General features: G+C 35.5%; 1 protein-coding gene and 2 long non-coding RNA genes across 3 annotated transcripts; 1 reads left to right on the plus strand and 2 right to left on the minus strand.

Moving 5' to 3' along the window:
• Positions 1-7,723: 7,723 nt before the first annotated feature.
• LOC121253920 lies at positions 7,724-28,068 on the minus strand. The gene is made up of 3 exons (XR_005938532.1): positions 28,057-28,068; positions 23,249-23,313; positions 7,724-7,798 (listed from the first exon to the last, which is right to left on the minus strand). It is a non-coding gene; the product is annotated as an uncharacterized LOC121253920 (long non-coding RNA).
• A 32,864-nt stretch (positions 28,069-60,932) lies between these two features.
• LOC121253919 lies at positions 60,933-69,756 on the plus strand. The gene is made up of 3 exons (XR_005938531.1): positions 60,933-61,089; positions 69,031-69,032; positions 69,745-69,756. It is a non-coding gene; the product is annotated as an uncharacterized LOC121253919 (long non-coding RNA).
• Positions 65,311-66,301, minus strand: LOC121253917 (MLP-like protein 43). Its single transcript, XM_041153839.1, has 2 exons — positions 66,013-66,301; positions 65,311-65,913 (listed from the first exon to the last, which is right to left on the minus strand). The coding sequence occupies exons 1-2, from the start codon at positions 66,203-66,205 to the stop codon at positions 65,636-65,638; spliced, it is 471 nt and encodes a 156-aa protein (XP_041009773.1). The 5' UTR covers positions 66,206-66,301; the 3' UTR covers positions 65,311-65,635.
• Positions 69,757-72,089: the final 2,333 nt, after the last annotated feature.

A 72,089-nucleotide genomic window follows, 5' to 3' on the forward strand; every position in this document is an offset into this window, starting at 1 on the left:
GACTACGTGACGCTTGCGCACTCATAATTACAATTATCACTTCTCTAAATAGAGTGGATAGAATACGTAACAGAGGTCAAATTTGAAATTTGATTCTGCATGAGGGTCGAATCTCAATTGAGACTAGATTTGAATTTTGTAAATAAAATCTTACTGTTCTATCTACCGACTTGAAAATAGAATAATTCTTTCTATATTTGGTAACACGCTAAAAGTATTATTACTAATAATGTGGTATAAACACTAAAACATTTATTAGAACAAATTAAAACGACATTTCGCGAAGCACACTCCATTAGCTCTAGAAAGTAATTTTTTATTAAAAAACAATGTATCTAACCTTCCTTTGAAGAACGCAATTAAAGAAGAAAAACATGCATTTTTCTTACTAATAATCAAACTTTCTTTCAAAGAATTCAAAGTACGAAAACTGACCAGATCATCTGGAGGGAGTTAGCAGGAATTTGAAAACATAATTTGTTTTATATAGCCCAGCTAAAAAATACTGCATCTCGTAAAAACTCTTGATAAATTATTTTTAAAAACTGAATTTACGTAATTGGTTTAGTTGAATCCATGACCTTTATGGCTCATTGAATACTTAGAATATCTTAAAATATTTACGAATAATAATAAAATATTTTAACTCAAAGTATTCAATGAGCCATAAAGGTCATGGATTCAACTATATAAAAATTAAAACCTATATAAAAATTATGTATTGCAATTTGTAAATATGATTGTTGGGTAGAAGAAGTATTAACAAAATATATTTGTTGGACAATTAGGTTGAAGAAAAAAATTAATTGAAAAACAATAATTTAAGTATCAAATTAAATTATTAATTAAGTATTACTAGGTAGTCTCAATATTTTTTCTTAAAATATTGTGGCTATTGTCTTAGCGGGTCAACCCATTTTAACCATAACCCGTTAACATTAAATTCAAACCCGCTAATGTCGTGTCGTGTTTGTGTTGGGTACACGGGTTGTCACTACAAGAAATTAGACTTTTTCCAGCGATTTTAAGATCACCGCAAAAAAAAAATGATCGCTAAAAGTACTTATTTGCGGCGATTTTTAAATCGCCGCTGAATTTCAGCGCAAAATTGATGAATGCGGAATGAGAGTTTCTTACTTATTTTTTGCAACAACTTTTTGTATCTTTTGCGGCGATTTGTGTCACCGCAATAGAATATCGTAACTGTAGCGACTTTTTATTTCCGACAAATTAAAAATCGCCTCTATAGTTACTTTTGCCAGCGAATATTGTCGCTGCAAAGTCATTTTCTTATTAGCGGTGAATCAGTTGCACCAGAAAAAACTGATAAAACTAAAATCAAATATTTTACCCCAAAGCACTAGCATGATCAGTTTGGCTATCTAATTAGCTAAATTAGTTTGCCAAATATCACACTTTTTGCCTTTTGTCTATCCTACTCAACGTTTAATTTCACATTGGATTATCCATCTAAACTCTATATAATAATAAAATATTATTTACTATCAATTTTTTATCTACCCTTTCAATCTTTATATTTTACAGAGTTATTGGTCATATTTTATATTTTAATCAAATAAAATATGTTTTTTTTAACTAGGATTCCTAGTCTTCCAATAGTACTTTCACTACAACAAATACGGGTTTTTCGCACGAATATTTTTTTCACGATATACGATCGTGGCAAATAATAGATTGATGACACGAAAACTGTTTGTGGGAAAAAATACAAGCCTTTTGCCACGAGATCACGTTGGCAAGTAAAACTTCATGGGAAAACAATTTTGCCACGAAATAAATGCTTTTTGCTGCGATTAAAAGTTGCCGCAAATAAAATTACCCAAAATATCTCTCTTTTGTGGGTTATTAGTTTTTGCCACAAGGTTATTAGTTTTTGCGGTGACATTTTCTTGCCGTAAATAGTCTTCATGGGTTGTTAGTTTTTGAGACGAGATTATTATAATTTGCGACAATGTTTTTCTGCCACAAATAGACTAACCTTTGGGTTATTAGTGTTTTTGACAGCGTTATCAGATTTTTTGGCAATAACAACCTACCACAAGTACTAATAAAATTAAATCCCCCGCACCATTCTCACCCCCCCCCCCCCGCGCAAAACACCCACGAGATACTCTTCTCTTTCTCTCTCCCTCCCTCCCTCTCCCTGCAGCTGTCGAGCCTCTCCTCCATGCTGCGCCACTGCAAATGGCTCCTCTTGTGGTCGAGTCACCGTGGATCTTCCCCCTCAGCCCCTCACCTTCTCACCGACTCTCTCTCTCCCCCTCTTCCTCTCGAATCCGAGCAGATCCGTGCACCTCCGTCATCTTCAGCCATGGCCATCGCCACCCTCAACCGCCCTACGGTTCTGCTAGTCACCAACCGTCGCTCCACTCCAGCTCCCGCATCTCTCTCCCTCGCACGGTGTCTCTCGGAGGTCTCCGCCCCACACCCCCACTGTTTTCTTATTACAGTGGCCTTCCCCCGCTGCCATGAGTCACCATCGCCAGCCCCAACCAAGACGCACCACCACCACAAGCAACCTATGGACGCAACAACACCTCTCGCACGCCTCCTTCACTGTCCAGCCCTTAAGCATGGTAAACATCCTACCTTTGTATCTCAAGTGCATTATTTTAGTGTATATAGACGTGTATGGTATGGTGTTGAGGGCCTAGGCAAATTTGTATCTATGTAAATTTACTATTTCAAATGTTTTCAACCACTCAATTGCACGTCACAGGGTTTTGAGTTTGCTCTGAAAATGATTTTGGGCTAGTCGTGGATGAAAAGAGAGATGAGGAGATGAAAGCACTTTTAAGATCCAAAGTTAAGATTGTGCGATGTCACATATTTTTCATTTTTATGGTCAAATATTAACAATGAGTAGATTATGAATAATTGTTCACATTGGGGATGAATTGACAACTGTGGTAATTTGGAAGTCATACTAAAAATGGAGTGGTATATTTTCTGGAATTCGGTCTTGATTTTGATAACACTTTATGGCAGAAAATGTTCAAAATGATAGTTCTATGACTGATGGTGCGGCGTATGATTTTGAAAAAGCAACAACATGACTTAGTAGTCTATCAATATCGTCATCGAAGGTGTCCATGCCTTGTTTGCCTTGGATTTATGTTATGTAAGATTTTTGAAAGGATTTTAAGTTTCATGTATACTAACTTGATTGGTTAGTATACATGACAGGGAAGCTCAAACTTATCTATCCTAACAAAAACTGGAGTGAGGCAAGCAGAGAGGTGCAGGAAAGTGACGTATAGTGATGTTTGGAAATTTGTAAAGTTCTCTCTGCACTAAATGAATTAAAATTCCTTTGGGCTCAAGTGATAAATGTACTAAAATTCCTTTGGGCAGCAAGCATGCTGTATGTTTCTGGTTCGTTGGTTGTACGATAGCCTATTTGGATTGCAATGGAGAAGATGGAATGGAGTGACTTCACTTGCATCGTTGGAGTGATAAATAACTATTGTTGCCTTTGTCTTGTGCTTTGAAGAGTATGTCGGGCCTCTGAAGATTAGAGATTTGGTACGAGCACATTATCATGAATTGATTTTTATTTCTTTTATGCCTTGGTGCTTATTTTCTTTGCCTTCTGTCGGTTCTTAGGTTAGTGAACTGCTAGGTTCTTTTGGTGACAATGAGCTTTCTCCTGAATGCCTTGATGGAGCCCAGAGGTTTTTTGAAAGATGATGGGATTTCAAATTTCAATAACGTCTTCGTAAGTATATTATGCTTAACTCTTATATATTTATAATTGTAAAGGAAATATAGGATTGTTATACTCATATCAAAAATAAAAAAAATATAGGATTGTTATATCTTATTAACTGATCGGACTGCAGAAAATGTGTATGGAAAATGTGCTTACTTTGCTTTATGGCTAGCCTGCATATAATGATAGATTAATGGCAACAATTTGATGACTTGTGGGTGATCTCCTGTGCCCATGGATGCTTACATTAACAATAAAAACTATTATTATTCTAGCTAGCATTATATATAAACGTCTTATTTCTCTGTTTCTTATTGGCAGTTTTTCCACTCTATGGTTAGGGTCAATGCTCAACTGCCATGAAATCTCATTCAGTTCATGAGAATCTCAATGTGAACCATAACATAACTGTCCATGTACAGATCAAAAAAAAAAAAAAAAAAAGAGACATTTGTGGATGAACACTTGTGGATGTATTGGTTGTGACCCACATGTTTTAACAAGAGGTTCAAAGATCAAGTTTTTATTTTCAATGTAATGTGCTTAGCTTTAACTATTAATGGGTTTTTATTTTGTTTCTTGCAGGAAAGCTTTCTCATGCTCTGCCCTGCTCATACTTCAATCAAGTTTCCAAATGAGAAATCTCAATCTGGAAAACATGTTTTGAAGGATAATCTGGTGCCAAATCAGAGGTACACTCCATTTTCTTAGGTTTTTTAATGCTTTAGTAATTAACTGAATCACTTTTCAATGTGGAAAAGTGATAAATAGTGTATAACTATGTTGCAAGTGATAAATAAGTTGTTTTTGCTGCTCATATCACTTTTAAGGCTTCTGAAACTTGAAACCGATGCCCTCATTCTTAAGACTTGCAATTCTAGTTTTTGCTTCCTCCTCACTAAATGCCACTATGTTCTTTGTATCAAGTATCAACCAATTTTCCAAAGTATCAATGAAAAGCTTTCTTATCAATGGGTTGAGGCCACTCACCCATCAATATTGAGATAGATGATCTACTCTGAGATTTCAAGCACTAGAGTTTTTTGTTACCCCTCTTTTCATGTATCTTTTTCTATTTCTAGTCAGGCCTTCCTTCTGTATACTTGCAAGCGTGGGATGCTACCTTTATTTTAATTTTATTAATAAAGTCTTCCATTACGTATGATCCAAGAATTTTTTTGTGACAACTAATTGATTTTTGTAGTTTTTGCAATCCACACTTCACTTGTAGTCTGCGAAGGAGCATAGGCATTAGTTTATTAATTACATAAAGTTCTTAAATGCTTCTGTTATCATAAGTTATCAGCGCATATGATTTTTGTCACTTTAATCTCCTCTATCCTATAAGATGATTCTGTCACTTGATTTCTTTGAGCTATTAAGATAATTACTCGTAAGAATTGTTAAACTGAAGCACCGGACTCTAAAAATTTATGCTTTTCAGATTATTTAGTTTGGGAGTAATCAAGTGATTAGCTTTTTCATGTCTTCTTTCTAAATAATTTTGCTTCAGGTTCTTGTGCTCAAGTTTCCAAGCATGTGTTGCATTGCAAATGTTCAAGTTACTAGAACCTGATCTTTCCATTGGAGGGATTCTATAGGTCAAGTTACCAGAACTTGTTCTTTGCATTTAGTTATGGGAAAAAAGAACCCTCTATCAATTGTTGTGTCTAATTTCCTTTTATGCCATTAGCTTTGAAGTTTGGATGAAGTGGATTTTTTTAAACCACACCCCACTATTGGTGGAGTTATGAATTGTAACTTGTAAAGTTTTGTGATTGTGTGGTCTATGTGTATAAATTGGGTTCTTATTAGAAGTTTTTCTTGTGAATGTTAGCATAGTCTTACATGTTTGTTTTTTAAAATTCATATAAGTGTGAATTTGGATCTCCAAGGTTCAGATATATTTATTTTAACCTATATTAGACTATTTGTTATGATTATTTTTGGCTTTCAATCATTTTTTCTATTTTATAACTTTTTTTTTTTTCAAAAATCTCTTAGCATTTGCCGCGAATGCAACTCATGGCAAATACCTTTATTTTTTTGGTTGGAAGTGATTATTTCCCGTGATAAGATTTCTTCGTAAATAAGTATTTCCGACGAAATATTTTGCGAAACGTGTATATTTCTCAGGTAAGTATTTTATTGAAAATACCAAAGATAACTTTTTTCACGAAAATATGTCATGAGTAAATACTTTTTACCACAACCTCTTCTCACGAAAAATGATGTTATTGCCCACCATCATACCAGATGAAAGCTTACTTGCCACGGAAAAATAAAAAAAAGTTTCAATCACCCTGGTAGTTCAAGGGAAAAAGAAGGTTCTTCCATGAACTTATTTAATTTGGTGGAAAAATACTCTTTTTTTCACCAATTATATCACTCGTCTTTCTTTCTCTCATCTTTATCCCTATTCTCTGTATTCGTTCCCTAGCTAGTACCTCCTCTGTGTTATTATTAACCTTGCCCTTGTTTATGTTTTTTAGGGCTAGATAGTCAGAGAGGAGGGCCTTCGACAGCACTAATCATTTTTCAAATCTTTAATAAACAATACAACGATAAAGATAACCGTGTTAGGAGCGATACAGAGAACCTAATGAAGCATAATGACGTGCACATGCCACCAATTATCAAGACCCTTGGGCCCTTGGCAAAGTAAATCTACTCGTAGTCTTCGATTAGTGTCAACATCATTGCTTGGGAAATGTTCCATGAACGGTAGGCTTTTTCCGGATAATTATTGCCCAAAAAGTATTATGTTGCGGCCACCGCATACAACATCTTCTTAAGAGCTTGGACGTTCCGGCGATAAAAAATAGTTGGAAATAATTATTTTGCCACTGATTTATGGCTTTTTCTTACAACTTAATGTTGCCCAAAAAAATCATTTTTTTCTTTTAGTGAACCCCAGAGGGATGAAGTGTTAGCCTTGTTTTCAGTAAAGATCAGGATGCTCTCTTGAATTCTCAATCATCTTTGTACAGCGTTCTCAACTAGACCTCAGATCTAGACTGTACTGTCAGATTCTTAAGAGCATAGAGGCAAGTTTCATCTTTCTCTCCATCGAGTAAGAAGATATGAGCTCAATGGAGGCAGGAAGTAGATCTATAAATTAATTTTAATATATGGTCCAAACAAGTATTTTAAATTTTAAAGATCAAAATCTAAATATTTGTCCTCAAATCCAAAACCCAAACGAATTATTAAAGTGTGTTTGAACTGAGTTTTTTCATCTAGAGAGTCACTTGAAGCTATTGTTTTGTATGCTCTCGGAGTCTCGAGCCCCCGCATATATTGTTTTGTATGCTCTCGGAGTCTCGAGCCCCCGCATACTTTTCCCATAACCAACCAACTTGCCCTGTGTGTACGAGATGAGAACTCATGATTTGATGATCTGCTTGCATCTTTAAGAGATGATAAATCAAGGGCAAAAAGAATATAAGCCATTACATAGTGCAGAATACAAGCTAGTACGTACGATATAATAAAGTGGAAGCCATTATTTAATCAACAAAATGGTCGAAAGCACAAGGAAGTTTCGTTTGTAGGCTTATTATAAGCATAAATTGAGAGAGATAGATCAGATACCATATGAGTACATATAATGGATCGATCCACCATGAAAGACACGAGGTACCTGCTCAAACTAAGATGACCAAAAATGAAAAAAACCAACAATACATGATGTAGGAAAGGGTACCTTTTTACGTACTTTATTTTTCAGAAAATAAAGGTACTTATTTATAATATATGCTATATGCATGTGATGTTTTTGTTCCATCTACTCTTGGCTGATCTTCATAAGAGTATCATCTATCTCTCTGGTAATATCAGCTGCAAACTGAAGCAAATCTTTTGGATCTGGAATATCCGCGTTAAGTTTCTCATATTCATAAGTCCAACGGACCAAGCTCCCCTCTTTCTTTGGAAAGGCCTGAGAAATGAACTTGAAACTTTTGAACGACTCTACGAATGTTCCTCCTATCACCTTGAATGTAACTGATAGTTTTTCGTCATCTATGCTCTCGTATATCTCCTTGGAAATTACAGTTTTCCCCCCTACGAAGCCAGACCAATAAAATAACATGTGACACGTGAGAGAGTTTGTATTAATACAACATCACACTACAAGAATGCTGGGCTTTTGCCATGAATTCTTTTCCCAATACACACGGTGGTGGCAAATAATTGCCGAATCACACGAAAGCCGTTCATGGAAAATGAAACAAGCGTTTTCCCACAAAATTTAGTCCGCAAGTAAAATTATGTGGGAAAAAAATGTTTTTACGGCGAAACAGGGTTTATTGTGGCGAATTTTGTTCGCCACAAATAGTCTGGGAAAATAATTGATCCGTTCGTGGGTAATAATTTTGTTACGACGAAGTTATTGACTTCTTGCGGCGACCATTTGTCGCCTCAATTAAACGAAAGATGAACACGGGGGCATATTAGTTAATACGCCCGCGTTTTCCCTCTTTCCCTTTCTTCCCCCAATTCCCCCACCCCACCCCACCCCACCCCCCGTCGCTCTCGTCTCTCTTTCTCCCTACGATTTCGACCCGTAACATCACGGCCTGTCTCTCGCAACTACTACGACCCTCTACCCCCTGCAGCGAGACCACACGCAGTCATCTAGAGCCAATCCCCCCACCCATCGCGACCTGACCCAGTTTGCTGCCCTTCCCCAACCACCTCCTCCTGTCGCAGTCCAGTGGACGCACTAGGTCGACACGGTGAGCCTCTCTCTCTTCTCCCTTCCCCTTCTCTCTGTGTAATTTGTAGATTTTCCTGATTGTGTAATTTGTTAATATGTGTAATGTGAATCTGTGAAATTTGTGTTGATTCTACCCGGTAATGTGTAATATGTGAAATTTGTGAATCTGTGTATATGATTGTGTAACATATTGTGTAATTTGCGATTATATGGTTGTGTAAAATCTGTCTATGAAGAGGATGATATGTGGTTGTGTAAAACATATTCACATAAATTTCGAAGAAATTTATGATGCCTTTGTTCTGATTGAAAGCTTATATATGAGAGACCTCACCCAATCTCATATTATTTTCTGTTGGTGGTCTGCTCTGTTTCTACACGTTTCCACTAAAGACAGATCCTTAAACTATTTTGCATCATTATTACTTCCTTTATTTCAGTAGCTTTTGACATCTGCTCCAACATATCTGTATCTACTGAACTACTCTTTGAATTCTAATCTATTTACTTCATTGTCCTCTTGCAAGTCTTCACCAACTTAGTTCAACATTCTGCCCTAAGCCACACAACATAAGCAGGACACCTCCCTTGCCTTAGACCCCTACAATCCTATATATATATAAATTTTTGTTTATTGAAGAATTCAACATTATTTTGTATGGTATCTTCTGAATGTTCTTGTGCCAGAATTTTTCTTTTATGTTGCATTTGAATTAATTAGCCTATGTGAAGCCCAAATCTTTGAGGTCTTTATTTCTACGTCCGTGTCGAGTAGACTATATTTTAGGTACCAGATGGTATATTCCCTTGGGAGTGTAATTTGCCAGTTCTGGTCCTTGCAAGGTGGTTTGGACTGCTTTTATTAAGTTGTGTTATGTGAGAATTTTATGATGTGAAGAAGATGCTTACATAGTAAGATAATGTGTACGAGGATGGTGAGACTTATATTTATAAAACTCTTATGCTTTAAGGTTCCAAGAGAGGCCTGCCCTTTATTTACTTAATTCAGTTGAATTTGGCTATGCCTAATTCACTGGTTTGTTTTGTTGCCTATTTGGAAAGGAGCTTATTAAGTTGCTACTTCAGATTTACAAATTTTGTACTCTAGCCTCTCTAATAAAGAGAGGTTATGAAGGCAGTCAAGTGGGATTGAACCTGCCATTTGGGATTGTTATAAATCATGAGTAGTTTTTTTTGTTCACGGTAAAGAAATTAAGTGATATGTCCACAAAATGCAAAATATTGAACCCAGGGATTCTCTTATATAAGATTGTGTTTATTTTGGCTAATACATGGGTCACAAGATTCCTTTTTTAAGCTTTCTTACCCTTTTTTGTGAACTTCTTTTCCATGTCTTTGTTAATTAATTCAAGTACTTGCTAATATGTTCAAAAGAGAGAGCACAATCTGAATTTCCTCCAATAATTTATTTGTTTCTTTCTTTATCTTATGGTTATATATGGTGTTCATGTCCCATGCATAGAAAGAAGAAGTGTTCAAAAATTAATACTTGAACAATTAAATCTTTAAATGGCCTATATATCCTTTATTGCTCTATTAGGAAAACTAAATTTGAATAATAATTTGTAATCAAGTTAAGTGTGGTAACTTTTGTTGTATAATTTATTTTATTTAGGCATTAAATAGGATATATTAATATGTAATTTATTATTTTAACTTAATGATATATTATTTAATTTTTCTTTCATGATAACATAAATGAATGGATAATGTGGTTTTATAACAGTAGTTGTCATTTAATAATAATATAGTGGGATAGTTGATGATATGATTCCATGTGAACAAAATTTCATTCTTTGAAGTTATATGGAGTGGATATTTTCCATTAGGAGCAAAGCTCTATTCTTTTGAAATAAGACATTGTATATAGTTTTCTCGAACTGGTTTTAATATTATTATTACTCAAGTCAAACATTATAAAGATTTTCTTTGCATATTTTTATGGTCTATTTGGCACCTTGCATTTGGGTTTAAGAGATCTAGGATATACTCCAACCATGCTGTTTTTTGAACGAAGAGTTGAGATGGTGTCCTTTGGTGTTGAGATAGTCTCTTTTGGGGTATGGAACACAAAACCTATTTATGATTTCGTAGAAGTTTGGATCATCATACATGCATTTAGGATTGTTTTTGTCGCAATAAGTTGTTTGTTTAGTTTATGCTAGTCCCATCACACTACTACAATCTTGCTAGCTAATATGATGTTGTAAATAGAATGATGTGTGTTTAATCGCATTAAACTATCGAATGTCCAGAGCTTGATTATAATATGTTCTTAAACTTTTTTTTTTCCCACCAGTACTAATAACACTACTTTTGGAGCACGGAATTACATATCAAATACCTCTATTCAAACATGGAAGTCTCATTTACATGGACATGTCTATTTAGTATTACTTGTCAAATAAAATACTTGCTTAAGCAGCTATTAATTTGGATAGCTGCCTCAAAATCTACTTGGCGCACATGGACTGAAAAATGGGGAAGGCCAAAACACGAAAATCACTCACCAATTTAACAGTGCATCACACAAGAATTCACGGTCCAAATTGGCATACGTGCCAATTTCTAAACTTTCTTGTTCACCTCTATCTAACCACACCCCACAATTTGATTTTTACACCTATTTTAGAGTTGATTATTTTTGAATCTTTGACTTATCTACATATATGTGGGTTATGTAATCACAATAACTCCACTATAACAAATACTGCTTAATTCCTTCAAATACCATGTTAGCCACCAATTCTATCATAGCTATAAGCATGATAATAATACACAAAACTATGCATATTTCCTTCCGAGTTATTGAGATACAAAGCTGGTCTCTGGGGTATGGAAAGACTAATATTATTAATTTTCTCTTTGAAGGTCATTGCATAGTGTGCCAAACCTATCCTAATTAGCATTGAACAGTAGCTGGGCAGTTGCATATGATGGATAAGTCTTGGATGCTTATTGAAGACAGATTGCATTCCACTGAGTATGATGAAGGTGTTAGGCAATTCTTAGCCATGGCACAAGTTCATGCAGTGACAACTGATCAAATTAGGTGTCCATGTAGGAGATGCCGGAATAGAGCTTTTCACTCTATTCGTATTGTGGAAGATCATTTGTTTTTAAAAGGGATTGATCCAACCTATACGGAATGGATTTTCCATGGAGAAGAGGATCCGATCCTAAATTCTACATTCTCTGATGAAGAATTTGATGATGCATCTTCTTATAATCACTACATTGATGATGTCGACGAGATGTTAGATGACATTCATCATGGGTCGTTTATGGATGAGGAAGGTAGCAATGAAGGAAATGCAAATGATAATTATCAACCCTCCACTTCAAATGCTCCAACCAACTATAATTTCGACGAGTTGGTTGCTGACGCACGACAACCACTTTATCCTGGATGTGCTAAGTTCTCGAAGCTATCATTCATCGTCAAGCTACTTCACATCAAGAGCATAGGTGGTTGGACAGTGAAGTCCTTTGACATGGTGATCAAGCTTTTGCATGATGCATTTCCCGACGCTCTATTTCCAGATTCATATAACGATGCTCGTCGCTTAGAGCGTGGCTTGGGCTTTAATTATGAAAAGATACACGTGTGCCCAAATGACTGTGTGTTGTTTTGGAAGGAAAATGCATCGTATAATGAATGCCCTAAATGTAAAGCATCTAGGTGGATTGCAAGCACAAGTGAGCAGCGGATGATACCACAAAAGGTTCTTCGATACTTCCCCTTGAAGCCACGCTTGCAGAGGCTGTTCATGTCAACGAACACAGCCCAAGCCATGAGATGGCATAAAGATGCACGTGTTGACGATCCAACATGCATGCGACATCCAGCAGATTCAAGGGTATGGAAAGACTTCAACAACAAACATGTTGCCTTTTCCCATGATCCTCGCAATGTTAGACTTGGGTTGGCGAGTGATGGGTTTAACCCCTTCAATAATATGAGTAGGCCGTACAGTATTTGGCCGGTACTACTTGTGCCCTACAACTTGCCCCCTTGGTTATGCATGAAAGATCCATACACCATGTTGTCGTTGCTAATCCCTGGCCCTAAGTCACCAGGGAATGATATTGATGTGTTCTTGCGTCCTCTTGTTGATGAGTTGAAGGAATTATGGGAAGATGGTATTCGGACGTTTGATGCGTACAGTAGACAAATGTTTAGCTTGCATGCAGCACTACTTTGGACTATCAATGACTTTCCCGCATACGCCAATCTTTCTGGGTGGAGCACGAAGGGCAAGTTGGCTTGTCCTTCATGTAGATCTGACACAAATTCACAGTGGTTGGTATATGGGCGAAAGCACTGCTATATGGGGCATCGACGGTGGTTGCCACCAAATCACAGTTGGAGACGGAAAAAGAACTCTTTTAACGGGTGCGAAGAGCATGGACTCCAACCATCAAGGGTCGAGGGAGAGGATTTGCTAGAACAATTACGTGAAGTTGCACATTTCCAGTTTGGCAAATCTACTTCGAAGAGGAAACGAATGCCGAATCAACTAAATTGGACCAAAAAATCTATCTTCTTTGAGCTACCCTACTGGTTAGATTTGGGCTTGAGACATAACCTTGATGTCATGCATATTGAGAAAAACATATGTGATAGCGTGTTGGGAACATTGCTGAATATTGAAGGAAAAACTAAGGACTCCGCCAATGCCCGTCGTGATTTGGCAAACCTTGGAATAAGGAAAGAATTGCATTTACAACATAATGGGGACCATATGACTATGAGTCTTGGTTGTTACATGTTAAACTTAAATGAGCGAAAGATTTTCTGTGATTGGTTATCACAAGTGAAATTTCCTGATGGTTTTGCATCGAACATTGCCCGTTGTGTGAATGCTAGTGAAGGGAAGATCAGTGGAATGAAAAGCCATGACTGTCATGTCTTCGTGCAAGCACTGTTGCCGGTTGTGATTGGTGGGTTCTTACGGTCTGATGTGCGTCAAGCCTTAATAGATTTAAGCTCGTTCTTTAAAGAATTATGTTCTCGAACTTTGAAATTATCAGTGTTAACATGTCTTCAAGCTAATATTCCCATCATTCTCTGCAAACTAGAAATGATATTCCCTCCAGCTTTTTTTGATATCATGGTGCACCTTGCCATTCACTTGCCAGAGGAGGCATTCCTGGCAGGACCCGTGCAATACAGGTGGATGTACCCATTCGAAAGGTACTAGGGAAGTTCAAGCGATACGTCCGCAACAAAGCGCGGCCAGAGGGCTCAATTGCTGAGGCATATGTGCATCTCGAGTGTCTTACATTTTGCTCTATGTACCTCCATGATATTGAAACTAGATATAATCGCGAGGAACGCAACAATGATGTTCGTATTGGGACAACTGATTTGGGAAATGAGCCAAGTTTATCTATTTTCTCACAAAAGGTTAGACCATTGGGTACAGCAAGTTCTCACAAATTAGCCGACACACTATTGGTCAAGGCTCGATGGTATATACTTAATAATTGCATGGAGATTGAGCAATACATTCAGTAAGTGGACCAATATATGAGTTCTTATGCACTTTATGAATTGTTATTGCTAAAACTACCTTTCCCTCCTAGTAATCGATTGGGTCACATATATTGACAGGGAGCACTATAACAAGATCCAAGAAGAGGACCCTCAGAACATTGACCGTAGGCACCAGAGTCAATTTCCATCGTGGTTCAGATCACACGTAAGATACGAACACTGTCTGTCATTATAACTACATTCTTCTCTAATTAGTTTGTAAAACTAATTCACCTTAAATCTTCTCTGTCTGGTAGATTCGAGAGGTGCGTTCAGTTAGGCCTACTGCAGTAACCGATGAGATATATGCCTTAGCATGTGGTCCAAATCCGTGGGTTGCGTCCTATGCTGGATGCATAATGAATGGTATTCGCTTTCATACGAATGAGCGTGAAAGGCATCGCCGAAGTCAAAATAGCGGGGTGGTTGTGCATGGCGAGCATCAGGGATCCCTTGTTGACTTCTACGGTGTGTTGCATGATATTATAGAGTTACGCTACATGGGTTGGCATAAGGTATATCTCTTTCAATGCGCATGGTATGACATTGGTGACCCGAGAAGAGGGATACGTGTTAGGGACAAATTGACGATAGTCAATACTGCTAGGCAATGGTATAAAGATGAGCCTTTCATTCTTGCCTTCCAAGCAAGTCAAGTCTTTTATCTCAATGATCCAATATTGGGGGGAAGTTGGCAGGTTGTCCATAAAATTACAAGTAGGAATGTTTACAACATTCATGCAAGTAATACTGTTGAGGATGGGATGGATAATGACGAAACATCAGATGGTGACTCATATGATGAGGTTGACAATAACACTAACAATTATCCCCCTATTCTCGAGAGTGGACCAGCCATGACCGAGCCATTGAATCGAGATGATTCAGAAAATTTGCCTGTTGATCCAGCTTCCATATCGGGTTAAGACCCGATACAATCATCTGACCAAGAGTTTGATATTGATGATGAACTATCTGACGATGACTTGGGGCTGGAGGATGTATGTGCCGATGATAACTCTAGTAGCGAGGCTGAGAATCAGCTGAATGAGGAAGCTGATTCTGATTAGTAAATGTCTAGCTTTGTATTTGGGACTTGGTTGATAATGAACTTGTACGGTGTAGTATTTGAATTCACGTGGGTGTATCTTAATGCAAAATCACATCCTTGTATAAGTTTAATATTTTAGATGTGAAGTTCGGTTGGCTTCTTCTTTCTAAGAATTAAATTCGTGCATATTTCTTACTTTTGCTTTTGGGCTTGCCTTTTTGCGATCAAAAACCAATATAAGATCTTCATAATGTTAAGCTCGAGAAAGTATGATTGATTTATATTGAGACCTGTAATCCAAAATCCTTATGTTTATTGCATGATAAATAAATCAAGATAGAATATTATGTAAGAAATGAAGCTTGGTCATGCATTGTCCATTCTGATATGTATATTTACTATTATGATCAAGAACTTTATCCACTGTGTTTGAGGTGCATGGTCTTATCATGCACTTGGAATAAATGTTCTCAAATATTCAATTCTAAGACTGACTATTGGTTTAAAAAAGGATATTATTATTATTATTATTATTATTATTATTATTATTATTATTATTATTATTATTATTATTATTATTATTATTGTTGTTGTTGTTGTTCTATTTGTTTAATTAGGGTTTTAGTCATTAGACATTGGGAAAGAAGCAGGAGATAGAGTAGAAATGGAGAGAGTGTGGCTTATATTGTTGCATGAACAATGCTTATAACATTTTTTAATATACACTCTTAATATTTAGGTGATCTCCCTTTCCTAATATATATGTACAAAACTAGCTTAGTCAGAAGTTGGATAAAGTTTTTAAAATTGAAAAAATATATCAGCCCCATGATGTTAGACATGCTAATATAATATATATATATATATATATATATTATATAAAGAGCTCATGGTCTAGCATGTAGTTGAATGTATTTCTTATTAAGGCAGCAGCCTAGCTAGTGCTGATTGGTGAGTATAGTTTGAGCCGGATCTCTTTGTGTTTTTTTCTAAGTAATACAAATTGGCAAAATAACTATAAGTTCAAGTACTTATAGAGATCCTATCTACTGCACAATACACAACAAATCATCAAGTAGTTTATATAAAAGTAGAAGAACATTGCATAAAATACCTATTTATATGATCATCATGTTATGTATGATTTCGACCTTGTTGCTTTGAAAGGACTGGACTAAATGCAAAAGATACATGTTTTGCATTTAAGGACTGGTATTTTTTAGTTGGAGTGCTTCTAATAAGGAAAACTTAAGTAGATGTTGATAGCTACTAAAATAGGACAAAAGGTTACTCACAGGTGGTTTTTGCGTTGTATGCAGATTTTAGGCTGGTCTTTAAAGGCAACGTGTTACAAACCCCTATAATCATTTCTATGATGTCAAGTGGCTGGAAGGTTGTGGCAGGGGGATGATGCCAATGTGAATTAAATTGCCACAGCATAAGCATCTAGATAAACAGCCGCATCCAGAACTATTATCCCACAAATGGAGGTATATGCATGAGGAGGATCACAAACTCTTAACAGGGTTGCAAAGGGATCATGAACTGGCCTTACATCTCGGATTGCAACCCAGTTGGAGAATGATGGTTGTGGCACAAGTTCAAGTGGGAGTATTGTCCAGTCCATGCAATAAACTAAAGAATATATATACAACACCATATAATGCAAAATCAGGAAATGCAAACAAACCCATATCTAAAATTACAATCTATATGCACACACCCATTTAGGTGGCCATAAATTTGAACTCAAGTTTGTTTCCAATAACACTCAATTTTGAGGTGTTGCTGGAAACATGGGATTTAATTACATAGCATACTGTGAGCAGTAAAATAGTTGAGTATTTTAAAATGGAGTTAAAAACATATTAGCCCTGCCAACAAAACATGTTTCATATTGTTGATATGTTCCAACTCCTGTCCAGGTGTGTTGCCATAATTTCTGATTATGGGATTCAGAAATAGACGTCCACAACTCCAAGATATTTGGTTTGTTATTTAAAATGGAATAAATAAGTGAAGCATTCAACTAACCATGTTTATTATTGATGGTATTCTCACAACTAACAGCCTAAGTGTGTTGTTTAATTTTGGATAATGGTATTTAAAAAAATGGTCCATAAAATTTCTGGAATACTGTTGAAGAGCAAAATGGTAATTTTTCTTATGATAATATACAACAAGATTGGCCTATGTAAGGGGAGGGAGATGTTGTAAAGGGCAGGAGGGTAATTTTTTTGAGATGGGAAATGGCGCCATGATGTCAACTCCTAGTGGCTGGTTGGTATTTCCCATGGACAGGTGTCCCTCAATCCTGTGTGTTAGAGAAATCTTTATTTTGTTCTGGAAACCTCCACATCTGGTTCAGAAAAAGCACGACACACTTTGAAGTCCAGAAATATCCAAGGTACTCTTGAGCTGCTGTTGTTCTTCCAGCATCTGTACTATGCTTCCAGCAAGGCCATCAGGTTTGGTAGTAGTTTGATTTGCATTTTCCAGATTCTTTTCTTCCACTTTGGATCTTTAAAACTATCTTCTTCACATGGAATTACTGTAACAATATTATCTTATTTACAATTGTCTTCCTATGCATGGAGCTACTGCTTTTCTTCCATTTGAGCATTTTCAAAAGTTTAAAACCTATTACATAAACTACACATAATGGTTCCTCTCATTCACCTACTGCCACGAAAGCCAGACCAACAACCAGGTACTAACAACCCTTTTGTCTCTCTTGCCTTATTCTGTGACTGCGTGTTTTGTACTGAGATGTTAGATTAGGTTTACACAGGCCACCTACAACCATTTCATCATACTTTTGGATTTTGTTTTCTCTTCACAAGTTGTTTATATTTTTAGAATACTGGATATTATTTTTGTTATCTACCCCACTTGATTTTTAGTTACTATATTGGGCAAATGTTTTGCATGTCAATGCATGTAGAAAACACTGATTTGCCCTGTAAACATCTACATGCTAGAAAACAGGCAAGTAGATTCAAATACATACTATAAAAGCTAGAAAATGTATTGGATGTCATAAGGGTAGATGTTTCCCTGATTTATCAGGATTTCAGTACACTTATAAAACTGTTTTTAACAATAGCAGGAGGTGTCCATGATAAGTCTTGGATTTAATGATATCTTATTTTAAAATAAATTTATCATTTTTATTACACGTGGGTGACTCAACCCAGCACATGTTGTTTGAGGTGGTTTCCAGTTTTCATGCAAAATGTTAAATTCACATTACAAATGTACTATACTTGGCCATAAACCAAGTTGGGTTCCCACTAGTTAGCCTGACACCTTTGTATTCTCATAGAAAGAGAATACATTGCATTATCCCAGATTGGGCATACAGCTTGGTGTTTATATTTTTCAGTTGGAAATCCTCCAAGAAAGGGTACATGTGCTTAATAGCAAGAGCCCATAAACTCTTAATATTGCTTTGATTGTTTCTAGATGTGGATTTAGTTTGCTTACAAGTAGAGTATATATGAATGGTACCAACATAATAGTTAGAGGTTGAAATATCATTTTACATTATATTTAGTAGGTTAAATAGCATCTTACTCTATTCTCTCACAAATTGGTTGCATGTTAGAACTGAGTTAGGTTTGAAATTCCAGCAAAGCCAAGGATGGTGAAATCTATAAAGTTTCGGGGGGGCCAAGCTCGACACGGTAGCGCTCTCATTGGTAGCAATCAAGAAGCAGATGCGTTGCCGCGGAGAACCACATTGCGGGACGAGCCAGAGTCAAATGAATCGACGCAGGATGTAGGAGCTGCGTGCGCAAAAGAGGCAATGGGTGGAGCACTTGTTGGAGAGAGTCACAGTAATACAAGTATGGGTTCCAATCTGGTTCCTGAGGAGTCAGTTTATACTATGTGGTGTGGTAAAATTATATCTTTCTTTACAAGTATATAATTTTTCCTGGTTCATGAATGCAAAAAGGTGATTGGGTTACACGATATTAATGTCTTAATGTAGATCCACCTACTAAGAAACGAGGTCGAGGGCAAGCGAAAGGCACGCTATTTGAACGACTTAGGAAGATGGGTAAGATCCCTTTGGTTATACAAGATGGTCATCGAGGGCCTTCGTGCGAGAATGCCTCCATATTCACTGGTCGGCTGACGGGGATTATTAAAGTACATGCCGACATGAGGCATGATAGTTGGAGTTATGTACCCGAAGAGGAAAAGCAAGAGCTCGTTGACCGTGTGCGGGTAGGACCTTACTTTGTCCTAAGAAAGTGATGAAGCTGGTGACTTACTCATTTGTTGTAATCAGGCATGTTTGATGAAAAATCCTTGTAATGAAGTACATATTTCATATTGCAGGCAGATTTTGTTCTAGATTGGACAAAGGACAACCATCGTGAGATGGTTGAAAGACATTTGGGCGATAAGTATAATGCATATCATTATGCACTACACAAAGTGTATTTAAAATATGCATCACATGAAGAGGCCCTACGTGGTGGGACGGACATGGTGGAGAAACCTGTATGGGAAAAGCTATGTGAACGGTGGGCAAGTTCGACATTTAAGGTATATTGTAATTTTATTCAGATTAGTATTAAGTGAATAAAATAGAGTAGGTTGATTTTTCTATTGCCTCAAATAGGAGTATATGATATAGTAAGGGTTTTTTCCAATTATGTTAAGCTCGAGAAACACACTATTGGGAAATGAGATTTAATTTTTTAGAAACAAGTGCAGGAGAAGTCCAGAAGAAACAGTTCAAATAGACAAAAACTAAAAGTCAAACATACCGGTGGACGAAAATCCTTTATACGGATATTAGAGGAGAAGGTTTGTGATAACTATGGGTATATATAAGTCCTCACCAATATGTTCAAATAAGAAAGTATATTTACTATTGCTTGTGTGTTTCAGAGGGAGACGGCGCCAAACATGGTTGCATTTTATAAGGAAACACATTGGTCAACTCGAAAGGGTAAATTCATTAATGCAGCAAGTGAACACAATTATGTAAGATTGTGTTTAATTTACTTTAAGTTAGACTATAGTAATAATAGGTATTTAACAACAATGCTGATTTTCCTTTCATCTACATTTTTCAGAATCTAATGGTGGAGAGGTTAGGTGAAAAAGAATCTGAAGAGGATGTTGAAGCAGCAGCTGACACTATATTCAAAGAAGTATTGGGACAAAAATCTGGGTACGCAGTAGGGATGGGACACATGGTTATTCCCGACCCCTCTCCTTCAATGAAGAAAAGTAGAGTATTTATTCGTCTCTCGGAGGAGAATGAACGCAACAAGAACAATGCGGAAATGTACAACAGCAAACTAGACACTCTGATGCGAGATATTGAAGCGTTGAAGAAGAATTTTTCTGAGCATGAGAAAGTCTTATTCAACTATCGAATGACTGAGATTGAGGGAGGTACTGAGTCTCATAGAGAGACTCATCAAGATGCTTTGGCATCTCACTTTCTTACTATTTTGTGGAGGGCTTTTTTGTGGGGTTTTTTTATTTTTTGTGGATTGTTTATTGGATATGTAACAATCCAATGGCCAAACTGTTTTGTCCCTCGATAGTATATATTTGGTAGTTGCATATTATAGTTAAGGTGGATAAGTTTAAACCGGTAGTGGAAAAATCAGATAGTGAGTTGACTTTTGAGTTGTTGGTAGTCTCTCTTGAAAGGTTGGGGGAAAAGAGTTGCAATCTTTGGTTGAGTAGCTTGATAGGGACAGATTAGGTTCTTATGAAAGGGTAAGTTCTCTTACAATTACATATACTGGTTTAGAATTTGATATTTAGATTTGCAAAAGTCTGAAAACTGAACAAGTAATTCCATTTCACCAGTATTCTCCTCTTACAAGTTGGAGCAAGTCTTTTGATCAGCCATATGGATCATGGAATGCAAAGCAGGAGTTGGTGGAGATGAAGAGCAGGTTCAGATAAATGTACTATTCGCTGGGGCTGTATTTATTCTGCTGCAATGTAAGAATTAATACTTGCTTTCCCTTTTTTCCAAGTCATGTATGCACAATTCCAGTTCTAACTATATATCACACACACCCCCAATTGGAGCTCCATAAGCTTCAGGTTTTAAATTCTAGTGCATGCATTTTGGTTAGTTTATATGGTGAGATAACCTCCTAACTAAGTAGCACAAATAGGTTAAACTGGACTGAAATAGTTTAATTATGTGCAAATCTGAAAACTCCTCATGGTGCCTAGTTAGTACCAATTGTGATATTATTAATACTTATATACATAAACTTAGACTTGGTTGCAAATAATGAATCCAATTTATTCTCTGACAACATTGATCCATTGCTATGATAGATGGGGAGTCACAAGTAGAGTATCAACAATTAATTTTCCCTGCTCTTGTATGTTTTATGAATTCAGATGGGATCAAACTTTTTAGAGATATATAGAACTGATATTCTGCACACGCATGGATGAGGCTATTGCAAACTCTATTATGAGGAATATGCAACTATTGTACTTAAGATAGCATAAAAATAATGGTAGTAGGTATTTCATTTATATTCCACGGGAATATCACTCTCATTGATATAATGTCATTTTCGAAATTCATGTTTAGAGTTAGGATTATTACTCAAGCAAATCCTAATATGGTTGTATGGGCAAGAGTTAATTAATTAAAATTAATGTACAAGGTATGGATGCACAATTACTATAGTAGCTTACTCTACCCCTATTGTCATGTTATGCTCCAATTAAGTAACTTAGTTTGACAAAGTGCTTGTTGAAAATTTCAGGAAACATGTTAGCACCGAGTGTAATTTGTGGAGCAAGATTGGTAAATCTGAATGTTGGAGAACAAGATAGGGGGACATCTATTGCCCTTAGTAATCTGTCTATATATCCAAAGCACTTATCATAGATGCTGTTGGAGCAAGAATGTTATAATTCCCTCATGTACTGCCATACACAGTTGCAACTCTTATGTTTGTACATGACTTTGAACTATTTGGTTTCAATGAATATTAGCATATTTGTCTATATGATGGTGTAATCACAAAATGTTGGCAGGTTTGTATATAGCTATGATGGTGATTATATATGTATATTGACAGGTTATTATTAAACAAACCATTTCGTTTGTTTGCTGCATGTTGGTGTGGTATCTTCCTCAAGTTGATAATTTTGTTGGATTGTTTGGCTGAAAACTTCTTGTAGTCTAAAAGGTTGAATTTGTACTAGTTGTCATTGGTAATAAGGACACTTTTATAACGTGTTCAGATGGTTGAGGTAACAGATTTGGACAGTAATTTATAAATTACTGTCCAGTGGTTTCTTGGGAAATCAGCAATTGTCCATTTAATCGATTAGTGGGGAAAAAGAAAATTGGACGGAATGAGCTGCATGGACTCCGAAAAGACTATAGACGATGAGAACTGGTAATGTTTATTGGTGTGTTCCCGCAAAAGGTTGTCATGGATAAATAATGTATTCCTTGTGTTGCCTTTTTTTTTCCCACGGACAGGTATGGTATTAAATGAAATGGTTGCAATGATTTAAGTTCACTGAGAATCATTGTTTCCCACCAATAAACATCATGGGACTGACTAATTTTCACCACTAATGTCATCAGAATAAAGGCTATTTGCATTTACGCATGGATAACATAATTTTACAAGGAGCTTGTGTAACAGGAAATACCTATTTCCCAAAATATGTTGTGGTGGGTAGTAAGTAGTCCTTTCCAGATGTGTGCGTTACTATTATATAATTGTGTCCCAAAATTATCGTCCAAAAACCAACTGTAGTGATGAACTAGTGGATGGGAAGAAACTTCATGCCACTAAAGTTTCCACAAAAACCATCATGGATAAAGAGTTTTTCCCGCCAGTAGCTTCCATGGAGAGATGACCTATTTGTCACCACAAGCGTTTGGTTGGCAATATATTTTCCCACAGGCAAAACACTGATTTGCCGCAAGATTTGGTCGTGGGAAAAAACCTACCTTTTGCCATGATAAACATATTTGGTGGGTAATATATTTTTCTCCATGAATTATATTCCACGACCCAGCCACCAGAAGAATTGGTGGGAAAAGTTTTTTTTTTGACTGGTCCATAACTTATTCCCACCAATGTACTCCATTGCAAAAACTGTCATTTGTTGTAGTGGATCATGTGATCAATAACAAACTTTTGTTGCACTTACCGTATGCGAGATGCCAGTTCACGACAGCACCCACTTCTTCCCATTTTCCTTCTACTAAATCAATCCTGGGTATACAGGTAGGGCAAAGTTTTGGTATCTCGTACAATCGTTTCGCGTTAGCCTCATAAAAAGCACGAGCTGATGACTTGACCTCTATTTCAATACTTAACTTACCAGACAGAGAAGATGACATTTTTCCTTTCAATTATAAGGAGTTTTCAGTATTCTAGTACGAGCAAGTCGAAGCAGTTAGTAGTTGCAATGAAAGACTGTGTCCAGGCCACTAATGTTCTTCGGCTTTTATAGGAAAAAATGGACTGGGTTTAGTGCGTACTGTACGTTAATAAAGTCACACTCGAGCCTTTGAAACAGCAAGCTAGCCGACGTCGATCTTTGAGTACTGTTATTTTTATAATTAAGCTTGAATAATCTTCTGCTTAGTCTTTCCACTTTAATTCAGATTTTATAAAAAGCACGAGCTGGTGACTTGACCTCTATTTCAATGCCTAGTCTCAATCACTCAGCCAATTTTGTAGGAGGATTAATCTAAATTAATCATTTGTCAAACTTTTTCAGATACGAAATGAGAGCAAAACCATATAATTAAGATATAACAACATTAATCATAAGGGGACATTGGGAATGTTAGATGCAGGTTGGGAGGGATATTCCCCCCCCCCCCGGGGCCAAAGGCCAAGCTGACTCCACTCCTCAGAAGCCTATCTAATTCGTGAATTGCGCCTATATGTGTCAAGAGGAAGGAGTTCTAGACCCAGCCCGTGCGGTGTACGTCAGAGGGGAAGAGGCCATGACATCACTAACACATCCTAGCCCACACAGGAGGCAGGGGATCACGCGCACATTAAATGAACAAAGACGGCAGCAAACAACAATCTCGATAAGAGACTCACCTTTTTCAGTGACGTAAGCAGTCGGCACACTTTCCCACCTGCCATAAGGAACAGGATGCACAGAGAAGTGTACTGCATTTAATGCGGTGGCATGGCATCCAAAGCAATAGGTAGTCGCCCTACAGTAGGCATGGCACCCAATATGACTCCTGAACATCCCACTGACAAAGAGTGGGGTCCACCTCAATCGGGTATATATAAAGGCTCACCTCCAGGTTAGACCGAGGGATCTTGTTATCTCTAGACTCTTGTATACAATATCATCTCATACTGACTTCGGCATCGGAGGTGTTACACACCACCCTAATCCCTGACCCTTGAGTGTGTTGCAGGAGCATTGGAGAAGGTGAGAAAAGTTGACTGGGAATGAAACATGTCGTTAACAGTGGAGCCATGTGTGGGATACCGTGGATGATGTCTCATTCGTATGCCGGCAACAAGACGATCCCAAACCACCCGTGGACAGGAAGAATCCTCGAGAAACATGGAAGCAAGGTCAAAACATTGTGAGGAAGTTGACAGTAGAAGTGGAAAGGTTTCGGCAGGAGAACAAGGCACTAAAGGAAGGTAGAAGCAAGTCATTGGAAGGCCAAGTTAGGACAAGCACACTAAATCACGAAGCACAGTAGGAGTAGATGCACCATGAGGAAGTTGACCTTCTCCTTACTGTGGGGTTCATCCGGGAAACGCATTAGCCCGAATGGCTATCCAATGTAGTGTTAGTAAAGAAGCCAAGTGGCAAATGGAGAACGTGTGTCGACTTTACTGACCTTAAAAAGGCATGCTTGAAGGATAGCTTCACGTTACCTCGCATAGACCTAATCGTGAACTCCATGCTGAGCTATTGCCTGTTGAGCTCCATGGACGCTTATTCAGAATACAACTAAATCTAGATGAATCTCAACGATAAGGACTCTATTGTTACCTAGCTATGCCTTTCAAACTGAAGAACGGAAAAGCAACATATCAACAATTGGTCAATCGGATGTTCAAAAATCAGATAAGTCGTAGCATGGAGGTTTACATGGATGACTTGCAGGTCAAGAGTAACGAACCTGAACACCACTTGGATGACTTACGAGAAGCTTTTGCAGTCTTGCGCTAGTATAAGATGAAACTGAATTTGGCAAAGTGCACCTTTGTGGTGGAATCCGAAAAAATCATTGGGCTTTATGGTCTCAGAGAGGGAGATCAAGGCCAATCCGGAGAAGATTGAGGCCATAATGAACATGTTGTCGCCACGAAGAATAAACATCATACAGAAGTTGACAAGACGGGTGGCCACCCTCAATCAATTTTTCTCTCGGTCAACAAACAAGTGCTTACCATTCTTTAAAGTTTTGAGAAAGACGCTAACTTGGAATGACGAATGTAATCAGGCATTTGGCAAGCTGAAGGAGTACTTGGCTCACCCCCTGCTCCTTAGCCAGGTAGAGCCGGGGGAGGACCTAACCATATATCTATCGGTGTCCCCAAACACCATCTCGCCAATCTTGGTACGGGAGGCGGATGGCTGTCAGAAACCGATGCACTACACCAGTCGAGCATTCCAGGGGAGTTGAGGAAGGTATCTGTGGATGGATACGATCGCCTCTGCACTAGTGATCGAGGCATGGCGATTGAGGTCGTATTTCCAAACCCACCCAATGAAAGTGCTAACTGAAACAACCCTCAAGAAGATTTTGCAATGGCCGAACTCCTTAGGCCGCTTGATGAACTAGGTTATTGAACTAAACGAGTTCGATATAGAGTATCTTCCACGTACCGACTTAAAAGGACTAATATTGGCCTATTTTGTAGTTGAATTTACCGAATTCCCAGAAGAGATCCCCGTTGCACCCATAAGAAATCCCTGCAGGTCTTTGTAAATGGCTCGTCCTTCTGGGCTAGAGGGCGAGTAGGGGTGCACATCACCACAGACTTGGGAAAGGAGCACAACTATGCGATTAAACTTGCCTTCAAAACCACTAATAATGAAGCTGAGTATGAAGCACTACCGGCTGAACTATTAGTAGCCGAGAAGTTGGGTGCAACAGAGATCGAGGTTAAGGTCGAGTCCCAGGTAATCGTTAAACAAGTGCTAGGCAGATTCGCCATGGAAGGTGAGAAGCTATAAAAGTATCTGCAACTGGTGTGGGAGAAACGTGAATCTTTCCGTTACTTCCTCATCCAACAGATGTCGACGGAAGAAAACCAAAGTGCATATAAGTTAGCGTGAACCGCCTAAAGACGAGAAGACTCACCCTTGCCAGAACCCAAGATTACCCTGATGGTAGAGGTCCTCGCCATAGGGGTCGAGGTCTCGGTGGTGCACTCGGGGGCTCCAGAGTTGGCATTGGATGTGATAAAGTACTTGGACACCAATGAGGTACTGGAAAAAATGGGAAGCTTGAAAAGTCAAGAACAGGGCAGTGCACTTCACCTTGGTAGACGTGGTCTTATACAGGCGAGGCTTCTCGGAGCCCCTCCTGAGATGTGTCTCACTGGAAGAAGCCCAATACATTCTAGTCGAGATACATGGGAGAATTTATGGGACTCATTCTAGAGGCAAAGTATTGGCCTGAAAGGTAATGAGGGCAGGGTACTACTTGCCCCATGCCTTCAAGGATGCAGTGGAATTTGTCAGGAAGTGTTCAGAGTGCCAAATCCATGCACTAGTACCAAATTGCCGCCAAAAGAGCTGACATCAATCATGTCTCCATGGTTGTTTGCACAATGGGGAGTGGATTTAGTCGGGCTCTTACCTGCAAGCAAGGGGGCATAAGGTTTGTAGTCATCGTTGTGGACTACTTCACCAAGTGGGTAGAACAGAAGCTCTGGCGACTATAACCACTGGCGCCTTCCCAAGATTCCTATGGAAAGCCATTGTTTGTCGATTTGGCATCCCGTGAAGCATCATATCGGACAATGGGCAACAGTTCGACTCCCTCCATTACTGCAACTGGTTCGCAGAACTGCAAATCAAGTTCAAGTACTCTTCCCTGAGTCACCAACAGTCCAACGAACAGGTCGTGGCAACCAACAAAACTCTGCTAGGAATCCTAAACAACAAGCTAGCAGACAAGAATGGGAACTGGGTGTAAGAACTTACACTCCCGGGGATCTTGTGGGCATATTGAACTACTGTTAGGGCACCAGCAGGGGAAAAACCATTCGCCCTCACTTATAGTAGAGAGGCAGTAGTTCCGACAGAGATAGGTGTACCAACCACCATGGTTCAACACATCGATTGAAGGTCCAACAATGAGAAATTGGAGGAGTAGTTAGACCTGCTGGAAGAAAGAAGACATGAAGCGAAGATACGGATGGCGACCAACAAGAGGAAGGCCGAGCATTATTTCAACACACGAGTCAAACCTAAGTCCTTCAAACTTAAATTTTGGCGTTCCACATCCCGTTCGGTACCTTACACAACAAAAGGCACATGGCAGCCTTACAGACTTCTACGTGAAAGTTATTTATTTTTATGAAAAATTATAAAATAAAAATAAATTATTTTCCCATATAAGAATTCGTTAGAAAAAGAAATCTTAAAAATAAATTAATTTTTAAGAATTATATTAAAAATAACTTAGTATTTATTTAAATATAAAAAGAATGCTATTTTTAATTATATAATTTCTTAATATTAAAGATTATTTCTTTTAAGTTTTATATAAAAGTAAATTTATTTTTTAATTTATAAGAATACCACATGATTGTATGTAAGACTGTCACGTGGCTGTTTGTAAGACTACAACATGTTGTCTATTAAATAGAGAAGTAATGCCACATACTGTCGTGGAGTGTCCAAATGCAGTGTAGTCGCTTTGAAAAAGAGTGAGGTCTACTATTAAAAAATTAATTTTTATCAAAGTAACTGCGTGGCGCTTGCGCACTCATAATTGCAATTATCACTTCTCTAAATAGAGTGGATAGAATACGTAACAGAGGTCAAATTTGAAATTTGATTCTACATGAGGGTCGAATCTCAATTGAGACTAGATTTGAATTTTGTAAATAAAATCTTACTGTTCTATCTACCGACTTGAAAATAGAATAATTCTTTCTATATTTGGTAACACGCTAAAAGTATTATTACTAATAATGTGGTATAAACACTAAAACATTTATTAGAACAAATTAAAAGGACATTTCGCGAAGCACACTCCATTAGCTCTAGAAAGTAATTTTTTATTAAAAAACAATGTATCTAACCTTCCTTTGAAGAACGCAATTAAAGAAGAAAAACATGCATTTTTCTTACTAATAATCAAACTTTCTTTCAAAGAATTCAAAGTACGAAAACTGACCAGATCATCTGGAGGGAGTTAGCAGGAATTTGAAAACATAATTTGTTTTATATAGCCCAGCTAAAAAATACTGCATCTCGTAAAAATTCTTGATAAATTATTTTTAAAAACTGAATTTACGTAATTGGTTTAGTTGAATCCATGACCTTTATGGCTCATTGAATACTTAGAATATCTTAAAATATTTATGAATAACAATAAAATATTTTGAGTTAAGATATATAGTTTATTAAGTTTCAAAAAATGAGAGATAAAAAGTTGAATAAAAATATTATAAAATTAAAATTTTATTTGAATATAATTTTTGTTTTGAAATTTATAAAAGTTGTATTATTTATATATATATTTTTTTTTAAAGTTTGAAAAAGTTATTTATTTTTAAGTGATATTTAAGAAGAAAATGTAGAATTTTTGAAAATATAATTTGAGAATAGCCAAAAACACTTATATTCCAAAACTAACCTTAATCTTATGAACTTGTCGGATAGTTGAGCTGACAATCCATTTAAAAGAAACCGATGTAAGAAAAATGCAATCAATTATGTCTAATTTTATGATATTTGATATCGAGACTTATAGGTCTGCTTTTAGAGATATTGCACAGAGAGCGATACTGCAGACACAGCCCAACAAATTTAATAAAAACGTTTAGCTTACGGAAGTCATTGCAACAAATTTAATATGCAACCATTTTAGACCATATATATTGGTCCTATCCCCTATTTCACCAAAGTGAATAATACTATATTGGTACAACATCACGTAATCGTTTTAAACCATTGTAAACCATTTCGTGCAATAAACCGCACATCAATATTAAATGCAAGACATTTGTTTCATAAAACAATACGAATTAAAGACAAAAATAATTTTTGTGAGACAAAGGACCTTCTTTTTCTTTAAAAATAAAAAATTCTTTTATTTTTTATTTTTGTAATAAAAAAAGATATGTGAGTATTGATATGTAGTTTGATGCGCTAAATCGCTTGTACCTAGCAAGTTCCATATATCTATATCTCGTAATTAGAGGCTACTAGCTCTCTTTTCTCATTCCTAAGAGCATTAGCATTTGGCTAATAGCATTGGACTAATTTGATGAGTCCAATCTTCAAATTTTGATGAATTTAGTTTTAAAATCATTACATTAGATTTACCATATACACAAATTTGAAACTTTGAGCTACATGACATTTTTCTTCTTCTTCAAATTTAAAGTCCTATTGTTCATAGCTATCCAGATTATTTTATGCTTATTTGAATGTTGTACATTACATTGTTGCTTAACTCACATGAATTCGTAATTTTTTAAACAACTCTTTTTAAACTTAATATTTTTCTACGTCTCAAATAAATATATTAAGTCTAAAAATGAATAAAAATTAAAACCTATATAAAAATTATGCATTGCAATTTGTAAATATGATTGTTGGGTACAAGAAGTGTTAACAAAATATGTTTGTTGGACAATTAGGTTGAAGAAAAAAATTAATTGGGAAACAATAATTTAAGTATCAAATTAAATTATTAGTAAACATATGGTTAATGTAATTGCAAAATACGAAAGAAAAAATTAAAAAATGTTATTATTAAAAAAATAATAATATATTATTATTTTGATGAATCTAATGGTTAATCTAATGTAAGGTTATAGATAAAGAGATTTTAAATCTAATGGTTAATCTAATCTAATGTAAAATACGATTGTTGGATTCTTTTATACCGGCTGAATTGTATTTTAACTGGTATATTCTTCTTTTATAGTAATAAAGATGGGTGAATTAGTGGTTTCTAATTTCACGGATCGAAGAGTGAAATTAAAAAGATAGGTAATATATTTCTACACAAAGAGGTACGTAGAAGTCTTGAATTTAATCGTTTGATGCCTTGGTTATGCAAAAATATATAAAGTGCTTGAGATAAGCAAAATTTACATCTTAATTAATATATTAAACTCCCAAAAATGTAATATTACATAACATGCTTTTATACATAGTATTTTTTTTAATAATTTTTTAATTACTTAATTTACTTTTTTCTCTATGTTAATAGGTTAGACGAATGCAACAGAGGTGGCTTCATTACCTTGGCATAACCATGGTAGCACCCTCCTACTGCTGGGAACCAGAAAGTGATAGCCTAGATGGCAAGAAGTCCGTGGTGCTCTCTCAAGACAAGTTTAAACCATAACTTAGGCCTTGTTTGGGTAATGAGATACTCTCAAAACTTCTCATATTTCCTTTCCCAAAATCACTGAAACACAAAACACATTTTTGTTTCAAATTTTCAATTTTTTCATCTAATTATTACTTAATTATTGTCCATATATAAAATCCAATAAATATGACTTTCTTACAAGGAATAATTCAAAGTCTGGATCGAGCTGGGAGCTAGCAGTAACTTGAAAACATAATTTGTTTTATATATAACCTAGCTAAAAAATGTTGCATCTCCTAGAAATTCTAGATGGATTATTTTCATGTCACGAAGATTTTCAAAACGTTCTCTTTTAAATAGGTGTATTTTATCTTATCCTTCTAACAATGATACATTATTAATTAATGATCTCCTCACGATAAGTTTTGGCCAGATTTTCTGTGACACATTGTTTGAATTAACGGTGTAGCTAGTCCTACAATCAAACCTCAGTGATCTTACACGTTAATTCATTACATCATAATACATGTCACATCTTCATGAGCTAATTTTGTATGAGGATTAATCTAAATTAATCCTTTGTCAAACTTTTGAGATATGAAATCTCAGCAAAACCATATAACTAAGATATAACAGTGTTAATCATAAGGGGACGTTGGGAATGTTAGATGTAGGTTGGGAGGGATATTCCCCCACCCCCCTTGGCGCACCCGCTGGGGGCCGAGCCGACACCACTCCTCAAAAGCCCGTTTGATTCATGAACAGCCCGCTCATCTGTGTTAAGAAGAAGGAGTTCCAGACCTAGCCCGTGAGGTGTGTGTTAGAGGGGGGAAGAGGTCATCACATCACTAACACGTCGTGGCCCACATGGGAGGCAGGAGATCACACCGCAATATTAAATGAACAAAGACAGCAGCAAACAACAATCTCGACAAGAGACTCGCCTTTTGCAGGGATGCAGGCTGTGGGCTCACTTTCCCACCTGCCATAGGGGACAGGACTCGTGTAACACGACTCATGAACTCAACACGAATATGATACGAAATTAGCAGATTTGAATTTGACATAAATTAGTTCGAATCAAAATAGGTTCACCAATCAAGACACGATTAATAAACGGATTAATAGCGGATTAGCCCACATAACCTGAAATCAATCCACAATAACACGTTGAAAATTTATTTTAAAATTATAATTTTATTATTGTTGGGCTGTAATATTAGTATTTCTCAATATACTTACGTTTTTTTTGTTGTGATTGTAACTCTAATATACCTATGCTTATATTTTTTATTGTTGAGTTTGTAATATTAGTTTTATTATATGTTAAAAGCTAAAAAATATTGATATTTTTTTACTAGGTAGTCTCAATATTTTTTCTTAAAATTTTGTGGCTATTGTCTTAACGGGTCAACCCATTTTGACCGTAACTCGTTAACACTAAATTCAAACCCGCTAATGTCGTGTCGTGTTCGTGTTGGGTACACGGGTTGTGTCACATATTGCCACCCCTAATTTATGGTTTGAGACATTTTTATAATTATTTAAAAAATAATAATAATAATTTTAACATCAATAATACATGACTCCACGAATAATTAAAAACAATATTAATTATTAGAGATGGATAGAAATCGTGGATTCTTTTATACCGACTGAATTGTGTTTTAACTGGTATATTCTTCTTTTGTAGTAATAAAGATGGATGAATCGGTGGTTTCTAATTTCTCGGAAGAGTTATCTCTTTGTAGAAATTAAAAAGAGAGGTAGATTTCAACACAGAGAGGTAGAAGTCTTGAATTTAATCGTTTGATGCCTTGGTTATGCAAAAATATATAAAGTGCTGGAGATAAGCGAAATTTATATCTTAATTAATATATTAAACTCCCAGAACGGATAATGTTACATAACATGCTTTTATATATACATTGTGTTTTTTTTAATAATTTTTTTAATTAATTAATTTACTTTTTTCTCTATGTTAATGAAGACTGCAACAGAAGTGGGTTCGTTACCTTGGCATAACCATAGTAGCACCCTCCCTACTGGGAACCAGATAGGAGTGGCCAAGATGGCGAGAAGTCTGTGGCGCTCCCTCATGATGAGTTTGAACCATAACTTAGGCCTTGTTTGGATAACAAGATAGTCACAAAACTTCTCAAATTTCTTTTCTCAAAATCACTGAAACACAAAACACATTTGTTACAAATTTTCAATTTTTTCATCTAATCATTAGCTAATCATTGTCCATAAACAAAATCCAATATAACTTTCTAAAATTTACAAACAAACAGAAAAAATACAACTTTTTCAAATTTCAATTCAAAAATAATATTATATAAGAATCATTGATTCCGAAAACTCGATAAAATATTTAATTCAAACTATTTCACTATTATTCATAAACCATTTCATTATCATTCACAGAATTTTATGATATTCTAAGTTGGGCTAGTTTGCACACTTAGGACTTGTTTAGTTACACAAACCATCTTATTCCCCAAGCATCTACTAAGCCAATGCAGACCTACACAAATTAGTCATTATTTACATTACAACGGTATTTGGCTATGCCAATATCAATGCTCTCACAACAACACACAAAAAACCCAACAATCAAGGCAAGAAACTAAGAAAGAGACAAATTCATATTACATTTAAGACTGCACAAAAAAAAAAAAAAAGTTGTCAAAAAAAAAAGTTTTATTTTAATTTTTTGTCAGTTGAAAATACTAATAACTTTCTAGAACTCATCCCTTGTCTTCCTTTCCCTCATCTTTTTCCCTGACCGGTACTTCCTCTGTGCTATTATTAACCATGCCTTTACTCTCTTTTTTTTCCTCTCTGGCTCTAGGGCTGCATAGAGGGCTGTTTTTATCACTATCTCGTGCAATGTTCGTGCTTGAGGATGGATAATCAGCTAGAGGATCTGTATCAATGGCAACACAAGTGCCGCCTGGGAAGGATATAGATCCGGTGGTTGCTACGGTGCCTATGGATGAGATAACTGGTCCTAATATCGCTGTGTCATCCAAGGGGAAAGCCGTAATGGATCGTGAGAATTTAGCATCACTTTCTATCGATACTATGGAGGAAAACTCGGTTCAGTTAGTTGAGGGGGGCAAAAAGTTAGTATTAGTTATATATTGAGGAAGTTCAAATGCATGGAGATGATATTACACGGGAATTACGGAAACTAATACGAAGTCGGTCGATGAGCATATGCATAATGGGCTGAAGGGGTTTTTTGGGCCAACAGAGAAAGAGAAGACAAGTGTGAAAAATGGACTCAAGTATGGGGAGCTCTCGATGGGCCAATCTACTATGGGTAAGCATGATGGGGTTAGTAGTCATACTTATCGTACTCTGATTAGTTGCTGATTATAGGTCCATTAGTTTATGTAATGTGCCCTATAAGCTTATTGCTAAGGTAATTACTAATAGATTAAAATTAGCATTGCCTAGAATTATTGGTGATTCTCAAAGTGCATTTGTACTTGGTCGGTTAATAACTGATAATGTCCTCATTGCTTAAGAATTGGTGCACTTTTTAAAGTATCAGAAAAAAATAGAAAAAAGGGTTTATGTCTATTAAGTTAGATATGAGTAAGGCCTATGATGGTATTGAATGGAATTTTCTTAGAACTGTGATGGGAGTTATGGGTTTTTAACAGTCCTTCATTCAGTTGGTTATGTATTGTGTGCATTTAGTTTCCTTTTCTGTTCTGATTAATGGGGATCCCAAAGGGCCTTCTTATCTTTCAAGAGGTTTGAGACAATGGGACCCTTTGTCCCCTTATCTGTTTTTACTGTGTACTGATGGACTTTCAACTCTGTTAAAACAAGCAGAGGTTAGAGATATGATCTCTGAATTAAAAATTTGTAGGGGTGCTCCAAATATCAACCATTTGCTTTTTGTAGATGACAGTGTCATCTTTTGTAAGGCTGATGTGGAAGAAAATAAAAGAGTTCAAGTTGTTTTAAAAGCTTATGAGAATGTTTCTGGGCAAAAAATTAACAATGATAAAACATCTATGATTTTTACTAGTAATGTAGAAAGGGTGTTGAAGGAAAAGATTAAACTATTATGGAGTATTAATAGTGGGATTCAACAATATGAAAAATATCTCGGGTTACCTCCTTTAGTTGGTACTAGATCTAAGTCCAAATTTCCAGTCTAGTAAACAAAGGGTGTGGAAGAAGTTTCAAGATTGGAAAGAAAAATTACTATCTCAGGTCGAAAGTAAATGTTATTGAAAGTAGTGGCTTTGTCTATCCCATTTTTTTCTATGAGTTGTTTGTATCCTTCTACCATCATGTTTATTTTCTGAGTTTGAGAGTTTAATGGCAAAATTCTTGTTTTGTGTGTGTGTGTGTTGCGGGGGGGGGGGGGGGGGGGGGGGGGGGGGGGGGGGGGGGGGGGGGGGGGATAATGAGGGTCTACCAATCATTTTTCAAAACTTTAAAAAACAATAAATTAACGAAAACAATTTTTCTTCTTAATTTTTATGTTTTATTTATTTCTAAAACTTGGAGAGAATATTCTTGTACTAAAATAAAGATAACCATGGTACAAGTCATAGAGAGAACCTAATGAAGCATAATGACATGCACATGCCACCAATTATCAATAGCCTTGTACCCTTGGCAAAGAAAATCTACTTGTAGTCTTCCATCCTGCTCAGAGTCCACATCATTGCTTGGGAAATGTTTGGGGAATGCTAGGCTTTTTCCAGTGATAATTATTGCCGAAAAAGTATTATTTTCCGACTGCTGCATACAGCATTTTCTTAAGAGCTTGGATGTTCTGGCGATAAAAAATAGCCGTAAATAATTATTTTGCCACTAATTTATGCCTTTTTCTTGCAACTTAATGTTGTCCAAAAAGAGGATTTTTTCTTGTAGTGAACCCTAGAGGGATGGAGTGTCAGCCTTGTTTTCAATAAAGATTAGGATGCTCTCTTGAATTCTCAATCATCTTTGGACAGTGTGCTCAATTAGACCTTAGATCTAGACTGTACTGTTAGATTCTTAAGAGCTTAAAGGCAAGGTTCATCTTTCTCTCGATCGAGCAAGAAGATATAAGCTCAATGGAGGCAAGAAATAGATCTATAAATTAATTTTAATATATGGTCCAAACAAGTATTTTAAATTTTTAAGATCACAATCTAAATCTTTTTTCTCAATTCCATCAACCCAAATAAATTATTAAAGTGTGTTTGAAATAAGTTTTCTCATCTAGATAGTCACTTGAAGCTATTGTTTTGTATGCTCTCGAGCCCCCGCATAATATAATTCCCATAACCAACCAACTTGCCCTGTGTGTACGGAATGAGAACTCATGATTTGATGATCTGCTTGTTTAAGAGATGATAAGTTAAGGGCAAAAAGAATATAAGCCATCACATAGTGCAAAATATAAGCTAGTATGTACGACAGTGAAGCACTGAAGCTCTGTTTGTTTAATCTGCAATGATATATTTGGGTTGCACACTTCCTAATTTTTTTTTTTTTCTAAGGACCACATTAACCTAAAGCTCTGTTTGTTTTGTTCGATTAAGCATATGAGATTCTAAGTTGAATAAAAGCTTTCAAGTGGCTTTGCTCCAATGCATATCATCTATTTTAAATTGATTTTATCATCTGCATATCATTATCATCATCGATTCATCTACTAATTCAAAAATCCCATTATTCTCTTGTATATTCCAAAATGATTTGATCGTCTGCTTCTGCATATTATCATTGGCCACTAATGCTCTTCAGCTTTTATGGGAAAAAAATGGACTGGGTTTAGTGCGTACAGTACGTTAATAAAGTCACACTCGTTGTGCATTTGAAACAGCAAGCTAGCCGACGTCGACGATCTTTGACTGCTATTTTGATAATTAAGCTTGAACAATCTTCTGCTCAGTCTTTCCACATTTGTTAAGAAGGAGAAAGTTAATTGTTGGGAATAGAGGACATGTAGTTTAACCATTCCATTCAAGTGTCATATTAGTAAATCATCATTTAATAAAGGAAAATAACAATATGACTATTAAATATACTCATCAAATGTGTCAATTCATATATTTTCAAAATTTTTTTTTAATAATTAAAGAAGTGAATATTAGTAAATTTATATATATTTTTTTATTTTATTTTTAATAATTAAGGATGTTTAAAAAATGCTTAAAGAAAAAAATAAAAAAATAAAAAAATTCAGTAGTACTAATATACACATTTGATGGACACCCTAATATTATCATTTAATAAGCGGTTCACTTGGTACGCATGGCCGTAGTCAAACATATATCTAAGTTAAGAGGATTAATCTATTTAATCCTTTGTCAAACTTTTGAGAGATGAGTTTTTCAACGAAACCATATAATTAATTAGAGAAATAATAGTTGTGATTGTGAGTATGTAAATACTGTATAATTATTTTAAAAAAATAAATAAATATAAGATTCACATGAAAAAAATTAATTTTTTAATAATAAATTTTATTTTCTCTAAAATAATTATATAATATTTATACATTTTATTAAATTAATTAAGATATAATTATCAACGTTAAGAATGTTCCATGTAGATCGCAAATCTACCTAAGTCGTGCCCACGTGAGAAGAAACTAATGGAAAACAGAGTATTTAGGGAATAAATTAATGCGATGATAAAGATAATTTTACATTAATTAAGCATGAAAAGTCTCACTTCTTTACTTCCATTCACACTTGCACTCGTCACATCACATGTTAACACTGCTATACAGACAACTTCTTACACACACTTCTCGATGCCTAATGGTCGATCCACGAACTTCGCTGACTGTCCTTCCGTGCCCAGATCTCTCGGGTTTAGCTGGAAATAAACCTTTTTTTTTTTTTTTTTAACAAGCAAATTTCATTAAAATAAAAGATAAAGATGATACATGTTAGGGGTGGGATTCCCTGACAAATATTCTAATATAACAATTATAGTGTAAAAGTGGTGATAAAAAAGAAAATAAAATAGGTTTTGAGACTATCTTTACTCAAGCCTTACAAAGAAGGTACTGTCTTAAAAAATGTTCAGAAGGCAAACCACTGTTAGAAACGATGTAAGCGGATGCACTGTAGTTCATTATCTTGAAATATTTTTAGAAAGATCCTTAATCTTTTTTACAAGATCACTGGTTAGGAAAAACGATAACCCTAATAGATCAACATCGGAAGAGCAGATTTGCAGAGGGAAAGTAAACCCACGCCTCTGGAGTGACGCGTGAGAGCCACACGCCGGTGGTATGGAGGTGGGGTCGGGTTGATCTGAAAGATCGGAAGGTGAGGAATATGCTAGTGCGGTGCGTGTATCCGACAGAGTTGTTGGAGGGCGGCGGAGCGTGAAGAGCACGCGTGGAAATAAGCCGCGCATGAGAGCCACGCACAGACATTCTTGGCACGGTTCCACATCATCCTAGCTGATCGGCAGCACAGGAACTTCATGGTGGGGCATGTGTTGACTTTTCATGGCCGGGTGCAACAGATTTGAGAAAATTCGAATTGGGAGAGAAAAACTACCATATAAACATATTCATATATAGGTAGCTTGGAAAATAAAAAGAAAAGTAAAAGGGGTTGGAGAGGAAGGTAGAGCCGAGACTCACACCTTCCTCTTTGGCAACACTGAATGAAAAGATGAGTTTTTTTCTAGAGAGAAGTCACGGAGAGAGAGAGGATGAAAGAAGTCAGCAGCTACTATTTTTACTTGCATATGGTAAAAAGATGGGTTTTTTAGCTGGAAATTACTTGCATATGCTGGGAACTTGCTTTTTACGATCTACAGGTTTATAGTTCGAGGCCTTTTTTATAGTTGTTTTAAACAAACAAAAAAAAAAAAAAATTATTTTACGATCAATATTACATCATTCCACGAATAATTAAAAAAGTATTAATTAAAAAATATAGGTAGAAGTCATGAATTCTAGGTCTGATTTGGATTCGAAGTTAATTTCAAAAGAAAAATTTGAGACCGGATGGATGTGAAAAATATTTTTCCACCGGTTAATAAAAAACAGACATATAGGCAATTTATTTACCACTGAAATGCACCTGCAGGTAGACGTTCTCTCCCTCTCCCTCCCCTCCCGCCCAGCATTTCCTTTCACTCCCTCCCATCTGCACTTCTTCACAGATTCCCATAGAAAAAGACGAATCATGAAAGACAAAACCCAATTCGAATTACACCCGCACATGTGGATCCGATCCAATTGCAGACAATATATATCACTATTATTTGAACTCACTCGATCGATCGGTTTATCACTTGGCGTGACTTTATGGGTTTGGCATTTTCGTTGGAGCTTTATTTTCTGGTGTTGAACTTGCATAATATTACTTCTAGTGCAGAAGGATGCAACGATACTTACATCTCTCTCCTTCTCTCTCTCTCTCTTGTATGTGTTTGTGTGGAAATATCATCGCTAAGTAGCTTTTTCCAATGGGTTTTTATACAAATATAACAATTCTTTATCTCTTTCTGTTGATCGATCATTTTCTCTATGTTAATTCTTTCTCTTTGTGGAGGAGTCCAGATGGGCTTGAGAGGGCTTCGGCGTGGGTTCGTCGGTGTTGGTCCGTTGGCATGGAGCGTCGTAGATTGGAGGGAGAGAAAGGAGAGGGCTGGACGGGAGAGAGAGAGTGAAGATGAGAGGGAGAGGGAGAGAACGCTTACGCGTGGGTGCATTTCAGTGATAAATAAATCACTTACGTGTCTGTTTTTTATTGGCTGGTTGAAAAATGTTTTTCACACTCATACGGTCTCAAGCTTTTCTCTAATCTCAATTTATTTTATTTAATTATTTCAATTTTTTTAAATTTTCACATAAAATATGATAAACAATTCAACTTTTTCAAATCTTAAAATAATAATAATATTAAAAAAATAATATTCTAATAATATTTTATTTAAATTTTAACTTTCATCTCAATTCATCTCATTTCAACTCACTATCCAAACCTAACCTCAATTGAATTGTATTTTAACTGTATACTCTTCCTTTGTAGTAATAAAGAGATTAGGTATTGGTTTCTAATCTCACGGAATAGTCATTTCTTTGTAGAAATTAACAAGAGAAGTAGAAGTCTTGAATCTAATCTCGATGATGCCTTCATGCTGCAAAAATATATAAAATGCTGGCGATAAGCAGAATGTATATCTTAATTAATATATTAAAAAATAAATATAGTATTACGTAACATGATAATTTTTTAATGATTTTTTTAATTAATTAATAGATGGTGAGAAGTCTGTGGTGCTCCCTCAAGACAGGTTTGGACCATAATTTAGGCCTTGTTAAGGTAATGGGATATTCTTCAAAAAAATTTATAATTTTTTTTAAAATATCACGAAAGCAGAAAATACATTTGAGTTTCAAATCTTCATATATTTTATTTAATCATTACTTAATTATTATGTATACATAAAACCAAATATAATTTTACAAAACTTAAAACAAAACAGAAAAAAATAACTTTTCAAATTTCAAGACAAAAATGATATTTAATTTTTTTTAACTTTATGATATTTTTATTTAACTTTTTCTCTCTTACTTTTTAAAATTTAATAAAATATCTTAATTCAAACTATTTTACTACTATTTATAAATCGATATCATTTTATTACTATTAAAAAAATTTTGAGATATTCTAAGGTATGTTTGGACACTTAAAATATCTCAAAATATTCAAACCTTAAAAATAAAAATAAAAACTGAGCCGGTGGGAGAAATTAAAATTTTTATTATTTACTTATATTTCTCCATTTTTTGACATTTTTCAGGCTATTATTATATCAACTATTTATATAGGACACTATATTGGAATATTGTTGTAGTTTGGAATCCCGGGTGAACAACACTAGCCAGTACCGGACATTTTTTACCTCAACGATCAAGAAACAACCGGTTACTACAAGAAAAGAAGTACAGAAAAGTTTAGATACCAAGTTAAGTTGATATAAGATCGTGATATCAGAATTGAAAGTTTAATAAAATATTGAAATATTATAATTTTTTAATATAATTTTTATTTTAGAATTTGAAAAAGTTAAATTATTTATTATATTTTGTTTGAAAGTTTGGAAAAGTTATGGCCCTGTTAGTAAAAACGTTTCGTCTCATCTCATTATTATAATTTTTCTAAATTTTCACATAAAATATAATTAACAATTCAACATTTTCAAATATAAAAATAATAGTAATATTAAAAATTAATATTCTAATAATATTTTATTTAACTTTTAATTTTTAACTTTCATGTAAAATCATTTCATCTTATCTCATAATACAAACTGCATCATAATAGTTAGATAAAATTAAATGAAATAAGTTGAAATAAATTTTTAATCCAAACAATGTCGTTTCCAGGCCAATGTTGCTCTTGGCTTTTAATAGATAAAGGCCGCATGGGCTTAGTCACAAATATTTTTTTATTTTTATTTTTAAGCAAACTTTCATTAAATAAGAAATCAGTACATTGAAACTTGATCTAACCAAAGTGCATGGTCCAAAAAAGTTGGGATATGTTCCCACCATATTAGAATACGGTCAACATTCCAAGCAAAACGTGCCAAGCTATGAGCTACCCCATTGTCTTCCCTATAAACATGTAAAAGATACAAATTTGTAAAATACATTATTAGGTCTTTTGCATCATTTATCAGATTATCATTTGAGGAGAAAGACTCTTGAATAGCTTGTAATTCTTGCACCAATAATATGCAATCTATCTCTCTCTACCACCAGTTTAGGGATCCCAAGTGGAAGATAAAGTTGTAATCTCTCAACACAGCTAACAGTTCGATAATAGTGGGTTCATCAACAACATCTTCAACTTCAGTCGCAGTCATGACTACTTTACCATCTTTATCTCTTAAGATCAAACCTACTCCAGCTTTCCTCACATTTGCAAACACTGCACCATCTACATTTAGTTTTAGGAAACCTGGTGGAGATGGTTGCCATTTACAAATCTATTCTCTCTCAATAGCACTAGAAATCTTCAACTGATTAAAAGTTCTATGAAGAGATAAAGCATGATTAACAACTGCCATAGGTTCAATCACAGTTTGCTCCATTATCATCTTATTACGTCTGAACCATAAGCTCCATCCAATCAGGAAAAACAAGGTGAAATCCGCCTCATTCCCTCATTCCAAAACAAACCTAACAGTTTCCAAGAAATTTAACTGGAGCTGAATTTGTTGCAATAAAGGGAGATGTCGCTACCATAACAGTCTAACATGAGAGCAAAATAGAAGAGCATGTGCCACATCCTCCCCACCCGTTGACAGAAACAACATACATTTGCCACATCAATTTTTTTATGTCTCAAGTTATGCAGAGTCGATAGAATGTCTTTACAAGCTCGCCACGCAAAAATCTTTATTTTTCTTGGAACTTTCATTTGTCATATACCCTTCCATATTCTCTTATTAGACATGAGAGATGAACTTTCCCCATTTCCACCAGAACTCAGATTTTGAATCAATCGATAAGCACTTTTCACAGTAAAGTTCTCACTTGATTCTTCGTTCCAAATCCACTTATCCATGTAATCATTGCTTGACAACCTGATTTGAAGAATCTTATTTGCCACATTTGGATTGAAGAGAGATCCAACTTGACATATCTTCCACAATCGAGTAGCCTGGTCAATAAGAGAAGCCACTGTTTCTTCCTCTTATGCCTCATCAACTGAAATCCCATCTAAAGCTAGCTGTAAACTTCTATGACTTGGCACCCAAAAATCTTTCCAAATTTTAATATTCTCCCATGTACCAACTCTCCACCGACATCCTGCCCATAGCCACTCCTTAGCTTCAAATATCTCTCTCCAGGCATAAGAAGGATTAGGACCCAACTTAGCTTGAAAGAAATAATCATGTGGAAAATATTTTGCCTTGTAAATTCTTTGTAGCAGAGAGCCATTATTTTGCAAAACCTTCCACCCTTGTTTTGCTAGCAAAGCCATGCTAAATAAATGTAAATTTTTGAAGCCCATTCCACCTCTATGTTTTGACATGCAAAGCCTTTGCCAACTCATCCAATGCACTTTCCTCTCATCTTCTGTTTGCCCCCACCAACATCTAGCCATCAACATCTCCAATTCTCTACACAAACCCAAAGGTAATTTGAAACAACTCATAGCATAAGTAATGATGGATAATGCTACAGCTTTAATAAGAACTTCTCGTTCTCCTTGAAATAATAATTTTCCTTTCTAGCTTTGCAATTTAACCCAAACTTTGCTTTTAATATCCTAAAATGCTCTAGTTTTAGATCTCCCCACTAGGTTAGGCAAACCTAGATACTTATCATATTGCTGAAAAGTTCTAACACCCCACAAAGCAAGAAGCTTTCTCTGTCTAAAATCTGGAACAATCTTAGAAAAAACCTAGCAGTCTTTGTTTTATTAACTTTCTAACCAGAGGCTAACTCATACCGTTCTAGCAAATTCTGAATATGAGAAGTTCTTTGAAGATCAGCTTTATAGAAAATAAGGCTACCATCCGCAAAGAGAAGATGATTTACACTAGGAGTCCCTCTACAAACTTTTATGCCTCTCACTGAATTTCTCCTCTCAGCATCTTTTAGCAAAGCAATTAGCCCTTCGGTATAAAAGAGGAATTGGTAAGGGGATAAATGATACCCTTGCCTAATGCTTCTGGTAGGAATAATAGGCCTTAGAGACTCACCATTCACCAAGATGGAGAAAGAAACTGTTTTTTACACATTCCATAACCAGATTTACAAAATAACTTGCAAACCCCAACTTTAACATAATATTTTCTAAAAGAGTTATGCTACACAGAAGCCCCACAATCTACACACCACTTAAAAACACGTGATTTTAATTTTTTATCCTCATATTTCATATTTCATGAAATGGATAAAATGAGGGTAAATGGATAAAATCACATGTTTTTAAGTGGTTTGCTGAAGTGTGGGGCTTATGTTTAGAATTTTTTTTTCTAAAAACAGTCATTCAACCCTATCATATGCTTTACTCATATCCAATTTGAGAGACATATACCCTTTTTGACTAATTCTTTTGTGCCTCAGATAATTTACAAGCTTGTATGCAACCAATACATTATCAGTAATTAATCGACCCTCCACAAAAGCACACTGTGACTCAAATATAACATTAGGTAGCAAACTTTTAAATCTATTAACAATCACTTTTGAAACTAGCTTATACGCACACAACATTACAAAGACTTCAGGGTCGAAAATCAGAAACCAACTCACAAGTCTTCTTTTTTGGAATTAAACTAATAAAAGTATGATTGAGGTCTTTAGGAATCATTCACAAATTCAAAGTGTGCAGCACAGCTTGAGTCACTGAAGTTCCAACAATATGCCAATATTTCTGGAAAAAGAGTGGAGACATACCATCAGGTCTGGGATGCCTTTGTTGGAAAAAGAGTGGAGCCACAAAAATTTTCAGTCTGCTACTTTCCATCCAAATTTATGGCTTGTAGTTATTAATTTTCAAAGGCTTTATATCATGCTCTAATCTCAACATCGTTTTATTGCCCTGTTTGATTCAGAGATGGTTTAATCTCATCTCATCTAATCATTACAACTTTTATAAATTTTCATACAAAATATAATAAACAATAATTAACTTTTTCAAATTTCAAAGCAATAATAATATTAAAATATAATATTTTAACAATATTTTATTCAACTGATTATCTAAAACCATCTCATCTCATCTCACTATCCAAATCAACATAAATTTACTTATGGCCACACTTTTACATTGAGCGAGGCAACCATCTTAGACTGTCTTTGGTAAGTAGCACCGTCCACCCGGCTCAACCTGGAAACGCATTTCCGACCCGACCCGAAAGTATGCTACTCCAAAAAATCTCCGATCCAAAAAAATGGTATAATAGAATTTTCGAGTTTTACTGTTTGACTCACCCCCCCCCCCCCCCCCCCCCCCCGGCGGCGGGCGACGGGCGACGGGCGGGCAGCCAGAGGCCGAAATATTGCCATCCTCGAAGTTGGTCAAGTATTGAACTGGATTTTCACGGTATAACTACTGAGTACCTTTCTAATTAACCTACCATTCCTATGATTTGGATGGAGTGCAAGTGTTGCAAACTCGGACCAGCCTCTTATCATCCCCCTTTAACCAACAACACTTCTTATAAGTGATTATGGGCCTTTTAATGGTTCTTGTATCTGCTCCAAGAATGATATTGTTAGTAGTGGGTATCTCATGATCCATGTTGTGTCCACGTAGATGAGAAGTTATTAATTAGCTCCCAACCGCTATGAGTTAATTAACTCTTCACGACTATCACTTAACTTCAGAAACGTTAATTAATCACCCATTAGAAAAATCTATAAATGTGAGTTTTACATACATTAATTATAAGAGTGAAAAAGTGAACGTACAAAAGAAAAATTATCCTCTCTCTCTACAATTTTTTAGAGAAACCATTTAGATCTATTGATCTTAAAAGTGTGAATTTTTTTAGGAAGTTCTAGTAGCCTCCTAAACGACGTAGCGGTCCAAACACCATAATTTAACAGGACGAGCAAATATTCAAACTTGTGAGAGTTTCACTCTTTGAAGTAGTTTGAATTAACCTTATTTAGTAGATATCATCCTGAATATATGTTGAAAAAGAGTAAAACATTAATAAAGTACAAAATCTAGATGCTTACTAAAATGACCGTTGGTTGGCTGCTTTAATTTTCGGTTTAGAGGATTAATGTTGGCTATTTTAATTTTCATTCAATTGTCCGGTTGCCAAATTTTTTCTTGGAACAACGTCTACTTTTCAAATTGAATTGTATTTTACTCATTTTGAGGGTGTGCATCCAGCGTTGGTAGTTTTTGCAACGTGGTGTCTTTTATCTTGAACGTACATAGAAATAGCGTGACGTTTTTGAAATAGAAAAAAAAAAAAAAAAAAGGCAAAGTGTATATATAATATTTTTTAAAATATTTCTAGATAAAATAAAATAAAAAAAATAATAATAATAAAAAAAAAATCTTTCGGTGCAATCCCTTTGTCTCACGTTGAGCTTTCAAGCTTTTCCCTTTTCCGTCTCGGTTTTTTTTTTTTAAATTCTGTCTCACTGAAGCTCATAGATATAAGTGCTAATCTGGCTAAATTTACGTTAGTGCCCTTAGTGTAAGGTTTATCTTTGATTTTTCAAAATATTTCATCCTTGTCTTTTTATTGAACTTATCTCTTTTAATCAAATTTATGCACAGTTTTTATACTTACAGAAATTCAATTACGTGTAACTTTTACTTTTTCCTCTATCATTAGACAAGCTGTGCACGAAAAGGTGCACATAAGGTGTCATATGTACAGAGAGGTAGATGAGGTTTTAAGCTGAATTTTATAAATTTGCTCTTTAAACAATACATTTTAATTTACGTTAGAGGTCTCTAGAAGCCTCATGGGCTAACAAAACGTGTTGGTCTGCAGAATCCTTTTATATTTTCGGCTTTTGAGGTGAATTAGTCTATTTAAAGAATTTCTATTTAAATGAATAGTCAAAAATCTTATTTTTTAGAAGTATGTAAGAGTTAAATTATATCATTAGTATTATTTCTTTTAATAAACCAGATTACTGTAATACTATATGAGAATTCAGATTTTACTTCTTAATTATTTTGAATACAATTAAATCTATTTTTTTAATTGAATTTTCTTGACTTGTTTAATAAATTTGTAGTAAGTATAAATTATGCTACTAAGTATAATTGAAAGATTAGATAAGATGTTAGTATTTAGATATTAAATGAAATTAGTAGGACATTACCGAACGTTTTAAACTGTTTTCTCTAGACATTGGTTAATTTAGTGGAATGCGATGACTAGTTTTTCTAGAAAATTAGGGATGACTAGTGCTTCGTATAGGTAACGAACTACAAAGTGAGGTTGTGAAAGCAGCATTAAGAGATAAGTAATTTGATCACAAATTAGGATTAACGTATAGTTAGACTATTACTATTAACGTCAGTTCTTTGATAGCCATTCTTTTTATGTACCAAGCATGTTACGATCTATATAAACATATTAGTCATTATAGCATATGATCATGTTAATTTTTTGCATCATGTTCAGGTTCAACATTTTATAGTTATTTATATTATTATGAATGCCATGCATATAACGTTGCATAAGACACGTAAGTTATCATAATTTCAAGTGTAAGATAAGATAAGATTAGATTAGTTAATCAGATGGCCTTTCAGTTCAGTATTCAGGGTGGACGTGTAAGCCACGGACTCAAGCATGGTCTACCGTAATATGTCAGAATACTACTCAGTGGCTCCCCTTACTGTAACGGGATGTTGGGCCGGTGCATCACCTTGCACACATGGTTAAGTGTGTGGACCAGTCAAATTAGTTAGTTAATTCAGATAAGTCAAGACAGTCATGCATAACATGAGTATGAGCATCAGCCCGATCCATTTCAACATCAGAGAAGACAAAACCCAACTCACCGATAACTAGTTCTGGTTTCCTCAGAGGCAACCTAAATTTAGCCGTTGGAAGCGGCCTTTGCTGTGCCTGCACAAACGACAGCTTCTCAACCCCACTGCCATCGCCCTGCTCATCTCCATAACCCCCAACCCCGCCGACAGCTGGAGCTGCCGGAGGGCAACTAGAGGAGGCCATAGGCCACCGCTTCTCCCCTTTTCGCAATCTCCCTAACCCTAGCAGAGCAAAATAAATCGCCTGCCACGTCAGCAAAACCTATAAAGTATGTGTATCATTCAACAGTAAAATATGCGAAACTTAAGAAGTATCACAGCAATTCATGTAACATGGATGAGTGAATGATCCACTCTAATACTTCAGTCCAAGATTGTTCAAAAGAGAGTAAACCTTTATACCCACGACAATGTTGAGGGTTTCTTCAGAAAGTGTGTTGGTAATCAATCCACAAATAAGACAAATTGCCTTGCACCTAGGGTAGTGCACTACAACAAATAAAGTCTTTTGGAAGGAAAATTTTCATCCCAAAAGACTGGCATTTCATCCCAAAATATATTTTGGGATGAAAAAAAACTGTCCCAAGTTCATCCCAATAAAACTGTCCCAAAAGGTATTTTGGGATGAAAATCACAAATTTGTCCCAAAAAATATCTTTTGAGACAAAATTAAGCTGGACCGTTCGATTGCGTTCGAACGGATTTTTTTTTCTAGGACGATTTAAATTCGTCTCGAAAATTCGTTCAAATGTCATAAATAACGTTCGAACAATGAGGAATTGTTCGAACCGGTATTTCATGGCCAGTCAATCGATACCAGTCCATTCGACCAAATACACATGAAGAAACATTCGAACAAAAAAATTGATGATCGAACGCTAATAGTGAAAAGCCTGTTCAAATGTATTTGAACGGCACGCAATATTTTATCGTTCGAACTCTAACTTGTGATGTTCGAATTGTTGTGTCTGATTTATATATGTTCGAACGTTTGATGAGAGTTCGAACGATTATTATTTTCTTGGAGAATACTAATTTAAAATCAAATAGATATTTATATTTCAAAAATACATTACAAATTGTTCAATATAAATAAAACTAATATAATAAGTCATAACTAAATAAATAAAATACTAATAGTACTAATAAAATTATCAATACATGATATATAATTGTTCAATATGCAAAAACACTTCTAATGAAAATCAATTGTTTGGAGGCCTAAATTGTTGCATAAACATTTGCATTTGAAACTGCATCTATCTTTGTTGTTCTTGCATTTGGAGTAGCATCTCTCTTTGTTGATCTTTTTGCTGTTTTATGCGCATCTCCATGTCTACTTGTTTCCTCAATTGAGCCTCTAACTCCTGCCGTTTTGCCATCAATTCTTCGATCCTAGAATTTGCATTCTCTAACGCAATGGCAGTAGTGCTTGACATTGATGAATAGCCTGAAAGCTTTACACAACGACCCAAACCCCTCAAATAGCCCAAACGTTGACCCAGAACTTGTGTAAAAATTTCAACATCACTTGTTGATGAATTATGATCTAATGCATCTTCAGTACAGAAGGCAACCATTTTATTCTACACACAACATATAAAATTAATATTGACACAATAATTTAAATATGGTTAATTAAAAGAAATTATAATACTTACATAATTCTCACGAGCATCGGGATGAGTCCACTCTTCATTACTATTAGTATGTGATGAAGCATATAATTTTATCAGATCATAATTAGTGTCTGACTCTTTCTACAAGAGACATTGTTAAGATATAAAATCTATATTAAAAACAAAATATATAGAATAGAAAAAAAATATTACCAATTTCATAGAGAGACGATGGAAAGATCTTGAGCTTACATGATAATGAATCTTTAACTTCGATCTATTCGTTTTGTTTATAGAATTTTGCTCCTGCATAGAAGTTGCAAAAGTTAGTATGTGAAAATTACAAATATAACACAAATAATTCATTTAAGTTACCTTATATAATGGATCATTAAACATGTCGCAAATTGTTTTCCATTCTTCAGGTCAAACATCTTGAAAAGGATGCTGGCGTGCATTTTCCTTGTTCTCGTACTTCTTGTAATGCTCGTGATAACTCGCCTTATACTTGCAGAATGCATTACACATCTGCTCTTCAACAATCCTACGCTCCTCTCTCCGACCAAAATTTAGTTCGAAATCATCATTGAAAAAGTATATACACAAAGATATTATCATTTAGAATATTAAATAATATCAATATAAATTTATTATTTAAATATTACGTACCAAACAATGCTTATTTATAAGTTCTTTCACATCTTGCAGGACTTTATGCCATGAACTCATAGCCAAAGGTGCATAAGTCCGTGTAAGAGCACCCACATGCGATGCAAGCCAAACTGCTTGTTGTCCCTCGCCTCCGGTATGTTCATCAGGAATGTTAACCTTAATCTTACATACTTTACGATATTTCTCCAATGTCACGCCTCTAGTAGTGCCTCGTCCATGACAAGATTGTATTGTTATCTCTATAAAATAATATTAGTTATTTATCTCATATCAATTATCATATATTTTAATTGAAAAAAATGAGTATTAGCTATTTATTTTGTTCCATAGAGTCAGTCTCTAATAGTGAGTTAGATGGAGAGTTAGGACCAGGTGGAGATGAGATGCAAACTTCCTTTCTCTTTGGTGGCATAATTGCGAGATACTGTATAATCTGAACACAAAATCGACCAATCATCTGTATCAGTTTCATCTATAGATTCGCTCTCATCATCTGTAGATACTTCAGATGAGTCAACACTTTGATCAACTCTCGCCTCAACTATTTTAGCCTCAATATCTTCCCTATGTAATGAAATCATCTCATACCGGCTCAAATCCACAAATAAGTTAAAGCGGGTTGACTCTCTTGATATGCTTCTTGAGTAGAGGGATCATGTTTTTCTTCATCTTATCCCTTCGCCTTAGGGATAACGACATAAATATTTATAGGAGAAAAATTTTGTACTACTTGCCATTGCATTGATTTCCTAACTGAGAATCATCTAAATAGAATACTTGAGATGCTTGAAAAGCCAAAATAAAAAGGATCATCTTCATATCATTTTTTTGATGTATTAATACTCAGAAAATATTCATCCTGATATTTTCCCCTTCGAGGATTGCTTAAATCCCACCAATCACACTTAAATATATAAACCACAAGCTCCCCCACATATCTCATTCCAATTATATCTATGATAACTTTATAGAAATCAACATAATCTCCATCATGACTCCATTCGACAAGGACACCACTATTTTGTGTTTTCCTATAAAGTTCTTAATCAATTGTGTATTACCTATTTCCTCGAGAACTACATGCAAAATATCGAGCAGCGCGTCTCAATGGGTCACGTGCCAGTGCATATAGTTCGTCTGATATATCATTTGGATTACTCGCATGCATTTGTGCAACTTACATATTAAATAAAATATAAACATTCAACCGTTAACAATCCTCTCTATTTTAAATATGTTAGTGCAAAATTGCATCTGTATTAATGTCATTACCTGTTGTTCGAACCATTTCAGGAACTCCTGTTCATGTCTCTGGTCTATACCATTTACTTTAAGTTCTTTTAGCACGTTAATATGATCACTAAAATTAAAAATTACCAACAATAAGTATATTCGTATAATTGTTTAATAAGTAACTTCAATGATTAATTAACAATTAATTTGAACTTACTTCAAGTGGTTCTCTATCTCCGAACAATTATTTAGCATGTACCACTGAGTTTTCTCGAACTTCCTTTCACACAAATCATAACCACGCTGAGCACCAAGTGGATGTACTTGTTGGAAAAATACAGAAAATCCATTCCGTTGTCTTGCTTGGTCAACATCAAAGATTCTTTCTGTCCGATCAAATTTTGTGTCAATGCTGTGCAAGTATTTAGAACAGAATGTATGCCACTCATCATCAATATATGTTTCTGCAATTGATCATTCTGGACAGGCCTTATCACACACTGTGCGTTTCAACTTTCCAAGAAACCATTCAATAAGATACATTCATCTATACTGGACTGGTCATTTCGTGGTTTCTTGGAAAGTTGAAACGTAGCCCTTTCGTTCCTTGACAATGTATATCACCCAATGTATAAGTGAACCATGATGTCGAAGAATAATGGTGGGTAAATACTCTCCAACTTACACAATATTAGTGCAATTTCTCATTCCATACGATCCAAAACTTCTACATTCAACGTTCTAGCACATAAATATTTAAAAAATACACCCAACTCAATTAACGCAACCCGCACATTTTTAGTCAAGAACCCACGGATACCAACAGGCAAGATACGTTGTAAAAATACATGACAATCATGCTTTTTAGTCTAGTAATTTTCCAATTATTTGTTCGCACACACTTTGTTAAATTCGAGGTATATCCGTCTGGTAATTTAATCTTCTACAACCACTCACAAAATGTAGCCCTTTCATTCCTTGACAATGTATATCACCAAATTAACATGTAAACAGACGAACCACTTTGTTGCAAGTGCATTTCAGGTCTAATTCCTAACCGCTTTAAATCTTTCAGTGAGTTTATATGATCCTTCGTTTTACCTTCAATTCACATCAACGTTTCTAACATGGACTCGCATATATTTTTTTCAATATGCATAACATCAAGACTATGCTGCAATTTTAACGTCGACCAGTAGGGGAGTTCAAAAATATACTATTTTTTGTCCAATTCAACTCATTTGCATTTCGTTTTCTCTTTTGTTGTTTTTTACCAAAATCATTACTTTTGACATTCACTAACTGTGCAATAACATTTTCGCCAGACAATAATGGTGGAGAGTGCCCTCATTCAACAGTGCCATCCAACATCCTACCATTTCCACGCCATCTATGGTCACAAAGTAAAAATTGACAATGATCCATGAAGCATAGTTTCCTCCAATACGTAAGCCATTCAGATTAGGTATGTTTGTTATAAGTCGGACATGCCAATTTCCCCTTAGTGCGCCAACTTGACAAGTTTCCATAGGCGAGAAAATCATTTATTGTCCATAACACCGCAACATGCATCTTGAATGACTTGTCTGTTGATGAATCAATTGTTAAGATCCCATTTTCCCACAAATCTTTCAATTCTGCTATAAGTGGCTACAAGTGTATGTCTATATTATTTCCCGATGATCTCAGACCTGGAATGAGCAAACTCATCATGAAATATGGATCTTTTATACACTTCCACAGTGGTAGATTGTACAACATAAGTACAATTGCCCAAGTACTATGACTAGTACTCATGTTCCCAAAATGATTAAATCCATCTGTTGCTAACCCAAGTCGAACATTACGAGGTTTTTCAGCAAATAATGGGTGTTTCAAGTCAAATTCCTTCCAAACTTAAGAGTCAGCAAGATGTGACAAAATATTATCATTCTTGACTCTAAATGATGAGTGCCATGTCATATCCACAGCCGTTAAACGTGATATAAATAACTGTTGTAATCTACGTATCAATGGAAAGTGACGTATAGCCTTCCGCAGCACCTTGTGCTTCTCAGTTGTCCATCTTGATTCATGGCAAATGGGGCACTCGTTCAACTGCTCATTCTCTCGTTAAAATAACACACAATCATTCTTACATGCATGTATTACATTGTAATCAAACCCAAGTATTTTTTTCAATTGTTTTGCTTTATAGAAGTTGCAGGGTAAAATATTATTTGATAGAAGTTCCTCTTTAAACAGCTCGAGCAACATATTGACAGCCTTAATAAATATTCAGCACATGGATTTTATATGAAGCAGTCTAACTATAAATGACAACTTACTGTGCCTTCTAAACCTTCGATATAACTCACGCTGTGAATCATTGCACAAGAGGGTAAAATTGTCATGGCACGGATCATTTGAATTTGATGGATCTGTTCCACTTTTATCTATAAACATTCTCGCACCAATGTCGCCTAACATTTGCTCCATATCCTCTTCAGGATCGTCACCAACAACCTCAGGATGTACATCTTTATCGATGTCTTCTTCTTCATCTCCAAGTTCGAATGACGGTCGGATTTATCAATCAACCGTTCAACATGATTGCTAACTCTCAAACGGGTCTAAGATTTATTTGAATGACAAGTAGAAGATATGATATTAAAACACAACAATAATAAAAAAATACGAGAATACAAGATGACATAAGAATAGAATATACGAGAATCCCCAAATTTTAAGCAAAAATTTTCATTATCAAACTATTTTAAGTATCTATATATATATCATGGATATTTTAAGTATCCCAAATATATCATGGATATTACTTATTAGATTACTTGTACATTATAGTTATTTTTAAGTATTAATTAAAATTTAATTTTATTATTTGTTAAGTTAATCATCATAGTTTTTAATTAATTATCTTTTAAATATAAAGATGAATTTAAGTATTAATAATTTTTACAACTATTATCTTTTAAGTATTAATATGAGTTTAAGTATTATTAATTCTTATGTTTATTATTTTTAAGTTATTTATATTATAACTCATGAGCACAACAGTTTGAACACTTAAATGACTGGTCGAACTCCTTTATGCGTTCGAATGGAATATTACTGCGTTCGAACGGTATCAACCCAAATTCTGAACACCAATCAGTTCATACAAGACACAATATCACAAAACATCACAAACTCATATTCAAAAATCACTACAAACATATAACATATATATTTCGAATAACAACTCTCTAACAAATATATTTCGAATGATGTTGGATACGGTTCTCACCAACTCTATCTTGTGAGAAGGCAAATGCTTGCAAAGTTGGCATGGGCATCTAATACGATCGTCACTGCCAATTGTACAGGATGCAAACTCCAAAAATTTCTTAACTCCTTCAGCGTATACATTGTAATCCTCACCCAACCGATCTTTAACTCGTATCCAACTCTTATCCATGTCTAATATCCTATTGAAAACAATTACGTGCATCAACAAACAATCAATTATCTATCATATCGTGCAATTTATTCATTTCATCGGGTGGTTGGTCCTATCCCATTTGGGATTGTAATATCATAATTGCCAACCTACCAACTATTATCTGTCACGTCCAACAAAATTCGGCAGCATCTCCCCATAGTTCTCCAAATATGCTCATTTGGCCGTGCACATCGACGAGTAATACATCGATGCACAATCACCGAAATTGCATATCCAGAGAACAATAAGGGAGGACTCTCTAAAATCATAATGTCAGATGCAACAGATATAGTTTGATAGTTTGCGAGAATGATCTTACAATCACAAACTATCCACTCTAGACAATTTAAGAGTTATCAATCAACCGTTTAACATGATTGCTAACTCTCGAACTTGTTTAAGGTTTATTTCAATGACAAATAGAAGATATGATATTAAAACACAACAATAATAAAAAAATACGAGAATACAAGATGATACAAGAATAGAATATACGAGAATCCCCAAATTTTAAGCAAAAATTTTAATTATCAAACTATTTTGAGTATCTATATATATATATATATATATATATATATATCAAGGATATTTTAAGTATCCCAAATATATCATGGATATTACTTATTAGATTAATTATACATTATAGTTATTTTTAAGTATTAATTAAAATTTAATTTTATTATTTGTTAAGTTAATCCTCATAGTTTTTAATTAATTATCTTTTAAATATAAAGATGAATTTAAGTATTAATAATTTTTACAACTATTATCTTTTAAGTATTAATATGAGTTTAAGTATTATTAATTCTTATGTTTATTATTTTTAAGTTATTTATAATTTAATTTTATTAATTTTTAAGTTAATTGTAAGATAGTTTTTATAACTATTATATTTTAAGTATTAATATGAGTTTAAGTATTAATAATTCTTATGTTTTTTATTTTTAAGTTATTTATATTATAACTCATGAGCACAACCGTTCGAACACTTAAATGACTGTTCGAACTCCTTTATACGTTCGAATGGAATATTACCACGTTCGAATGGTATCAACCCAAATTCCGAACACCAATCAGTTCATACGAGACACAATCTCACAAAACATCACAAACTCATATTCAAAAAACACTACAAACATATAACATATATATTTTGAATAGCAACTCTCTAACAAACATATTTTGTGTTTAATCTAATAAACACCTACATAATATATATAAACTATAAAATCAATAAATAACTATATTAAAGTATAGATTTCTCCAATAAACATCTATACAATATATATATATATATATATATATAAATAGAATCAATAATAGATTGGGAAGTAAAATGAAAAAGAAAGTCATATCTTTAAGTAAAATAAGTGTGCAATCCTTTTTGTAAGATGATAGATTGAATGATTGTGTCAAGAAAATGGAAGATATTGGAGAGAAAACGGTGAAGAGAAGAAAAGAGGAGAAAAAAAATGAGGGACTGATGGCGTGCGGGAACATTATAAGTTGTCACTAACCGTTTGAACGTAAATAAATTGCGGTCGAACGTGAAAAATTTTCAACGCGCCATTTTTTTGCCCGCACAAATTTCTTCAATTATGTTCAAACGGTAATCCAAGAGTCTTTAATTGAAGGGAGATTTTCCCACCACTGCAAGAAACCATTTGAACGATTATAAATGTCATTCGAACGATAATTCAGAAGTCATTATTGGCGGGATATTTTCCTACCACTGCAATAATCCTTTCGAATGATAACAAAGGACATTCGAACTGTAATCCAAAGTCATTAATTGTCGGGATATTTTCGCACCACTTAAATAAACCGTTCGAATGTTGTTTTCATACGTTCAAATGTAAATAAAACCTTCGAACGGTTTATGGATACTGTTCGAACACATCACCTTAATGTTTAAATATATTTATTTAAATCATTAGATGAAAACTATAAGATCATATGTATTAGTAATAAATACTATCATATATATAGTAAGATATACTATTGAAATTCCCAAAGTACCCCTGTTATTCCAATAAATCACCTACCAAATTACTTGAACAAATTGGTTAGATCTCAATAGTAGGAATGTTGAAATAAATCAAATACTGTGATCAGCACAATGATTAGTTTCGAAGGGAAACCCTTTAAAGAACTCTTTAAAGGTAAAACCCTACGGGGCAGCCAAACCCAGGAAAGTCAATTTTATTATTTGAAAATCAATTACAAGTATTCATCAATTACAAAATCTTTGTAACTTGATTCTCTTACCTGCGAAGACAAACGACCCGTTTGTCTTCTACCGCGGTAGCAGCCAGAACCTCTGGCGATCTTCAAATATTGCCTTTCCTCCTAGAACTCTAGAGGCTGAAATCCAATCATTTGATCCTCTACACTTGTAGCACGATCACACTTAAGGAGAGATGAAAAAATCAAAGTGAAAATTATCAAGATAATTTTTCCTTCATAAGCACACAAACATGTATCTGAATAATCCTTAATCCAACTCCTTAAATGAGTTATAAAACCGAATCCCTTTAAATATTAGATCTGGAAAGAGTCCCAGTTGAAGTAAGATTCTGCTGACACGTAGAGTCAGTTACAAGAATGTTTCCTGACGGATTGCTAACACTTCGTGATAATTCTTCTCTGTAGTTACTGATCTGTGTTCAGCTTCTGTTCTGGATAATTTCAGATCTTTTTGAATTCAAAATTCACATTATTGACTTATCTAAACAACCTTAAAGACTTCTAGATAAACTCAATGTTGTTCAAGATAAAGTCAACAATTGTTTTACATTCATTCAAATTCAAACTTATAATGATAAGATAAACCTTATCATTTAGTCATCTAATCCTAGCCAACTTTAGCATTTACAATCTCCCCATTTGCCAGATTGGTGACGAAGACATCTTGATGAAAGTAAATTCCCTGTGACATATTTCGAAACAGCAAACCAAAAAAAAAATAATAAAGATTCTCAACAGTTGTGATTCAATAACCTGACTTAGACATAAAGAAATCAACCTAGTTTCAAGTACTAGTTTAGTTAATAGCCAGTATATCAGTCTAGCATTCAAAGCATAATATAAGCATGAAAAAGTAAAAACATAACAGGATAGTTTCCTTCTGATGTAGCTGTTCTCCCCCTTTGTTGCTGCTGCTCCCCCTCAATTTTTTCTCCCCCTTATTTGTCTGCAATCAGCCAAGGGGATCTAGAACTCATCATCAGAGTCAGCCACATTTGCCATGATCCGCTGGACATCCAAGGAGAGCTGTACCAATTGATCATTTGCTTGTACACAATCAGAGCATACAACAGCTAATTGTTGCTCTAACTTGGACTGGCCTTATTCGCATTTTGCAGAAAATAAATCAATCTTTTGAGACAAAAGAGAGATTTGCTCAAGAACTTGAGTCATAGAACCAGAAGGCTCTGTAGGTGAAGAAGCTGACTCATTAGTTGGAGGTCTCTTTTTAGTAAGGACAACCGCAGATTTGACCACAGTTAAGGTTGAGATAGATCCTGGCATCTTCATTGTAGGCTCATTTGCCTGAAGGGGGACTTTGGCTTTCATAGCTAACTTGGTAATTAAGCTGCCAAAAGGAAGATTTTGCTCTTTTTCCACATGAGAACGATATATAATATCAATAACATGACGTGGAAAATCAATAGAGACTTCAGTTGCCAAAGCATACATGAAGCAGGCTCTCTCAAGTGTAATTTTTGTGTGACGGCTTATGGGCCAGAGATTTGTGAGCACTAATTTTGCCAAGAGTCTAAACTGAGGAAGCATATTGTTAAGAGGCAGTCTATGAGACTTGGCTATCCACTTTGGACCATCGGGACCAACAAATAGATTGCGCATTGCAGTCTTTGTTGGAGCCCCCATGCCCTTATATGGATATAAAGGTTTTTCCACCTCAGGTAGATCATATAAGTATCTTAAAACAGTAGGAGAAACATCAATTTGAGTTTCCCAAACAATAGACGTAATGCTATGCTCATCCAGGTTGAAGTGAGTAATGTTTGAATAGAACTCGCGGACAACTTCAACACAAGGAGTGGGAGATGCATGAGCAAGGTTCTCCCAGCCTCTCTCAGTAAATATTCTTTGGATGAGTTGAAAATCATCCGAAGGAAAATCATTAATACTTACCTCCCTCTCACCCAACACTAGTCTTTTAGAAAAAGTAGTGCGATAGGCATTTTCAGCTTCACTTGAAGGAAAACGAGCAGTAGTGGCTTTAGTAGGTGCAGGCACAGGTGGAAGAGAATGAGTTGAGGTTTCTCCTGACTGATGTGGATTTGCCACAGGTTCATCCTTACTTGAGGAGGTGGAGCTCTTAGTTGGCACTGGGGGTGTGAGCTTTTGGCACTTAGCACGTTCTTTGAATCTCATCTGAAGCATAAAATCAACTAAGTAAAAAATATAGCTCTAAATAGCAACTCTAGGTTGATTCAGAAATTTTCACAAACACGTGGTGTGCTCCCGTGAAAATCCGAAATCAACAAGTTTGGAATCCCACACACAACAATCCTCAATACATGTAAAAAAAAATACTCTCAAATGAGTAATCAGAGCAACAACTAGGTAGATTGAACAAAATATCCCAAACTGCACAAATCCAAACTTCACAACCCAATCTCCAGAGATATATGTAGAATCGTAGTTTCAGAGAGATAAAAGATGTAACACCCCGTATTTTAGTGTATTTTTATTGAATGATTATTTTTATTAATTCAAAAATTTATTCTCTTATTTTAAAATTGTTGGATTTTTAGTGGGTTTATTTTTATGATTTTTAAATTTGTGAAAATTAAATTTGATATGTTTCTTAATATTAATTATTGTTATGCATTTAAATTGTTCTTTATTTTAAATTAATTTATTGTGAGATTTAATTATTTTATCTTCATTTTATCATTACGTTTAAATTATTTTAATTGACTTCTTGTTTTGAAATATTTTTCGTTTGATCATTTTTGGTGACCCAAGATGTGAGGATTGGACCTCATTTCTTTCCTTCACTTTTATTTTTTTCCTCTTTTTTCTTTCCTTCACTTTTATTTTTTTCCTCTTTTTTCTTTCCTCCTTTTCTTTCATCTTTTTCTTCTTTCTTTTTCTTTTTCTCCTCCCCTGTGTTTACCTCCCCCGCGCAACGCCTCCCCTCTCCCTTCTCCCATCCGTGCGTCTCTTCCCCAGCCCGGCGCCGTGCGCCACCGCCCAGCATTACCGCCCACCACCACAGCTGCCCCTCCCACCGACCATCATCCCCCACCAAGCTCGGCCTCTAACTCGCCGTCGTTAGCCCCCACGCCCTTCACTAAGCCGCGGCACATCTTGAGCTCGCGCGCTGCCGTCGCTCCACCTCCGGCCACCATCTCTTCACCACTTTATCTTCGACCTCCTAGCAACCCAATGCACCCATCCTTAGTCCTGATCTACCGCCGGTGAAGCCGATCTATCTCTATCTCTGTTTTGGACTTTGTGGTTTTCGACCGCCCTCTACGCCGCCACCCATGGCCAATCACCACCACCACTAGCTTCACCTACATCCCTAAGCCCTAACCTATCAATTTCGAGTCTTGGTTCATCCCCATTCAAAAGTAAGTTTTTGAGACCCACGGCCACAGTGTATTTTACACTGTTACGTTGCTGAGCCGCCACTTCTTGCACCTCCGTGATCCTTCGAAAATCATTATATAGCACTGTAAGTATTTTTTCAAAGAATTATCGTGATTTAAATATATTTTTGCACTAACCCATATTGTTGTGATCTGGTTGGTTATATGTCGGACTGAGTCCGAGGAGTACGGGGGTCGGATGGATTGTGGACGAAGTTGTTGTGTGTTTGGTTTGCATTGTGAGTTGTTGGTTGTTGGTTATGGCGTTGTTCATGTACATGGCATATTTGCATGCATGATCATGTTTGTAAAGGAAATTGGGTTTTCGTGTACATGCATTTATGTTCATGTGTTTATTGAAAACTGGATTTTCATGTGTTAAAAGATTTTTGGGTGCGTGTGTATCACGACCCCCAGCCGAGATGGGATATTATCTCGGTGGAGCTCCTTTGGTCACTCGAGAGAGGAATATACTGAGTGACGTCCCCTGGGTTGTCCCAGGGCGACAACGGGATCAGATGAGATGGTCTCGTGCCGACTCCGTGGCCCCTTTGCTGGCGGGGGCTAGAGGATGCTTGGCCACGAGCGCGCTGGGCACGGAACTAGGCATCGCTCGTTGCGTAGAGGATGCTTGGCCACGAACGAGTTGGGGGCAGAACTGGGCATCGCTACGTAGCCAGGACGTGCGGATGATCCCTATGGGAGATCATGGTGCATTGTTAATGGATTAATGGGCTGTTTTCTGGAAAAATAAAGTGTGTTGAATAAAATGATTTTTATGTGATTCATTTTCTGGAAAAATGATGTTTTATTGATTTGGGTCATTTTCTGGAAAAATGATGGATTATTATTTTTGGGCTAAAATGAGATTTTGGCATGTGTTGAAAAATATCCATTTTCGAGGAAAATGATATTTTTGAATCTGACGCATATTTCATCATATACATGCATGTTAGTTGCACTAATATGTTTTTATCCCGTGGTTGTTTGGGTTTATACTTACCTGCGGTACCGTTCTATGGTAACGCAGATTTTGATGCAGAGGTGGATGAGGGTGAGCCTGAGGATTCGGTTCCGCCCGAGGAGTGATTGAGATCACTCGCATTTGGTCTGAGACTTGTATTATATTTTATTTGGGATGATTGTATAACTCTTTCAATCATTTTACTTATGTTAGTTTGTATTAAAAAATTCTGGTACTTCGTTGACTTATTTATATTTATCTGCTGCATTGTTTGTTGTACACTGTTGCATGTACACACACTTGGCACTTTCGTTGGGATGCGTGACCATGTTGTCATCATTATGACGTCTCGATTCTCGTGTTTCCTTACATAGGGGTCGGGGGCACCACAGGTAGTAACAGAACAGTTCGACTCTGGGTAAACTCACATGTCCCTTAGGTGAGGTACCAGAAATTTTTAAAGTTGTAAGTTAAATTATTTAATTTAAAGTATGTTGTTTTTCTTGGTTTTATTTATTTTATTGTGTACTACTTTATTTGTTTATTTATTTTGTTGTATGTTATTTTATATTATTTGTTTTATTTTATGGTAGGTTATTTTATTTGTTTTAATTATTTTATTGTGTACTAGTTCATTTGTTTTGTTTATTTTGTCGTATGTTATTTATTTATGGAATTTTTTTTTGTTTTGTTTTGTTTGGACTTGAAAGGCGGGTTAAGGGTTGTGCTATGGTAGGAAGATGGTACGACGGTGAATGCCATTGTTAGGCTTGAACATTTAGTGTAGTAGGCCTGAACTCTTGGTGATTGGGTTATTTTTAATATCGAGGCTCGAACGACATGGTCTGGGTGGACTCTATGGAGTAGGAACTCAAGTTGCAATTGAGGAGGAGAATAGTTTTAAATCACTTAGGATAATTGAGGTCTTAGGTTCCGTATAATTTGTGTAATGAGTTTGTGGGGTAGGAGGTTGTAAGTTCAACGAACTTCAATGTTAGATTTATGATAAGTTCATCTAAGGTTTGTGGCTGATCTATAGTTTTTAGGAAATAAGTTTATTGGATTTAAGATGGTAGTTTCAACAAGCATTTGAAGGATTACTTAGATTAGAAGTTTACGATCTTGCCGATTTTGATGAGTAGTTTGTTAACATTTGGGACTTTAGGATTTTCACGCTTTATAAGATGAAATGTTTTAGATTTAAGGTCATCAATCTTGAGGATCTCGGGAAATGATTCTTATCTGGTTTATGGTTTTAGAATTGCAGAGTTGAAGGGCTAAATTATAATAGGATTTGAGTTCTTAGTTTTGTAGACTTGGTACGCTAGCTTGGTCTGCTAACTTGGTCTATTCTAGCAATTAATTAGTTGGTAACCATTAAATGGGATTGATCAGAGTTGAGTTACTGATATGATAATTTTTCAGAAGAGAACTTCTTTGGAGATGGAAGGTAATGATCTAGTTTGGATATTTTTCGAGAATTGAAGATGTTGATCTAGTTCAGAAAATGATTGTTTTTTTTAGCTCAAGGTTACAGTGTCAGGTTAAAGATTTAATCCATATCAATTTTAAGGATAATAGATGGATGGTGCGAATTTAGGAAATGGTTCTTGTTGATTTTGAGGATATAGGTCCAATTGATGGAAATGGTAGTGTTGGACCACTTGCAAGTTTGGAGGATTATTGGTTTTGGCTAAGGGTGCATGAGATCGATGCGAAGTAATGGTGAGTGTGTATGCATTTTGGAGAGAACGGGTTCAAGTCTCATTTTTGGCTTGGAAGAAGTAGCTTGGGTAGGTGCTGAAGAGGAGTAAATACAATAGTATTAAATCAAAGGGATTTTGGCTTTGAGTTTTTTTTTTTTTTTTTTTTTTTTGAGTAGATCGGAGTGTGTAGTCGAAGCGGATTACTCAATAGAATAATGGTTGGCAATAATTATTGTGATTATCTATAGGAATTAATTGTGACTTGAGGTTACCTAGGAATCTAAATTTTGAGGTTATACTTTCTTTGGAGATCGAACATTCAGTTGATTGAATTAAGGACATTGTTATTTAACTTTAAGAGAGATTGATGGGTCGTCATGTATGGTGTGTAATAAGATCTTGGAAGTTGAAGCTTAGGCATCAGTGGTGGATGATATGATCAAGTATGTGAGTTAATATAGCATTAGGATCCTTGGGTGCTTCGCTTTGGCTTTTAGTGGATTGATGATTTGAGCAGTATGGCTTGCCTTGAAGTTTAATAATGATGTGCTATTGAAGGAATTAGTCATGCTAATACTAACTTATAGGAGTAGAAGTAGGTGGGCAAGTTACCATGAAGGTTTTGATAATGTTTTGGTGAAGTCAATGGTAGTTCGTAGTGAGTTTAGTTACCGCTAGATTAGATGTTATTCAGAATGTAGGTGATGAGCTTTTGGGTTTAGGTTGTCAGGTAGAAGTTTATAGGCGCTCTTATTGGTTGACTGAGTTGGAATCGAGCTTTTTAGGGTATGTTCCTTATCTTAGATGAGATGGGCATATTTTGGGGTGATATTACTTGTTTACAATTTGGGATGTTGAGGTTGATTGATATTGGTTTTCTGTTTATGATCATGGATGTATTTTGCGGAATATTGATTTTGATTAAGGCAACAGAGTTACTTGAGGACTATGGGTGATAACTCGTGGTTTTGGGAAATAGAGTATTTTCTACCAAACTATGATAAGAGTTTTTCATTAGTAGGTATAGAGCCATCTTGTACTTGATGGTATTAGTTTTATGAGGACATAAATTTTATGCATGTGGTGAATTATCAGAGTGCGCAGTAGGAGCGTGACATTTGTAATTGTAGTTAGGAGTTCGGATTTTACGCTAATCTTGAGGAATTAGCGGTGACTTGAATTTTTGAGATGATATTTGTAGTTGGAGATTAATCATTTGGTTGTGCAAAATTTGTTATTGATGGTTAACAATGGAAGTGGCCATTAGGTTACCAAAGGTAGAATTCAATGGAGGTTTAGAAGTTGTAACATAGGAGTTGATTGAGGTTAGCATGGATTATTGTATGAAGCTATTAATCATTGGAATTTATTAGATTTTGTATTAAGGTTCTTGAGGAAATGAGATTTGATAACATAGCTACCATAGGAATATTGGGCGTGATGTGTCACTGGGGGACTAACGCGAGTATGATGGATATCGTCAAGTTTATTGAGAAATATGTCCCATGCTGTCAAGTTAAGATGGAGCATCAAAGACCCGTTGGTAAACTTCAACCTCTCCCTATTCCTGAGTGGAAGTGGGATGATATTTGTATGGATTTTGTTGTCGGCTTGTCAAGGACCCCTAGTGAAAATAACTCAGTTTGGGTGATTGTTGGTCGGTTGACCAAGAGTGCCCATTTCTTACCTGTTAATAATACCGACTCTTTAGGTAAGTTGACTCGGTTGTATGTTAAGGAGACGGTGCGTTTGCATGGAGTACCCCAGAGTATCATGTCAGATCGAGACCCGCGGTTCACGTCCCATTTTTGGAAGAGTTTGCAGGCAGCCTTAGGCATTAAGTTGAAGTTTAGTACTGCATATCACCCTCAGACAGACGGCCAATCAGAGCGTACTATCCAGACTCTTAAGGATATGTTGCGAGCTTGTGTCATGGAATTTCAGAGAAGTTGGGAGAATCATCTGCTGCTAGTTGAGTTTGCTTATAATAATAGTTTTCATTCCTCCATTCAGATGGCCCCGTATGAAGTTTTGTATGGAAGGAAGTGTAGATCGCCTTTGTGTTGGGATAAAGTTGGCGAGAGTAAATTAATTGGGCTTAAGATAATTCAAGAAATGAAAGATCAAGTTTGGTTTATAAGGACTAAAATGGTGGAAGCACAAAGTCGCCAGAAGAGTTATGCAGATACAAGGAGAAGAGACTTATCCTTGGAGGTAGGTGATTGGGTTTATCTCAAAGTCTCTCATATGAAAGGCGTTAAGCGCTTTGGTAAGGAGGGAAGACTTAGTCCGATGTATGTTGGCCCTTTTCGGATTATAGAGAAAGTTGGGCTTGTTGCTTATAGAGTTGCATTGCCGGACTATTTTGGGGAAGTTCATGATGTGTTCCACGTGTCGTCATTGAAGAAGAGTTTTGGACAAGAAGAGCCACATTTGTTGACCCTGGCGGTATGTTTCTTAAGACTGCTCTTAGTCGAATCTTATTCCTGTCCTAGCTTTAATGTTTGACCTTGCCAATTTTGAGGACGAAATTTTATTTAAGGGGGGAGGATGTAACACTCTGTATTTTAGTGTATTTTTATTGAATGATTATTTTTATTAATTCAAAAATTTATTCTCCTATTTTAAAATTGTTGGATTTTTAGTGGGTTTATTTTTATGATTTTTAAATTTGTGAAAATTAAATTTGATATATTTCTTGCTATTAATTATTGTTATACATTTAAATTGTTCTTTATTTTAAATTAATTTATTGTAAGATTTAATTATTTTATCTTCATTTTATCATTACGTTTAAATTATTTTAATTGACTTGCTGTTTTGAAATATTTTTCGTTGGATCATTTTTGGTGATCCAAGATGTGAGGATTGTACCTCATTTCTTTCCTAGTACGTACGATATTATAATAAAGTGGAAACCATTATTTAATCAACAAAATGATCGAAATTAAGCACAAGGAAGTTTCGTTTGCAGGTTTATTATAAGCATAAATTTAGAGAGATAGATCAGATGCCATATGAGTACATATAATGGATTGATCCACCATGAAAGGCACGAGGTACCTGCTAAAACTACGATGACAAAAAAAAAAAAAAAAAAAACCAACAATACATGATGCAGGAAAGGGTACCTTTTTACGTACTTTCTTTTTCAGAAAATAAAGGTATTTATTTAATTATATATATATATATATATTTATGCTATATGTATGTGATGTTTTTGAGTGCATATCTACTCCTGGCTGATCTTTAGAAGATTATCATCTATCTCTCTGGTAAGATCAGCTGCAAACTGAAGCAATTCTTTTGGATCTGGAATATCCGCGTTGAGTTTCTCATATTCATAAGTCCAACGGACCAAGCTTCCCTCTTTCTTTGGAAAGGCCTGCGAAATGAACTTGAAACTTTTGAATGACTCCACGAATGATCCTCCTATCACCTTGAACGTAACCGATAGTTTTTCGTCATCTATGCTCTCGTATATCTCCTTAGAAATTACAGTTTTCCCCCCTACGAAGCCAGGCCAATAAAATAACAAGTGACACGTGAGAGATCAGTTTATACTAATACAATATCATGTGATCAACAACGAACTTTTGTTGCCCTTACCGTATACGAGATGCCAGTTAAAGACAGCACCCACTTCTTCCCATTTACCTTCTACTAAATCAACCTTGGGTATATAGGTAGGGCAAAGTTTTGGTATCTCGTACAATCGTTTCGCGTTGGCCTCATAAAAAGCACGAGCTGGTGACTTGACCTCTATTTCAATACTTAACTTACCAGACAGAGAAGAAGACATTTTTCCCTTCAATTATAAAGAGTTTTCAGTATTTTAGTACCAGGAAGTAGAAGTAATTAGTACTAGGAATGAAAGACTGTGTCCAGGCCACTAATGCTCTTCGGCTTTTATAGGAAAAAATGGCCAATCTTCTTCTCAGTGATCTTCCACGTTAATTCATTTTTCTTTGGCCGACACCATAATACAAATCACGTACGTCTTCAGGTGCTGATCATCGACGATTGTCAAAAAATCAGGAGCCATCTGCTCGCGTGCCTACTGTACGTTGATAATGTCAAAATCAGGAAACAGCTAACGGAAAATGAAGTAATATTTTGTATAATATACTGTACGTAATCACAGAAAAACAAAAAATTGTAAAAACAAAAAATTGTAAAAAGGGCATAGTCAGCTTGTTCAAATCTGGTACAAGACATCATCTCATGAATGCATGTACCTGGTTCTTTCAACTCATGTATCTTTGGAAATTGTGCCCTTGTCATGATTGTTCAAGCTTAATTATCAAAGGGTGGGTCTACACGCACGCTGGGACCTCCCGCTGGAGTCTCCCGTAATGCATTTTCTGTTTTTTTTTTTTTTTTTTTTTTATATGATTTTTTTTATATATTTAAATATTTTTTTAAAAAAAAATACATATTATTAAAAAATATTTACTTAATCATAAAATTTAAAAAAATATACAGTCAAAGATCGACGATGGCCAGCTGTTTTCTGATTGAGTAATAATGTACACATAATAAATTATATATTATATTATATATTAATATTATAAAAGAGAAATATTTTTATAAAATTATATTATTTTTATAAGATATTGTATAAAAATATTTTTTATTTAAAATATTATTATATAATGTATTATATAAAATATTATGTATAGATTATTTTTGGGTGGCTGTTTCCTGATTTTGACATTATTAACGTACAGTAGGCACGCGAGCAGATGGTTCCTGATTTTGACAATCGTTGATGAGCACCTGAAGACGTACGTGATTTGCATTCCATTTTCTGTGGGTTTCTGTGGGTACGTATGCAATCCTCCATTCTGAGTGATCTATTCCATTTTCCCTTTCGAAAGTCCAAATTACCCCTAACAACTTTGAAAAAGACATCATAATCATCGTACATTAAAAATTTTAAAAATAAGAAAGAAAGGGCAAATTAACATAGAGATAAAATTAAAGGGTATTAATAGTGTCAACCTTTAATTACAGCGTAAAAGTTTTTAGTAGTTTCACGTGTTGTGATCATTGAAATTGATAATTCAGTGAGATGATTGCAAATAAAATACAATATCCTTTTGTGACCCTTACCGTGTGCGAGAGGAAAGTTCACGACAGCACCAACATCTAGTCGGGATGAAAGACTCTGTGTCCAGGCCACTAATGCCAGCGGCGGACCTACGTTATGTCTAATGGAGGCCATTCCCCCCAAAATAAAATAGTTATTAAAAAATTTAAAATATATCCTATATTTTATTTATAATTATATAAATATAGTAACTGGCCATGCCAAAAGAATTTACAATCATCATATGTTCTTTAAAATTTTCGAAATTTTCAATATACCTAAAAATGTCTTCTTCAATTTTTTTCCTATAGTTTAAAATTTTTATATATTATTTATTTTCAAGGATTTGACCTCACCAAAATTAAATTAAAACTAAGTTTAAGAAAAATAATAAACTTATTAATATGGATCTTCAAGTTTTTTTTTTTTTGTTATATAATATTAGATTAAGTAAAAATATAAGAAAAATCATTTAAGGTTGATGATTTACATGAACAATAGTTGAAAGGTTTTATCCTCTAGACTTCATTGAGTAAAAAACAGATTATTTAAGATCTCAATTATAGTATTATATACTTAATGTGATACGAAAATATTTAGGTTTTGCATGAAACTTGATAAACATTTTAAAAGATCACTTGATAGTTTCTATAAAAAAATAAATTCTAAATATTTCATTATAAAAATAATAATAGATTAATATTATTCTATGAAACATTATTGTCAGAAATTTGAAACATATATTAAGTTGTGTTTCTTAGAATTTTATTTCTATGTATATATATGTAACAAATTATTGAGATCTAATGTATCACATAATAGAAAAGTTGGCCCCCTTATGGCGTGGCGAAAGATAGAAATAAAATTATGAAGAAGAGCTGTGTCTTCTTGAAATGAAACTGTAAACAACTTTATTGATAAAGTTAAGCCTCCTCCATGGAGCTCTCGGATCAGGTTCTCATGCAAAGAAGTTCGAGGAATGCAGAACTGATTTCCCCAAAAAAGATATTTAGCATGAACATGAAAATCTTCCACAACTTGTCCATTCGAGCACTTGCTCCATATTTCAGTGAAATCCAGATCATCTATATACAATTCTTGTAGTTGTTCAAAGCCTGTGAGTTCAGCCTTCAAGGTCAGTAGTAAGGTTGTTCGACGGCTGAGGGCGTCGGCTACCTTGTTTTGTTGTCCTTATTTATGTTTCAACACCATGGTAAATTTCTACTTGAATCCGATCCATCTTGCATGCATTCGGCTCAAGTTACTCTGGGTGTTTATAAATTTCAAGGCATGATGATCGTTGTATAAAACAAACTCCCTTTAGATCAAATAATGTTCCCAATGCTTAAGAGATCGAATAACAGTGTAGAATTCCAATTCATAAGTCATCCACTTCTGTCGAGACTCATTTAGTGTTTTGCTGAAAAATTCTATGGGCCAACCTTCTTGGGATAGAATTGCACCAATGCCCACTATAAATGCATCACACTCCACTTCAAAGAGTTTTTTAAAACTTGGTAACATTAGCATAGGAGTCGTAGACAACCTTTCTTTTATAAGAGCAAAACTGACTTCTTGTTCTTCTTCCCAATGAAACTGTCCCTTCTTCAGCTGCTAGGTCGAAGACTCCAAACACCGCAGGTAACTTTCATGCCCCACAAGAATGTCGTGAAGCTCTTCGAAGGCCAGAGATGTTTCCCGTGCTCGAATTGGTGCAACAATTTCCCTGAAATTAGAACCCAATCCGTTAAGAGTATAAAGGGTAAGATCATCATCAGATATTGGATGATCGATGAGTGCGATCTCATCAGCAAGGGCTTTCACAGCATTCAAATAGTCAGGAATAGAGCGATTTCCTCACTGAATCAAGGTAAGTTCTTCCTTGAGTTGCATGGCTTGAGTTCTAGATTTACTGGCATACATGTGATGAAGTTTTTTCCAAGCCTCGTGAGAGGTTTTGGCAATGACGATGAGGGGAGTAATGGTGGTTGAGGTGGAAGCCAAAATGACGCTCAGGATTAATTTATCCTAACGAACCTAATGAATTTTATTTAACTTGGTTTGAGGTGTGCCAGCAGGGGAGGGGCACTGGGAAATTCCATGAACATAGTCAAGGAGGTTGTATCATATAAGAAGAGCTTCAAATTGTGCTCTCCATTGAGGAAAGGTGGATGGCGTCAGTTTCTCATTGATTTGTGTAGTGATGTTGAGAGCAATGAGGGCATTTTTGGTGGAAGAGATGGGATGAGTGTTTGGGTGGGGTTCAGAGGTTTGATTTGCAGAAGACGACATTTTAGAGAAGAGGATCTGTTTGCTCGTAGGAAAAGTCTCTACTGATACCATATAAAATCTCAAGATACACATGGTTTTAATGGAAAAACCACCACACTTTTCATTAACTATTGAATGAAAGATATATAAGAACAAAACCTATTTTAGGTAACTAATACATATGTACGTTTACTGTAATTTTGAAAGAATATAATTTACAATAAATAAAAAGATTCGTAATAGCTAGAATGCTCAACTTGGATAGAAATCTGTTGACTGGGCAGAATTGATGCTAGGCAGATTTTATGCAGTCTTCCGTAATAATGCATTTGGGGATGGGAGCTGCGATGGAAGTGAAATTCTTAATGAACCTTCGATAGAAGGTTGCTAACCCTTGAAAATTGCGCACATAACCAACAGTCGTAGGTTTTGGCCACTCTCAATGGCCTTGACTTTCCCATCATCCACGTGAATGCCCTCTGCGCTTATCACAAACCCAATGAAAAACAGTTGGTTGCTCATAAAGGTGCATTTCTTGAGGTTGACAAGTAGCTTTGCAGCATGGATAGAACTTCTCGTAGTTGCCCAATATGTTCTTCCTCATCTTGACTATAGAGAAGAATGTCATCGAAATAAATGATAACAAACTTCCCGATGAATGGCTTAAGCACCTGGTGCATGACCCTCATAAAAGTGCTTAGTGCATTAGATAAGTCGAATGGCATTACCAACCATTCATATAGGCCCTCTTTGGTTTTTAACGCTATTTTCCACTCATCACCTGGCCGAATTCTAATATGATGGTACCCACTCTATAGGTCTATCTTTAAGAACACATTAGACCCTGCAAGCATGTTGAGCATGTCAACTAAACGAGGAATGGGAAATCAATATTTTACCATGATCTTGTTAATGGTGTGACTGTCCACTCACATCCTCCTGGTTCAGTCTTTCTTTGGTGTGAGCAGCGCCGGCACAATGCATGGACTCATGCTTTCCCTAATTAGGCCTTTTTGGAGGAGCTCTTCCACTTGGTTTTGAAGAATGTGGTGTTCATTGGGGCTCATATGGTAATGAGATATATTCGGCAGGCTTGCCCCTGGGACCAAATCGATGTGGTGTTGGACATCTCTCATAGGAGGCAACCCCTTGGGTAGTTCCTATGGCATGATGTCTCCAAACTCAGATAAAAGATGATGTACTTGCTAGGGAATATCAACTGCTTCTACTTTAGCACTGCCTTTCACTACAAGGGTCCAAAATTCCCCTATTTCCTTAGCATTTGCCATGGATTGTGCTTCAGAGACCGTGAGGAAGGAATTTTTTTTATCTGCAATGATCGACTCATGTGCCTTGGCCCTGTAGGAACCATTACTATTTTGCGCCCCTGCCACAAAATGAATAAACGTTCTCTCGCCCTTTGTAAAGAGCATCCACATCAAACTGCCATTGGGCGTCCAAGTAAAAATATGGCACACGTCCATCTCCACCACATCACACAATGCCTTATCCTTATCAGTTTTCCCAATGGAAAAAGGAACTCAACAAAGACTATTCATGTGAGTCTCGGACCCCTTTCGAATCTAACCGATTTTATAAGGCCATGGGTGTTTCTCAGTTTTCAAAGCAAGTGCAGTGGCAAGAGTTATAGATACATTATTTTCACAGCTTCGACTATTTATAATCACGTTACATACCTTATTGTTGATAGTGCAATGTGTTTTGAATATCGAGTGCCTTTGATTTTCCTCTTCAACCTTTGGGGCCAACATCACCCATTGTATGACACAGTTCACGGGTTCTCCTTCATCGCCTTCTAGGAACTCTCTTGCTTCTTCACCTTCATTGTCGCCCTCATCCTCCTAACCTCCCTCTTCCCCTTCAATCATATGCACTGTTCGTCATGTAGGACACTTGTCAGAGCGATGTCCAGGCTGGTTGCATCGAAAACATTTTCCCAACGTAGGCCTGGAATAAGGATTATTGTTGATGCCGCTCCTTCGCACTTATGGGGTTGTCGATCCTCTCCTTGCTTGGTTGTTGGTGTTTCCTCTTTGAGGAAGACTAGACGAACTTGGTTGTGAATTGCTTGGTTGAGGTTGTTGATCAACAGCCTTGGTGGGTGGAGTAAAAGACAGTGTTCTTAATTGTGGTCAGGATAGTTGTAACTCAATTTTCATAGCTAAGTTAACAGCCTTCGATAACGTCCATACTGTATGCAACGAGACCTTGTCTTGGATGGCCAGACGTAACCTTCCCACAAACCTTGCAACTTGCTACAACTTTGTTTCAGAAAGGTTGTTGCGCGAGTTCAATCTGTAAA

Source organism: Juglans microcarpa x Juglans regia, chromosome 3D (assembly GCF_004785595.1).
Source record: "Juglans microcarpa x Juglans regia isolate MS1-56 chromosome 3D, Jm3101_v1.0, whole genome shotgun sequence".
In the NCBI taxonomy this organism is placed as follows: Eukaryota; Viridiplantae; Streptophyta; class Magnoliopsida; order Fagales; family Juglandaceae; genus Juglans; species Juglans microcarpa x Juglans regia.

Excerpts from the sequence above, each read along its gene's own strand:
- LOC121253917 (XM_041153839.1), bottom strand. The coding sequence starts at position 66,205 with ATGTCTTCTTCTCTGTCTGGTAAGTTAAGTATTGAAATAGAGGTCAAG. Across the intron at positions 65,914-66,012 it reads TAACTGGCATCTCGTATACG|GGGGGAAAACTGTAATTTCT; the intron begins GTAAGGGCAACA and ends CTGGCTTCGTAG.